Genomic DNA, 72,089 nt, shown 5'->3' with positions numbered 1-72,089 from the left:
TCTCATATTTTCGAGGACCTGGTTTGTGAGTGAGTGAGTGACTTTAGTTTTACACCGCACTCAGCAATATTCCAGCTAATATAACGCGGCGGTCTGTAAATAATCGAGTCTGGACCAGACAATCTAGTGATCAGCATGAGCATCGATCTGCGCAGTTAGGGACCGATGACATGTGTCAACCAAGTCAGCGTGCCTGACCACCCGATCCCGTTAGTCGCCTCATACGACAAGCATGTTGTCACCTTTTATGGCAAGCATAGGTTGCTGAAGGCCTATTCTACCCCAGACCTTCACGGGTCTATTCATGGAAAGGGTTTCAGATATCAGATCATAAGGTATGTCTGTTTTAGCTTACTTCGGGATGGACAGCAGTCAGCAGTAGGCCGTATGCTGTTTCGTTCAATAATCATCGGATGATTAAATTCGAATGACATAACGAAGAAACAGGTTATTTCTTTCAGTGTTGGACACATGACAAGACAAAATCTGATAAACAGGCTTGATTAGGAACCAAATGTCGCTATTTTCGTCTGCAATGTATCGCTTATCATCCATACTTGATTTCCTTGAACACAACAACGCACTGTTGTCCTTTAGCCGCATATATCTTTGTTGTTATGTAAACTGTTTCAGTCATCTTTCACGTCCTCGTTTACTATAAAATTGTCTCCCTTGGTATAGCACCCGTCGTTCGGCTTCTGGCTATAGGGGGCGCTCGCATAATAGGTTATTATACTTAATATTTGAAAATATATGAACATATATTTCAACATTCGACCGACGACAGATAAATATTTAAACTGGATTTTAAATGTGGAATAATTTTAGTGATCGCATACTCATTCAAACAATACATCACATTTGTTCCTCAATAGTTGCCTCGCAAAGAAAGCGAAATACCGATGGAGTGATTTCCCTTATCTAACTTATAAAAGTCTTTTCTGGGCTCAGTGGCTTTGCAGTGTTACTTGACTTAAGCGACAAACATGACTTTAAACCTAAATACATCATCGGTGATAAGGTTAGTCAGGAAAAGTAACATGTCGAGATGAACCCGGTACACAGACCGCAGGTCATTATTAAAGGGAGGTAATTCAACATATGTATGCAAAATAGGCACGCTTATATTTCCTACGTTGTTGATGTACAAGCTATATATACTTATATATTACACTTGTATGTCGTGGTCCGGAGGGAATGGGTTATCTTGCTAACCCTGGAAATCACACCCATTCTCAACACTTAGACCACTTTTTTTTCCCCCTCACTTCTTATAATATTTGAAATTGGCTGTAAACAGCTCTCCTCACCCGATTAAATGCAGGTTTTGGAGTTGGTAAATTTATTCAGCTATGTAAAGAATGTACCGGACAATTCACCAAAGGCAGCATTTTTATTGTTTGTGTTTCTCATCCCCCGACCGACTCTTCTAAATTTGTTGACTTCTCATCCAATACCGACTCGAACGTAAAACGTACCGCTGAGACATGTAAAATGTTTATCTTTATCACTCAATGCCACAAGTCCAAAGAACCAGAAATACAATAAATGTGACTCAAAGGCATTAATCAGGTAATTTTGTATTTACTCAGTTTTTCGTTTGTTGATTCGTGACCGACAGACCCATGTTCCAAATCTGGCGGATATGTGACACATAAACAGAATATGATACCCCAGTTGATATCATGTGCACAAGAACCGCACAAAAAGTAATCCATATTTATATGAGACGTATAAATATGATACAATCACAGGCGTAGTTCATTTTAAACTTATGAAAAAGTTGAAGTCTGTTTATCTCATTTCCCAGGACCTGGGTTTGTGAGTGAATGAGTTTAGTTTTACGCCACTCTCAGCAATACTCCAGCTATAACGCGGCGGTCTGTAAATAATCGAGTCTGGACCAGACAACCCAGTGATCAACAGTATGAGCATCGATCTGCGCAACTGGGAACCCATGACATGTGTCAACCAAGTCAGCAAGCCTCACCACCCGATCCCGTTAGTCATCTCTTACGACCAGCATAGTCGCCTTTTATAGCAAGCATGGGTTGCTGAAGGCCTCTTCTACTCCGGACCTTCACGGGTCCCTGGGGTATGTACGTGTATGACCATAAGCATGGCGAAACTCCCGAAGATAAGATTTAGAACCGGTCTTCAGCAACCCATACGTGTCGTAAGAGACGCCTTACGGGATCACTTCACTTCACTACGGATCGATGGTGTTGATCGCTGGAGCATCTGATCTAGACTTCACCCCTTGAGAGCACCATTGTAAATTAACGTCGGTCCTGAGGCCCGAAGCCGACCAAAAACCACTTGCACCCACAGCCCTTTTTTTTCTGCAAGTCCTTACGACCGACAGTTTCCCCAATAACTAGGAGTATTATTTCCATATTGCAACATAGAACCTCTATATTCTGATCAGGACCTACAACTTTTTATGGTCGTGGGACTGTATGTTTTCAGGTTAAGGAAAAACACTTCGGGCGACAGTTCCAATGAGCTAGAACCTGCGATCCAAGGAGCAGAGCTACCTGATGGGGGGGGGGGGGGGGGGGGGGGGGGTTGTCAGGCCCGCATGTTTGTTTACAACAATCCGTAGCAAGTCATTTTTCAAAAGCAAATATCAAGGTTCAGGAAACTGTTCCTACAGTTCTGTAGCTCTGAAAATCAGATGGCTATATAGCTGGAATTTTGCTGAGTGAGGCGAGGATGACGAGGAAAGACGTAGAAGCGCACCAATAAACCTTTCAACTTTCGGGACAGGTGCTCGTATTGGCATACGTGGGCAACTTTCACAGGTTTTGTGAATACTGTGAACAACACATCTTGTTTTTCTTTTAATGCCATGGTAACTGACACCCCAGGAAACATGACCAGTTCAAGTACTCCCTTTTGCTGAGACAGGTAAACTCATGTAAAGCCGTTTCATAGGTTTCCACACGGTGTTGGAAATGTCTGACTGGTCAGAATATTGTGTGTATCCGGAGCACAGAGGTGAGTGGTGCTCAACTGTATTCGTAATGAATAGTTGCCAGGCGCGTATCGTGTAAGCCCGATAGCTAGCAAAGCTTTGTATTTACATAGTATTGACGGCTTACCCAACCTTTCAGCAACAACCACGAGTAAGCCTGGACTTTTTAAATCATGGCAGCTATGCCCCTGTTTGTCAATCCAATTTACAAAGTGGTCATTAGTAGCATATGTTTTTATTGGGAATATACTTTCTTAGAAGAGTACAGATAATGATATATGTACGTGATTTTGTGGTTACCTTAAGGTTTAAGGACGTGTAATCCCATTTGCACATTTCATAGATGGCTACATGTTATTTACATTGTGTATTCATAACTTTTGGTCGTGGAAGCCGTGCCAAATTTTTATACGACAGGGGCACAAAGTATGTGATCTTGTTTACCAGTCCTCAGACTTCCACTTTTGTGGAAGACGCGTTGGCGGAGTGGGTTTAATTACTGAATTACCGCTAAGGTGTCTAAATGGGTGAGAATTTTGCTGACTCAGCCCCTCAAGCACTAGAATATGAACTGAGAACTTGTAATCATAAATGTATTATATGTTACATAATATATTCGGCATGTTTGTCGTGTTCAAAGAGTAATGATAGAGAGCTAACAGTGTGTTCAAGACCTTTTCATTCTGAAACCTTTCGGGCGATGGGGCAGCTTGATGGTTGATGTGTCAGCTCATCACGATGAAAACGGGGCTCCGTTTCACAAAGCAAGAAGTATGTTTGTTGCTTAACACCGCCCGCAATATTCGAAAGCCACAAAGGTGCTTAGATCAATACCTGAGACAAACAAGAGTTTCCCTTCTAAGCCGACTCGAGCAGCACACCTTTCTTCAATTAATTCTCTATTTGTTTTGTTTACTGGTTGTTTATCGTCGCGCTCAGCACATTCCATCTATGTGGCGGCGGTCCGTAAATAATCGGGTTTGGACCAGACAATGCAGTGATCAATAGGATGAGCATCGATTTATGCATGTCGGATACAATGAAATGTGTCAACCAAGTCAATAAACCTGGTCAATCCCTTATTCTCTTCTTACCACAAGCATGAGTTGCTGAAGACCAATTGTGACCGAGATCTTCATTGGTGAATGTACGTTTTTAGGGTGAAGGAGATGGACCGTTCAGAATTTCTTACAGAAACTTAAGCTTCTTTGGACATTGCCCAGCTTCAGTGGCCTAAAAACACAATTAGAAAGCTGTCATTGACAACAAATGTAGTTACATTTTTGCTCGCAAGGATTCGGGACACGTTTTCACTTATAGGATGAGCAGTAATATCTATAAATTATATATAATAATTTTATTTTTAAGATCAGCAATGTCTTCCAGAAACAGAACCCGCGAAGATTCGAATTAAAATTAATCTTCAGTAACCCATGCTTGTGGTGAGAGGTGGCTAACGCGGTCGGGCGGTCAGACTCGTTGACTTGGTTGATGTATGCCTTCGCATATTGCTTTCGTTAATCTATGATGTCAGTCTGGACTGTCTGCTTCTGACCGGGTTTCTTGCACCCCGCCGTCTTCTGAATGAATGAACGAATTTCATGTCGCTTTTAGCATCATACCAGCAATATCACGGCGGGGGACACACATATTGGGTTTCACACATTGTACGCAATGAGGGGAATCGAACCTGGGTCTTCTACGTAACGAGCGCTGGGCTATCCACTAGGCTAAATTCTATATCTACAATTGCCTGAGTCAGGTACCTGCTACAATGTTTGTGTATTCTGTGTATGGCAGTGCGCATATCGTCCAATTGCCAAAGCACATACGATGGTAGACTTGCAGTGGGCCCGACTGTCGATACAGGAAGATCTTAGCCTAAGATCTGGAAGCATCAGGAACGAGCTGGAAGGAGTCTTGAAGGAACTGTCATACTGCAAAGGGGAACGAAAAGGTAAACGGGAAAGCCTTTTGTAAGAAACCTCGCAGGATCTTTTTTCCTGTTTATTTTTATGAGTAAAATTTCGAAATGATCTTAAAATAACGGCAAAAATATTCGTAATAACGGAAATGTAATTGGTATAACGAGAAAATATCTCACATTCCTCAATAACAAACAAATTTAAAGAATTAATCGAATTAAAGAAACAGTTTAAAGAATATTTATGCTACCAAATAGTCATACAGCTGTTCAAATATTCGACAGGAAGCAAACTGATGACGACTGTGAGGAGACGGTTCATATTAATTACGTATTCCTTACTACTCCTGTGCCCTATCTGGTTGCTGTTTGCGACTTCAGTGTACTTCGTTGGTCCCAAACAGGAACGGGTTCAGAATATTCATGCGGTGAGTGGTGCAAGATGATTTGTCACTTTGATCACACGCAACAGTATGTGAAATAGTATGCTCAATAACTGTAAGTTAAAATTTCACAGCAATAACTTATTTGAAATACATTTCCGAATTAGGAATTACAAATTTTCAAGTTTGTTAGGCCTATGCTGTCCTGATCGACAATGATCCAAATCAGTCCAAAACAAACAAAAACAATCATCCTTAAATGGAATAAATCTGTATCGTAGCAATCTGGAAATTTTAGGATTCTAAGCTTTTAATCAGTTAGACTTGAATCAAGTGACTACAATCTTTTTCGCCCAAGCCAAATGTGCATTTAGAAGTTCAAAGACTTACGATGTCTTATGTTTTCAGGCAATTAACGCTTATGAAGTTTCAAAGGAAATGCTTCTTCTTGGCGAGACTCTGACTCAGGAATGGATTCAATCTCAGAGACATCTGGTCCAACCAATCGATAGGAATCAGATACTTTCAGTTTTCATACGATCAAATGAGGTTATAAAAGGTTTACAGCACTTATCATACTGTCTAGCTCATAATGGCTTCCCAGTTTCCAACGAAGCAGAACTGTTACAGTATCTGGCTATATTTCGTCAGGATGACAAAAAGACGTTATCTCAGATAGTTGCGTTTTATGGTGAACTGGTGCTACAACCTTTTGCATGTACAACAGATCTGCTAAGAGAGCTTGAAGGACAAGATAACTGGATATACCACGTGAGATACCAGAATCTCGTGTCAGCAATTCTTCAGCTATCCCAACTCGCAGGCAGGTTGCCAGTTGACTGTGATCACGGTGAATTCAACGCGGACGAAGCCTTGAGACTTGCGGACACTGTTTTGTCCCATATCTATATGGCGAGGTATTTCACTGGTGAGGTGATGTGGTGGACCCATGAAGATTCTCTGCTATTTCACATTTCAGATAATGATTCCAGTTTTCAATTCTGCAAAGAAATCAAAACATATTGTAGTCAGGTAATGTGGAATATGAACAACGATGCTCTTCTGCAAGCCAAGAACACCTTGTCTGAACTGACTACACTGCGCATGAAACATCACATGGAACTAACTGTCTTCATGATGGTTGCAATACTGTGTTTCTTTGCGGGGACCCTACCCTTACCCTGCTGCATGATAAGATTATCCAATGACATCCAAATGCATGTCCAAGCTATCAGGGAAGTTGCTGTCCGGACGGTGGAAGAAAACAACCGGTCTACCTCTGTCCTTTGCGAAATAGTTCCGATAAGATACGCACGATTTATTGGCGAGAATAAGGTCACAGTTGGAACGCAAAGTTATGAATGCGTTTCAGTGCTGTCTTTATCGATACCAAGTCTTCGGACTCTGAGTAATGCTTGTGCACCCGTACAGCTAATTAGCATCCTGACCTCCATCCTGAAGCTTGTGGAACAGAGGATTTCCCTCTACAATGTCCATATCATACAAAAGGCGAGCTTCACTTACACCGTGGCTGCAGGTGGGTCATTGAGATAGAGGTTCTTGGATTAACGGTTCCCTGAATCATGTAAGGACACGGGTTAGGACCGCTCAAGCATCATTCCAATGCTAAGGTGCTTCTAAGGACACGTTGTGCTTATGTGGAAACTTGAACGCAGGCATGATGAAACTTATGAAGATCCGGGTTTGATTTTGTCTTTAGGAACCCATACTTGTCGTAAGAGGCGAGTAACATGGATAGAATGGACAGCTTCGCTGACTTGGTTGACACAAGTCGTCGGATCCCAGTTGTACTGACCAATGCTCATGCTGTTGATCACTCGATTATCTGACTACTTATTGACCGCCCCCACACAGTTGTAATATTGCTGAGTGCGACGTGCGAGCTAACAAACCAACAAAACACGTGTTTGTTTGTTCGATTAACTCTTCACGGAATACACCATTTTCACTGAAATCCGGAGCCATACATGATTCAGGACATCCAGTAAACTACCCTGTGAAAAAATGAGGTCAAATTAAAGTAATGTGAGTAATTTCTCGAACAAACAGAGAAAGAGAAAAACCAATCTGGAAGGCTTCAGCAATGCCGTACATGATGTTCAGTTAGTCCACCTTAGGGCGTATTAACAAATGTTGTTATAAATCAAATAAATCAGTTGACTACAAGGCAAACTCCTGAAACTTATTCCCGTGAAGATCCGGGTTAGAATTGATCTTCAGCAACCCATGCTTGTCGTAAGGGGCGAGTAACGGGAACGGGTGATCAAGCTCGCTGACCTGCTTGACCACATGTCATCGTATTCCTGTTGCATACATCGAAGCTCATACTATTGATCACTTGATTGTCTAGTCGATTATTTATAGACCACCGCAATATAGCTGGACTATAGCTGTTCGGTGTTATACAATCTACCAGTCAACTAACCAACTTCTTGAAAACATCATTCTGTTTGATCACACATTGCAGGACTGAATATCCCAAGCAGAGCGAGACACGTGACAGACATAGCCAATATGGCACTTGACCTCCTGAACTCATGCAGTGACCTTGAGCTAGGGATAGTGCCCGATTCTCGAGTCCAGCTGCAGATAGGAATCTGCACAGGTGAGTCCTTCCATCTGTGGCCACAGTTATTTTTAAACATTTCTGCCATAAAACATTTATTTATGTACTCATAAACTTCAACCCAAAACTCACGGAGTTTGTCTGACGTTTTCATCAGCGTTTCATCGAGTATTATTATGTTTATTATAATATGAGCAGAAATTATTGAGAATTTTAGGGATGTTACTAATTGGGTTTCTAGCATAAACAACCTTGACCAGCTATCACGTGCTTTAGTCCATCATCATCATCATCATCATCATCATCATCATCATCAATGACATGTGTAAGACCTCGGGAGAAGAAAGTTATAACCCAGCTATCACGAGTATTTGTCATTTTGAGGAAAACGCATTTTAAAGTTTGTCATTAGCTGACAAATCCTGCAGTAGGAATAACTGGATATTGACATGTTTGTTTTGTAGAGCATGCATTTGTTTAACGAAACATAAATATTTGTACTAAAATAAGAGTTATAAAGTTGTGATTTTTACATTTGAAATAACACCACACCATACATTTTTGTTTGTTATAATATTTTTTCTGAAAATGGTTTATCATTGTCTTCCTGAAGAGTCATGACATAGTCAATATCATGTGTTTAAAAAACAATAAAACATGGCTTAGCAATTAATAATTAATTTTATTTGTTCAGAGCATGATTGAAAATAAGAAATAACTCCAAACTAGCACAAAAAACAGAGTGGAAATGTTATTCAATTGACATTTTTAATGAAAACATGTAACATCCTTATTGTTTCCATCTTGAAATCCTGTCTACAACAGTCTTTCCTTTGTGGAAATTGATTTAAACGATGATGCAAAATATCACAGTTGTCAGCTTGATAAAAACTGAAATTTAACCAATAACAAAGCTGCTAAATTTTAACATCATGAACGAAACATCTCAAAACTCTTAAATTCTTCTTTGAACAGGGTTTCAACGTGACACCTAATTAACACAGCATCACAGTGTTATCTCAAAGTATGTTTGTCTTCACCCAGGCCCTCCATACACTTTTACTGCAAGAGCATGCAGGTCCTATAGTGATTGCATAAACTTTCTTTCCACTATTTGATACATAAGCTTCTCCTTTGTTCTTTAAATCTTTATTCATGGCCTTTTTGGATCTGTTTTGTTTGCGTTTTCTGGACTTTTTTGTTTTTTTCCCGTCTCTCTCTTATTCTGAAATCGATTAGTTAAATAATTTTATTTCAAAACCAGCATATGTTCTCTCAATCAACCTAACATTCTTAATTTCATTCCCTGAGAGCACAGAACATCCACTATTGTTTAGAATCTTTAAATGGTTCATGTTAGTCAGAAATGAAAGAGATTATATGGGTGCATGAGTGATGTTCAGTGTGTGAAGCTGTTAGCACAAAATGTCACTTGCACAGGTGGATGAAAACAAATACTCAGCATATGGTATTTCAGAATATCTAAAACAGGATGAATGAGACATCAGTTTTTGCAGATGGTTCTTCTCAAACAAAAAAGTCAACAACAAAGTCATCCACATTGCTCCAGAGGATACTGTTTCCATGAACAATATTGTACAGGAATATGCAGACGGAGTGACTGATTTGATTAAGTGTTCCAGTTCAATCAATACCAGAATTTTAACTAATACTTCCTCGGGTAGATTTATCTGTCTTACCCGTGAAAAGAAAATGTAAGTTGTCAATTTGCATCTGAACAATCCTAATGTTTTACCAAAGTGAACGTTTTAGTAATAATGTGTCAGTTGATAACCCTCCGTATTTCTCACTTTGGTTTCACGAAGAAAGTGATAACCTACAAATACAAAATTTCTCTGTTTATCTTTTGTTGAAGGCACCCCAAACCTTTTTACATGCATATGTATATAAGTAACTTCAAAGTATCATTTCATTTTTTGGTGAAAATGCTATTGTTATTCCGTAATAGAACGTCACGACTGACGAATTGAGCGTTTGGGAAAGAAAATGATAACCCACAAAATACAGGAAAATACCAAAATCTAAAGCAAAACAAAACTTTCCTCTGGGAAACTACTGTCTCTTGATGCAGAAGTTGTCCCTTTACATGTAGGATCAACTGTGCTGTCACCGTTTTCACTGTCACTAGACAATTGCGCTAAAACTCGCTGATCTGTGAACATGTGTTCCGCCATGTTTTTGTGTGTTATGACTGTTTTTCTGAAATTGGTTTATGTGGGTGTGGGTTGTGATGTTTTGGGTGTTGATGCAATAGCTGAAGTTTAAGAGTAAGGGGAGATAATTTCCTTTCACATGATTAGTTATGGTCTGGCAACCCACAAAATATGAAAATCGCTGAAAATCACCAATGGTGGGTTATAAACTGACATAGTTTCAAATAGTTCAGGGCCGTGTATTGGTACACAGCCATATTGGCAATGTTTATTGATATAAACACACACACACACACACACACACACACACACACACACACACACATATATAAATGAAAATATATGTATGTTTATTATTACAACTGACATGGTTTCAAATATTTCAGGGCCGTGTATTGGTACAATACCTGACCAACGGCCAATTCGGTATTGCCTGGTTGGAAGAACTGTACAGATGGCGGCTAAATTACAGCAAACTTCTCAGTGTAAGTATGTGTGATTCTTCCTCAAGCGTCAAACTGTCTGTTGCTCGTACGTTGACTGTAATATTTACCATCATCACGATCTTCTGCTTGATATTACCCCAAATCTTATTCGGTTTGGCTATTTTTGAGTCCCCGGAAGTGTGTGTTTGTGTGTGTGTGCTTGTGTGCTTGTGCGTGCGTGCGCGCGCGCATGTGTGTGCTTGTGTGTGCGTGTGCGTGTGCGTGTGTTATTTAATACGAATAGTGATGTTAAAAGTGAGCTGTCAGTAATCGAGTGATTACTCAGACAAGACAAAGAAGTAGGTTGTCTACTTATCTTAGCAGATCTATCTAACCAGATTAAGCATTCTCAGTGTCATTGTCAAATGCGTACCTGTATACAAACCTGTATATCTTGTTACCCATTGTTATCGGTCTACTGTTATGTGTATATATACTACAACCCTTTAGTTTTATCCTCACCTCACCTGAAGAAGTGACTAGAATCTGTCTCGAAACGTTGTGACCTTGTATAATAAAGAAGTTGAACCATAAAGCACTTTTAGTTTAAATGCGTAAGAGGCGACTAAATTGATCGGGTGGTCAGGCTCGTTGACTTGGTTGACACATGTCATCGGTTCCCAATTGCGCAGATCGATGCTAATGTTGTTGATCACTGGATTGTCTGGTCCAGGCTCGACTATTTAGCTTGAATATTGGTGAGTGTGGTGTAAAACAAAACTCACTCACTCATGATCAAATGGGGTGATTGTAAACGATCTGCGATACAGTTTCCAAATTTTGCTATCCAATAGAACGCTCTGTGTCTGAAAGTTGCTTGGCCACAAAATATTCCAGTAAATTTAAATGTGGACAAGGCTTCATCATTAAGCTGCTGATATGATGCACATTCTTATCAGGCTATAACTTGCATGATTCAAAGGTACTGCCACTGAAGTCGGAGAGAATGAAATATTTTCAATTAAGATTCTCTAGCCATTCGGACCAGTGACTGTGGAGATTTACTGGTCCAACTGGATTTCTACCAGCTCCGGGCAAGTGGGTCGTGGCTATTTCGCGCACTGATTGGAAATAGGAATTTGTTTCTTGTTTATCTAACATTTTGTGTTTCAGTGAACGCCATCCACCTCAGTGAGTCGACTGCTGAGCTACTAGAAGCTCAGGGCTTCTACAGACTGACCAAAACAGGTCACGTGATAACCCAGGTAGTAAAATTTAAAGTCAATTCAGCCATCAACGTCATTTCAACAATATTAGACACTTTAGACAAAAACAGGTACACAGGTGGCCCGGCGTCTTAGTTGCGCACTGAGTTGGTGTATATGTCGTGATCATTTTTGAAGTTTGTGATAGTGTTGGAAATTGGATGAAGTCTCATAAGTGATGACTGGCTCATCACCAACGAGCCTCATTTTTCAGATTTTCTTGTATAAGTTGTTGATGCATAAGTGAATGGAAATACAAGTGGTTTCCCGTTGTTGTTTGTTTGGTTCAGACACTGAGCAAACTTTACATTCAGTGTTTAAAATGATGCAACTTAATTGTTACTCTAAAGTGAAGACTAACATATCATGAACAAAAACTTCCAAGAGTCTTCAAGAAATATTTAGCCATGATATTTAAGTAAAGGAAGGGAGTTTTCTAAGAATTGGAACGTTTTCAGGTGCTGACAACGTCTATAGATATAACAAGCGTTTCAAACACTAAAATAGGAGTTAAAAACTCGTTCGTTTATGAGAACATAGGATCTATAGCTTGGTGATTTGGTCACTGCGACCAAATATGTATGTATGTATGTATGTATGTATGTATGTATGTATGTATGTGTGTGTGTGTGTGTGTGTGTGTGTGTGTGTGTGTGTGTGTGTGTGTGTGTGTGTGTGTGTGTATGTATGTATGTTTGTATGTATGTATGTATCTATCTGTCTATCTACCTGTCTATCTATGGTTACATCGAAGAACTTATTCAGATGAACTGCATAAGGATCATGCGTCAAATTTCTGAGAAACGTGCAACTATCGTGCATGTGAACGTGCAACCATCGTGCATGTGAACGTGCAACTATCATGCATGTGAACGTGATGAGATTGACGTAAAATGATGAGATTACTGACCGTACAGTAGTACATATATAAGAAGAAGTTTCTGAAATAGTCACAGGACACGGATTGTCTCCCGAGAACACGGTGAAGATCCGTATCGTGAGATTATTTCAGAAACTTCTTGTGTATATTCTTTATAAACGTCAAATTTGTTTGTTTGATGTTAAATACAAACTCACTAACTCACTTACCCGATGCACATTACATCGACCACTGGTTTATCCCCTCATACTTGATTATGAACATCCCTTGGTTGGAATGCAATGACTACTTTCACTCAACATTATTCTTTTTGGGAAAGGTTCATCAGATAAATATTTCGCATTATTTTGGTTTCCAGAATGGCCATACTTGTGAAAGTTACTGGTTGCTGGGCAGGCGCGTTTCGTGCCAACCCTTGGCACAATCAGACAAGAGAGGAAGCACATTCAGCACCCAGTCCGTAAATGATCATATACAGATGGTTATCAATCCCTTGTATCGATATGATTCCGAGGAAAACATATACGTCCCTAGGTCATCCCAGATCACCTGTTTCATCAACCAGGGCACTAGCAATCAAGCTAGGGTCACAGCAAAAGGTACCGTTCCCCTGACAGTTCCACAGAGGTATGCAACTCGCCGGAAGAGGACAAGTATGCCTGACGTCAGCATCTCTCACCCTGCTGGTTACGGACGACGTCTGACAGCTGCTGATGCTGCAACTGCAGCTGGTTCAGTTGGTGCTGCTGCAGGTGCTCTAAATCAGACTCGTGATGAAGCTGTCCCATCCACGTCTAGATCTTCCAATAACAGCGACAGGAATTCTCAATGTTGAACGTTATTTCTGTTGGCGATTCCCTCCCTTTGTCCTATCAGGAACAGACGATCGTGGTTCACGTTCCATGACTGTGAACTCAGATGTGATATACCAGTTGAGTTCAGTTAAGAAAATTAAAAAAAAAAATCACTGGGTGTACCATTGATGTATTCAGAAATGGGCTGCACACGTTGTACCCATCTGGGGAATCTAACCCGGTCTTCGGCGTGACGAGAGAAAGTTTTGACCACTAGGCTACCCCACCGACCCTTATAAAGAGTATAGTGGCACAGACATAGTGAGTATGAAGCCTGTGTTGGTATTATTCTAGTAATGGGGCATTAGAATTGAGAAAACTGCATTTACAATTCGCGAATTTTTATGACGAGGTGAATAGAACGTGGGCAGTTAAAGCGCTTCAGCCACTAGGGTACCCCACAGCATTAATGGGAAGTGGGGACTAAGGCGTCATGTTTGAACCTGAAATAAGCAGACCAAGTTTAAGAATAATAAAGAAATAAATTCTCCTACATATTTGCCTCACCTGTATGAATATTTAAACATGTTGATGTTCAATGTCTAGGTCGGATCCAGTTACTGAAACTAAACAGGGTATTAGAACATGTGACATGTGACTCGTACCTTATAACAAGATACCTTTAACACAAGAAGTGTGTTACGGCTTTTTGGAATTGACAGAAACCAATTGCGTCACTCAGTTTTCCACTGAGGTACAAGCCTTGTGTTAAAGTTGCTGTAAAAGAGATGGAAAGATGTTGCGTTTATACATGAATGAATAAAATATGCAACATAAAGCTTTTTGGATGATATGAAGTTCTTGTTTTTTTGTGAGCTCTCATAGGGACCATACAAGATAGTGACAACAGATGACCTTCGCCTTGTCATTTGAATGTTTCATGTGTGCCACGATGAACCTGGCTCAGTGCCAATGAGTTGTGCTAGATTTGAACAATGTATAGTTTACATTTATAATTTATATAAGGCGTAAAACATATACATGAATACCAATTTTGCGTTAACTTTGCAGAATTCAAGAATCGGTCAAAAACAGTCAGCCTCACTTGGAACATATTATCTATCAACCTCAACTGCAAATTGGTTTTGCCATGTCCCAGTCCCATGATCCCCATTTTGTTTGACTTTCTATCTTGGTATCACCAAAACAGTTCAACAAAATCTGCAACACAAAACTCAGGAAACAAACAAACAAACAAACACACACACACACACACACACACACACACACACACACACAGAGAGAGAGAGAGATAGATGTTGTGTGTGTTTGAGACAGGTAGAGGTCCGTCAGAATCAGGATTAGATATTAATGCAGAAAATAGCAGTTTGAACTACAATCTCATGTAAAAATGACTTCTTCCTGTTAAGGTTAAGGGAAAGAGTTTATTTTGAAGACACAACTAAGCTGATTTCAGATGACGTAATCATAAACATTCTTAAAGGTTTTACTTTGTCACACGTAATGCCAAGGGTTCAAACGAAAAACTGAATATTGACACAAGTGTCAACTCTCATTATATTAAACACAGGGCCAGCTTCATTATTTGGACACAGTGTCTTTGACAGATTAAAATGGGACTATCCTTCAAAAACAATCACCGTCTATATATGCTGAACATAATTATTTTATATTGTATATATGATAATATCTGAGGGCATATCATTATCCAAGAGGTGCCAAATGACAGATGGTTTTTCAGTTTCTGCAATTTTGTAAGAACTATTATGCCCCAATGTGTCGGGATGACACATTACCCAAATATGTGAAATTGTGATTATGGATTTGCTAATGATTCCCTCAAAATAAAATCTTTTCAAACATTGAACGTAGAGTTCGGCCGACTATTTTTTGACAGATCCTCGTAGGAAATAAATTAATGTAACAGAAACAAATAACTCCATTTAAATTGAAAATATGCCCGGTGTTTCAGACTCTCCAAATACTTTCCCCATGAATGTATTTGGCATTACACAGTGTGTTAAATAGAAGGAAGGGACTGTCAGGCTACGATACAATCAACATAATAACAACTACGCATGTCAAGACAAAAGAACCGTGATCAGAATATTGAGATTACTTCCAAATCTTTCGATGAAGTCCGATGCCTTGTTTGGTCAGGATTGGTGGAAGTGACCCTTTCCATTAAAGCGCTATGCTGTTCGTAAGCCTATGATAAAGTATGGAGTTACGACAGGTCGTAACTTTACGAACACTATGTGGGTCGGGATCCTCGAGTATTGCTGTAGCACTTAAGGAGTCGCTCATTCTACACAACAGACTGAATGGGTGGCTGATGCTACGGTTAGAGCAGGTCATGTTGATCCTTTTCGTGAACACCTATGTTGTCACCGCTGATTTTCACTCATGAATGAATTTAATTTTCACTACGTGCCTTTTACATTCAATTAGGTGTGGCAAGAGGCGACTAACGTGATCGGGTGGTCAGGCCCGCTTACTTGATTGACACATGTCATCGATTCCCAAATGCAGATATCGATGCCCGTGCTGTTGATCACTGGATCAACGTCGCCATATAACTAGAATATTGCTGAGTGCGGCGTTAAACTAAACTCACTCAGTCAATAAGGTGTGTCACACCCTAATATCGAGGCCTCACTACCTTGTTGTGTTAATATTATATATATTTCGTACATATACGATATTTAGAAAGTAATTGACCATGTGTGTATAAGCTCATTGTTTAAGCCTGTTTCCAGCGGGACTTTGGTCTCAGTTTAGACTTATGTTCTTGGACGCATGTTTGACGAGAATACCATTTAGTAATAGGGTTTGGTTTCTTTATATTTCTGGGAAATTATCCTCTATATCGTCACTCCCATTTGATTTACTAAACTATCGTTTAGAAACAATGAACGAATTACAATATGCCGGTCACTAATATAAACACAAAGTGAAGACAATAGGGAACAAAACGAAAACAAAACACAAATGTACTAATAGATACGGTTTATTCAATCATATTTACCACACAATATTTAACATCAATATCAAACAAAACATATCTACACATATGCTTACCCATGTAATGCTAATGGCACTGTGAAAAAACAGTGATAAACGTGCATTGAAAAAATACAACAGTACCCACGACGGCTTCACCGTAACCCAGAGCCTTGTTATCGAGACGAGTCACGCTGCTGTCTATCTCTGTGAGGTTGGTCTTAAGTTAAGTTGAGACCAGATACCCTGCAAATGTACCTCTCGCTTGGGGTCCTTTTAAGTCCATAGACCTAACTGTTTATTCTGTAAATATCAGTGATGTAGTGAAGGAATGTTCGTTAACATCACTGATTGGAATATTACCGCTATGTCACAACGGTTGTAATCAGTGAAAACTAGGTCCTTTCGTACAAGACTATCTTAGCGTTAAGTGATCGTAACTCCCTTACTTTAGCCTTGACTTACAATCATCGTAAGAATGTTTTATAAAAGCGGTTCCTGGATCAGGCAAACCAGTGGCTGAAGTCACGAGCAAAGACCCAAGCCATTAAATAATATATGACATGCACCGAACATTCCACTATTATTAGGTTCTCTCGACAAGCTACCACTCAATTCGCTACAACCTACTATTGTTTTGTCTCGCTTTGAAGTTGAACTTCTTTCCTCCAAGAAACACATTTCGTTTCAGTTCACAAAAAATTCACAAAATGAAAACTTGTGTGACAAATGGAAAAGTGATTACCAAGTATACTATTATTAAATACTCGAACACATTAAATTCGTGTAAAAGAGTATGACAACGTATTTGTACACTGCGGCTATATTGAATTCGTAAGGACCACAAATTTTGATTCGTTATAACCGACTTTAGCTATACACATTACGACTAAAATATACATGAGCACGATCGGTTATAGCGAACTCGCAGGGTTCAGTTCGTTATAACAGTTGATGGCTATACACATTACCGCTAAAATATACATGGGTGCGATGGAAACAAACCATTCGTTATAATAAGAGCGCGCGTGCTAAACGTATTGTGCTTTAAAGAATGTGTGGAAGATATCATTTACACCAAAACTATTACGAACTTTGTGACGACTTATAATCACAGGTGGCTTCGATGAGCTGTTAATCACACAATAACTCCCCATCCCCCCCTCCCCTCCCCCCCCCCCACACCCACCCCAACCAACAACCCCCAAGCCCACCCACCCCTCACCCCACCCCACCCCAGTCCTACACACACACATCAACATGAATTCGCAAAACATCGGTTATTCGAGATAAAGAAGTACAACCATGAAGTACCGAATGAGTTGCTATAGGCGACGGGGTGCATACCAATGCATCTCGCTTGTAAGCAGGGTACATTGAAAATAAGAGAAGAGCGCTCAGCCAATCAAAAAGCGTCATTTATGTGTGAGATAAGATAAGAAACACTGAACTAACAACTGCAGCTTGAGCACTTGCCAACACACAGACCCCACGACACGAGCGTCCATTCACATATCAGCCAAGCTTGCGATCCTTGGTACATATCCGATTTGTATATTTTTATGAATGCATCATGAGTGCGTGACTCCATAATTAAAAATTTACAAATACGATAACGGACGAGGTAGTATAAGGGTTCGTTTTGGTTCCATGGGAATATCAAATAATAAATGTCATAAATAAAAGTTTTGGATCTCAAATCAAATAGAACAATATTGCTGAGGAAAGCAAGGAAGAGTTTTTAAAAGTCAAATTTAGGTTTCAGAGTTAGCAACTATTTGACCCAATAGTCTGTTTACTATATATAGTAATGTTCTTTCTTGTAAATCCACGAAAATCAGCATGTTCAAATATAAGAGAAAATATTTCATGGAAACCTCTGAAATATTTTTTGGATATTTTGATTATTTTATATTCTATATCGTTCATATTCAGTGTTCTCTGAAGTCCCCAACATGCCGTGGATGAAAAAAAATTCAGTTCTCGTTTATACATTTAAGTCAGCTGGTTGCTTTGCCCATTTCTTACCATTTGTCAACGATCAATACATATCATTCAACACTGACTATTGACCACTGAAAAAAAACCCGTAACAATTTCTTGTTTTGTGCTCATTCCTCCACCCTGACACTTAGTGATTCATTCATCACCAATCGTTCATCACTGACTATTCACCAGTGATAATGTTCGTAACAATTCTAGTTTATTGCTCATTTCTTTACACTGACATTTAATGATCCATTCATCACCAATCGTTCATCTCTGACTATTCACCAGTGATAATGTTCGTAACAATTTCTAGTTTATTGCTCATTTCTTTACACTGACATTTAATGATCCATTCATCACCAATCGTTCATCACTGACTATTCACCAGTGATAATGTTCGTAACAATTTCTAGTTTATTGCTCATTTCTTTACACTGACATTTAATGATCCATTCATCACCAATCGTTCATCACTGACTATTCACCAGTGATAATGTTCGTAACAATTTCTAGTTTATTGCTCATTTCTTTACACTGACATTTAATGATCCATTCATCACCAACCGTTCATCACTGACTATTAACGTGGCAGTACTCAACAGTTTCCGTTGTTTAACTCATTACTCACACTGAAATTTAGTGATAAGTTAATCAATATAATTGTCATCTCAGTTCTATTTTTCCCGCAGGCGAATGTGTTTCCTTGGATGATCTGGATGTTCTCAGCTGTTGAGGTTCGATATTTTTGTTTGGCAGATTCCGTGGACCAAAATCAACCCCTATCCTTCCATGTCGTTATATAAAACGCCATAAAAACACAGGAATACTGTGCCCCACAATGCTTTAAGTTAATATACTTAACATCATAAGAAAAGCAGGTCTGGCTCTACCATGAACGTTCCATAAACGCGAACCTGTCTTTTTATGAGATTTCAGATTGTTTTCGAAAAATGCGTTTCGTTTGCTGTGTAGTATGCTACATGTAAAAGAGGACGTTGTCGGCTGTGGTCCTATTTGAAGTAGAAACCAGATCTTCCTAGTGATGTCCCCACACGTGTTCTTTACCTGAAACATACATAAGAAATATAATGAATTATTGCACACTAATTTATGTCGATCTTTCACACCTAATAAAATTTATTATCTTTATTATAATCATTGGACTTTACACTGTTTTTTTATAACGGTGAAATGGTTCAGAATATTAATTTTGAAAGAAATTTCCGCATTGTTTAGGTCAATTTAGCTGGTGTAGAAATACCCATGCTGATAGATGTGTGAGACATTCCACAAGAGCTTTGAGCTAAGTGTTAATTTCATAAATATAGGCTAAAGAAATATATGCAACATGCAACAACTCAAGAGCGTAAATTGATAAATTAAGCAATGAAAACACAATCAACATTGAAGTATTTTAATTGCTGGAACAGAATGCATTTTCGAGAATTATAACTGGCTTCATTTGAACAATTTAGCCATTCATCCGACAAATAAACCTTATGTGTTTTGAACGTGAGGTTGTTTTATTTTAGATTAGATACCTCTTTTTGTGATTGGAAACGTGTTACCTGTAACCATTTTCATGTATCGATGCATAGTTCTTCAACAGATCAATATTTTCCTTTGCAAGGTTGAATGTGAAAATGCATTTCAGGTTTTGGAAGTAACGAATGGAATTTTCGAGTACTAATTATAGGGGAACATGGGAGCATGCAGAACAATGTGATTTCAGAGAAGGCGTGGGTTCAGAAAGGTTAAAGTGAGTTGATTTCCTGCAGCCCTTTTGACAAACTTTATTCGCATACACAGTGCATCCTTTAATCCTGTGTTATTTAAGGCCCGACATATTCATCTAGTTTCGCACATGCGCACCTTTTGCATAGACACATACTCGATAATCTCCAGGGAGTGCATTCCGATTAATCTGCGCTAGTACCCTGAATGCACGCACGGCTGTTGTTTTGGGTTTATAGTTTAGGGCGACGTGGGCCACAAAGAGGCCTATTTGCGTCCCCACATTCAGTTGACTTGATGAAAATCATCACATTCCCGAAAGGAATTCAGATAGCATAAAAGAAACGACAGCGTTATTAATATTCATTTAGGCAGAAGAAATATATCGAATAACTTTGGCTTTGGGCACCGACTGAAAACCTTGAGTAATCAGTGATTTCTGAAACATGAGATGCTCATTCATGATAAATCAGTAGGATAAGATGTCGGCGCGTTAAAATGATTTATAATCACAGAACAAAATTTGTTTGAGTCTGTCTGGAATACATCACATTTTACAGATCACGAGAAAAAAAAAACAAAAACAGCTCGTTGTACTGACATATGCATCACCTTGTGAGGACTTCTGAGATTTTGTCTTATGTTGTTATGGCCAGAACATGGAATTAGATTGTGTTCAATATCGTGTTCAGGCGTTTCCAATGGCGATATTTAGAAAAGATCGTCTTATCTATAATACATCTGTAATCATTTCGCCCACAGTGTCCAAGCCTGACACGTGACAGAATAAGCTCACCACGCATTTACGACGACGAATGTTATGACCAGATTTTAAAGATGGTCTATGTGTGTACCTATGTCGGCCGGTAGTACCTGTATCCCACAACTGTTGCCAACTCCTTGCATCCCCGGCTCGGACCGATAATTGTATTACCTCCTTTTCCTGGCTCCGCTTTCTCACCGAGCCAATCGGATAAGCCGTCACAACCGCTCTTGCCACTGTCGGCAAAGATAGTAGCTGCAGCCGCGAAGGTTTGCTCGCTGTGCGACTCTGATTTAGGGAAAAAAATCATCAGATTTTTCCTGCAATGGAGTCAGTTTTTCTATGTGGAAGCGAGAACACATCCTATCGAAGTCAGTTGTTTCCGTCTCCATTACTGTTTACGGAAAAAGCGACAGTGAGCTATGATAGAAGCCTTTTGATTGGTGCGCTCAACTTCCCAGGGTAGGCACCTGCTTGGATACAAATCTAGCTAAGGGATGTAATACAATCATCGGACCGAGCCGTAGATGCATCCAGGGTACCAGTGGAGATTCATCTGAATGTATACGCTAGAGATTATCGAGGATAGATGTATCACTACATAAATGTGTAGGAAAAGAACCTTCATCAAAGCACAAAATCTGGTTAATTCTTTTTGGGACATTTGAATACTTTAACAAATAAGGTCGGCCAGCCTAATCTATACCCCCTAACAACTTACACGTTTTTGGTGAAACATGCCAATCTTAAATGCATATTACGCAACTACTGTGAGCATTTGTGAGTTCTAACCAGTCAAATTAAAGAAAAGGCGCAATAAGCTTCCTAGACTATAAGAAAAAACAAATTATTTGTGACTTTCAATGCTTTTACATAAACGTATACCTTACCACCTATGAGCGAGCTCCATAATTCACTGAAAATAAACGCGGACAATCACAATACGGAGCACAATGCCCGACAGCTTAGACCATTAGTTTGAAGGATGGCATTCACAATATTCAAACGCCATCCTCCTTTAATGAGAGAGTGCATATTTAAGGCTATTTGTATAAGTTTATTTCTCACGTAGGTAACGTGATTGGAAACACTAGAAAAATGTAGTTAAAAGATGTGTTTCTGAAGGTAGGTTCGTATAATCTTGCGTTAACCCAAATATAATGGGAAACATACACTGACCAGCCAAAGAAACGCAAGATTTTTATGAAATCTCATAAAAAATAAAACACCTCCCCAAACAAAACAACAAAAAGACCCCCCCCCCCATAAAAAAAGGAAAGAAAAAGAATACAAGTTACGTTTCTTTTGCTGTTCAGTATATAACACAAAGGACATATATACGTAGTGTAGTCTGAACTGACCATCCTGGTGCAGTTTTTCCTCACTGTCCGTGGATTCAGCCGAGGAGTATTTTTGTCCTAATCTGGAATTGGGACTGGCTGGAGTCATCCCCGACTTTCCGATTAGCCAGTAGGTGTGGACGTCTCCCTTGAGGAACATCTGAAGTTCCCGGTCCTCCTGGAAAAATCCGAGTGAGTGAGTGGTATCTCTTCAATAACTGAGTTAGGATATTTTAATTGGTTTATTTTAGGTTAGATATGGGAAATTACAGCCAGTCAGTTTTTCTTCTAAGAATATTTAGAGCCCAGTTTGCGCTGCGCATATCAATAATTTTGCTAGTTCATGACTTAAACGTAAATGCGTGCATTTCCGGTTTGGACAGCCAGCCAATGCTGCTACGGGTGTGCTCGAGGAAATACTGGAGATGTGATGTTCGGGTAACTTTTGTTGTATGTTAGAAGATTATAAGCATTTGTGGTCTTAAACGCCAAATGTAGTGTAGTGTTGTTTTGCAGGTGCAGTTTATGGTGTCCTTTGACGACAACAACAAACAATTAAAACAGCAACGAGTTGTCATAAACGTAGTGCCAGACATCTTGGAGGAAGTCTTGAGGTGAGAGTTTTGGGGTTGCGATATCTGTGTAGCTTACTTACCTTGGCTAACAGGTCTTCTCGTTCCTCAACATAGAAGTCGCCAAAGGCCGTCAGTGCGTCTTGAGAGGTTTGACTTAGGTGGATCCGACCAGCTGGAACAATAAATACGCCTCTGATGTGATTCTGTTTGAACACTGTCTTGGCTTTCCACGTGAAACGTTTCTTCAAAAAGCGTGAAAAAGCGAGAATCACGCCAGTCACCCGAAAGGCATCACGTGGTCACGTGAGCAATCAGCACTGCTAATCTTTCATAGACACTGCTAAACAGGAAGACATGTTAACATTACAAGTTTAATGAAAACGCCAGTATGCCCCAGCTCACAAATAACCAAAGTGCAATGGGTAGGCATCATGGTGCACAATCCGATGGTGCAGTTGCACAAACTCGGGGCAGTAGTCGTTGGACAAAACACAGTCTGAAGACCGTGCGCCATGGTTGGAAAGATTGAGTACTTATGGCTTGCTTTATTCCGAGCAATTAAAAAAACTTCTTTGTTTCATTCTCCTTTGCGCCTTTGATAAAATCATCATATCATAATGAACTCGAGTTTCTTGTCCACCGTGGTTTTCAGCAAACCATGTCGTTGTTTAGGCTGTCATCCCATAATCAAGACCTGACATTAGTGTAGCTTCCACCACATTATTGGAGAACAGCGATATTTATTCATCTATAATGAACCAAAACATTGTAACAGATTCTGATAAAGTTCCAATACTCCATCAATAAACCAGACAAGTATGGCGATATGATGATTAACTCACGCTTCCCCAGGGCTTCCATTTTGGCTGCGACGCTGACGGTTTCGCCAAACAGACAGTACCTCGGCATCTTTGCGCCCACAACTCCAGCCACTACAGAACCTGTGTAATACACACAGTTCAACTATATTCCATTTGCAACGTTCCCCGGCAACTTGTTTATTTGTATCTGTTGATATGACAGTCAAATTGAGAGCTTTGCAATTTTTCACGCAGTATAGTATAATTTATGTTTGACCATATTTTAAAGTATTGCGTTTTGAATATCTTCGCTTGATACATGTTGGCATGATGGTGTTACTTTGTCAAAGGTGGAGCTACATTCATTTAAAGGGGTGGAGCTATATGATGATTGCATGGCAGGATGGGTTTTAATTGTCAAAGGTGGAGCTACATTCATTTAAAGGGGTGGAGCTATATGATGATTGCATGGCAGGATGGGTTTTCATTGTCAAAGGTGGAGCTACATTCCGTTAATGGGGTGGAGCTACATGTTGATTGGATGGCAGGTTACGTTGTCAAAGTTAGAGCTACATTCACTCAATGGGGATGGAGCTATGTCCCTTGGAACGCTTTTTACGAATATCCTATAACGCAACTTATAACCCCAACAACGCCGTGTGCGAAAGCTGTCGATGTAACGAGCTTCGGTAACATTCCCTATATGGCAAGTGTTGTCTGGTTGGAAGTGTTCGTCTCGAAGTTTCAATTACCGGTATAGTTATGGATAATGACCCGTGAAGGTCCGGGGTAGAATAGGCCTTCAGTAACCCATGCTTGCCATAAAAGGCGAGTATGCTTGTCGTAAGAGGCTACTAACGAGATCGGGTAGTCAGGCTCGCTGACTTGGTTGACACATGTCATCGGTTCCCTATTGCGCAGATCGATGCTCATGTTGTTGATAACTGGAATGTCTGGTACAGACTCGATTATTTACAGACCGCCGCCATATAGCTTGAATATTGCTGAGTGCGGCGTAAAACTAAACTCACTCACGTAATGGATAATAAGTCTCACTGCATCACTAGGATGCTAAAGTGAGTGTATGCACCTCAATATATATTATAGACCAAAATATCGTCGAAAAAGCTTGGGGCGGTGGGGTAGCCTAGTGGTTAAAGCGTTCGCTCGTCATGCCGAAGACGCGCGTTCGATTCCCCACATGGGTACAATGTGTGAAGCCCATTTTCTGGTGTCCCCCGCCGTGATATTGCTGGAATACTGCCAAAAGCGGCGTAAAACTAAACTCACTCACTCGAAAAAGCTTAACATTGTGTTCTTAGCGTTATGTGCATTGCCATAGGGCATGGCTACATTGAACGTTGGGAAGGGGTACACGTTAATTGGACGCAGTCACATCAAAAAGTGGAACTGCATCTTATGTAGGTCAAGATACAAGGCCAGTTACGATACCAAAATAGAGAACAGTACGTTGCTGTACATGTTAAGGTATAACAAAGACAAAGCAACTGTCATGACATTTACACCGACCTGAATGGCAACCAATCCTCAGTTTAAATTTCGTTCCCGGGAGATGCGGAATCTCCAGGCGACTGATGTGGTGCAGCAAATCCAAAGCCATGGTACAGATCTCGGCTGCATGACGCTGTCCATTCCTTCTGGGGATACCTGGAAATACGTCATCATCTGTTATTCTGAACACCAAAGCACACGTGCCGAATATGTGAAGCTACTATGTAAGCATATACCAATCTTGACACAATGACGCAGTGTACGTACACATATTGCCTTAGTTTTCATACACAACGCAATTTATTAAGGCACACTTGATAATTATTCTTAGCTCCCTACAGTATAAAACCCATGCTGACACTGAAATCCTCGAAAGTTAACAGTCACATTGCATATTTATCCAACCGGGTACCCATGTGTTGCTGATCAGATGTATATGTGTGATTTGTCTTAGCTGACATTACAGAAGTTTCAGTGCTTCATGAAACCGTCAGCATACCCGAAACCATACACACAGCGTAACTAAACCAAAAATGTTTACCACCCTGTACCATATCCCTGCCATTGCCATACCTGACACCACCATGTAGGCGTCGCCAATGGTCTCCACCTTGTAGACGTCATACTGGGCGATTCTGTCGTCAAAGCAGGAGTAGAGACTGTTGAGCATCTGTACTACCTGTACAGGTGAGCTCCGGGCCGAGATATGCGTGAAGCCCTGAATGTCGGAGAAGAAGATGGTTGCTTCATTGTAGTTTTCGGCGTGGAATTCCTCGTCGCTCTTGAGAATGTCAGCCACGGACTTTGGCAACATCTGGTACAGCAACGTGTCCGTTCGCCGTTTCTCTTTATTAAGAGCTTTTGTCCTAAAACGAAAGGAATGAAGGAGCTACAACCGGTGGAAGTCGTGTGTTAACTTCCTCGGGTGTGCATGAACAGAAAACAGAACCAAGCTTAGGAACCGTTTTCCCCAAAACAATATGGGAAGGGGGAGGTGTCATCGATTTTGTACATGGCATGCGGGGGTGGGAGGGGTGTGTGTATGTGTGTGGTTGGCGTGAGGGGTGGGTGGCTCACATTGTACATAAACTAGCGGCCAAAAGAAACGAGGCCAAAAGAGGGGAGGGGGACACTGTGGGCGAGTTGTCTGGATAACCCCTAATGCACAGTACACAACCCTGTGCACTTAAAAACAAACCCACGAATCCGTTAGTATATGACCAGAAGGTAGCCACATAAATACGGGTACAGCAACTTGCTCACTAAACTTTGACAAAGTACTGTGACTTTATGACCCAGTCGACCCAGCTGTGAATGGGTACCTTGTACGGATGAGAGAGCCACAATAAACTCGGTGCGCCTAGTGTTTGCAAGAGCTGTATGATCCCCGTGGAGTTAAGACTGAAAATGTGACTTGCCGCTGATATCGATCGATCGTTGATATCGATCGATCGTTATGAACGATCGATCGAAAAATACGAGCGTCTTGAGCATATACTAGTTGCACGGATATGTTCACTGTGTAAATGTCCTATGATAATTATGCTTTTCACAATGAATCCAAAACAGAGTTGAAATCTTTGAATGGTATTTATAACTAGTGAACGCGAGTCAATGATGTTTTGGATATCAACTTTAATTGCTAAAATCGACGATTCATGTGCAAGGGTAAGAATCATATCCAAAAAGCCTTGTTTAACAAATAAATTAGCCACAATTGCTAGACAGTAGTAACGCGTGACTTACCTCTCCGCCAGTGTTATAGAATACTTCTGAATCTCGTTGGTCAAAGAGTACACGGCGTATATAATGACAGGACACAGTATAAAGACGCAGACAAACACAATGGAGATAGCCACCATCTTCTGTAGGTTGGTAGCCTGCCTCTCGTCCAGCATCTGTGTGATCTCATCAGCGAGTTCCTTCTGAGTCTCCAGTAGCAGGTCCATGTAGCGTGTCATGTTGCCAAACCACAGCTGCGCCATCTTCACTGACCCGCGGCCTGCCAGGTCGTTCCGTCTGATCTCTGCTCTCATTCGGCCCAGAACGCCCAGCAACATTTGGTTACCCTTGAAAGAACCAGAGAAAATATACTGGTTACCTTTGAAAAAAGAACCAGAGAAAACATCTTGGTTGCCCCTGAAAGAAGAACCAGAGAAAACATATTGGTTACCCTTGAAAGAAGAACAATAGAAAACATTGGTTACCCTTGAAAGAAGAACGAAAGAAACACATTGGTTTCTGTTGAGAGAAGAGCGAGAGAAACATATTGGTTTTCCTTGAAAGACTGGGTGAGAATGAGAGAAAACATATTGGTTGCTCTTGACAGAAAAATGAGAGAAACATATTGGTTGTCCCTGAAAGATATACTTTTCCCTTGAGAGAGAAATGACTGAAAGTTCTGGTTGCCCTTCAAGGAGAAATGAGAACGAACATTTTGGATCACGTTCACAGAAAAAAAAAATAGAGAAAACATGTTGGCTACCCTTCAGAGAGAATCGAAATGTTAAGATAAATATAGGGTAGAATATATTGGTTGAGCGTGTGAGAGAAAAATAAGAGAAAACACACCGGTTGCCCCTGAAAGAAATTGGTTAATCCTCGCGAGGATGATATTGAAAACATATTGGTTGCTCTTGAAATACGAATAAGAGAAATAATACTGGCTATCCTTGAAAGCGAAATGAGCGAAATCATACTAGATGCCCTTGAAAGCGAAATGACAGCAAATACCCCACTAGTTGTCCCTAAAAATAGAAGTAGTGTATGCCCTAAAGAGAAAAATGAGAAAAAAGACATTTGAGGCCCTTGAAACAAAAATAAGTGGAAACTACTGTTAATGCTTGAAATATTAAGCAAAAACGTTTTAACTAAACCTGAAATATGATACGTCGGGGATGGAGGAAATTTCATAAAAGTGAAATATTTTGTGGAGGGCATATTTCAAACAGGATGTCAGATCAATATCAGTAAAATAAGCAAGCTTAGTAGATTTTTGGAAAATGGACAAACAAGATGGAACCCCCTTCCACAAGTTAGTTAGCAGTGGAGTGAAGCTTGCCGGGGAAGCCGTTCAGACATACTCACGTTTATGTTACGTTCATACAATGCATGCACTAGATCCGAATATCGCCTTGCCGACAGGAAAGTAGCATTTGTCACATCTTGACTCTCGGAAAACCACAAGTACACGTCACGTGAGGGGAACTTGCCCGAGGCGTAGAAGATTGTTCCTAAAGCTCGCTCAAGACCCATGTACTCTTTTGCGATGATGATCTCCTGGTATGCCACCAAACTACGCCAGATGGAGCCAGACTGGTCCTCTGTCACGGCGTCGTATAGCCAGGTGATGAAGACCCGGATGAGAGTTGTGTACATCTGCAGCTCCATGGTGACGGTCTGGTTCAAGGTGTCCAGCTCGTATCTGAAACAGGGGTGAGTGAGTGAGTATGTGGGTCGGTGGGTATTGGATAAGTGAGTGAGTTTAGTTTTACGCCGCACTCAGCAATATTCAAGCTATATGGCGGCGGTCTGTAAATAATCGAGACCAGACAATCCAGTGATCAACAACAAGAACATCGATCTGCGTAATTGGGAACCGATGACATGTGTCAACCAAGAGAGCGAGCCTGACCACCCGATCCCGTTAGTGGCCTCTTACGACAAGCTGAGTCGCCGTTTATTGGGTATTGGATGAATGTGTGAGTGGGTTGGAAGTGAGTGAGTGTTAATAGGGTTCGTATGTAGGTCACGGTGCTTCGCGAGACCTTAGTACTTCCGGAGACAAACAATGTTTCATACATTTCACGTTGTCAGTTGACGGTAAGGAACAGGTAATCATTGCAGAAATAAAACATTTCTGATCTACCCATCCACAAATTAGCCAACTATTATAGCTGTGACAGCCAAACATGGTTGCACACTTGGTCCGATCTAGCAAAATCATATTTGTCGGTCGTGCAGTTTGGATCCAGAACTGGTTTTTGAAAATATGCATGGTGTCGGAAATCTTGTACCCGAAGTAAGCTAGGCCCTGTCTCGCATATCGCAAGTTGGCGCACGCAAAGGTTGCCGGGAACTATCTTATTACCGGAAGTAGTCTCGCGAGACTTACAGACCCTATTGAAACGTCCCTCCATCAATACAAATGTTCCTAGTGAAATTACTTCGGAGGATATTTTCACAGTACTGGAATTAAGTGCTTTTCATGTACATATACAATAATACGCAGACCAATTGTCTAAATACAGCATGTGTGAGTGAGTTTGGTTTGACGATGATATTTGTTATCGGCGAACGCCATTACAGTCAAACCCAGGCATGTCAACTTGCTAAAAGCGCCAAGTGATTTGTGTTTTAGGCCGCCACTGCATCGTAAGGGTGTTGCTGTGTAGCGTATAGAATTAGGAATTGGTTATAATCTCATAATTGATGATAACTGGTTCAATACAACAGGTTTTCAGTTATCGAGAATAATTGGTTAGCGTCACATGTCTCTGCTTACGTTTGTTAATGCACCAGAAGAAAGAACAGAAAAAAAACTTTCGTGTTTTTTTTTGCAAATTTTACATCTTTAAAGGATGACTAGCATGGCAGGAACACAAATTAGTGATCCATTCAAATAATTTTTACAGCAACTTTGTTCCTTCACAACTTGTTCGAAGGCAAGTCAAGATTGATTAATCTTTTGCACTGTGCATCTTTTCGCTCCTTGAGGTTTGTGCCTGAGAAGCCTTGAACCATAACCAACCAAATTGCGTTTCTTTTGCTGTTCAGTATAAATCAAAAGAGAGTCCTACCTGTGCCTGTTGAGGTAGGAAAGAAACTTGTCCTTAGACTGGAACTCCGTTCTGGTCAGTGTGGGTCCTGTTGTCCAGAAGGTCAACTTCTCCAATGACCGGTCCGTCTCAGGATACCTTTGTAGCAGCAATGTTTTTGTTTTCTCTTCTATGGAGCTCAGATACAGTGCACTCATGTCACGCTCCTCCTGCACAGCGAAATGTAACATGCAACATATACAGAAAATCTGAAGTTCATAAAAGTAAGGGGCTATAAGCTAAGTTAGAAGGATACTTAGATGTTCTTGATTTATATGCGCTAAGCGGCACATGTGTGGAATAGAACTTCCGCCACTTACACCTCCCAGTCGCTTACATCAAAGATAGCAAAGTCAATTCGTTGGTATCACATTAATTTCAGACTCGCTGTGCACATGCGCAGAGCGTGTAAAAATATCTACTGGTCACTTCCGCTTTGGACGTACGCATACCGATAGTGCAAATACACTCAAAACAAAGTGATTAAATAATAATTATTTACGAGTGTTCATAGCTGACTAAATATATCAATTTACATATGCTTTTCATGTATTGATGTGCTATTTTGGTTGCAACTGCATCAGAAATGTGTGTTTGGATAGTTGTGAGAAGGGGATGTGCGTGAAGAACGGTAGTGGCGAGATGTGTTTATACAAGAACTTATTGACATAAATCAAGCTATCTATTTCTCTACTCCCGGTCTTTTGTACATACAGGTATAAAAATAAGGTGTAATAGACATAAAACTATGTATTTGGTTTTGATTTTTCGTTTACACTATCGGTAAACGTACGTCCAAAGCGGAATTGACCAGTAGTTATTTTTTACACGCTCTGCGCATGCGCACAGCGAGTCTGAAATTAATGTGAAACCAACGAGTGGCGTGTTCGGTCACAAATGTTGCCATTAATCCTACTTGGTTTCATCCCCATGAAGGTTCATAAGGTAGTCTGGAGGTTCACATTCAAGTGAAGTCACACGTAGGGAAATCTGCCATGTTAACAGCCATGGTTAGTTACATGTTGAAAGAAACAAAACAAGCATCACAAAGTGTAGTAACGCGAGATAATGGCATGCATGTATGCCGTATGCCTTCGAGTGCGACCTTGTGTCAACGGACCCTTGTTAATCTGAACTCTTATAATATTTTTATATATCTCATCCCACAAAGAACCATAATATTTTTCAAACAAATGTTTCACAAAGGGGGATTATGAGGTTACACGAGGTTTCACTTCATATTGTTGACGGACAATTTCACTTTAGGCATGTTAGTATTGTAACCTGTAGATAATGGATCACAGCGCCGAGTTCCACGCTGTACAGCAAAGTGGCTCTGATCTTTGACGACTGGACGTAGTTAGTGAAGGTGGCGAAGAAGGTGTTGCCAGTCAGCCCTGTCAATACCGCAACCGGGATCATCACTATGGACACCATCTTAAACAGCTGCTTCCGCTTTCCGGAGGAAGTGATAGGGTTGCCTGGGAAAGGAGGGATTAGGCTGAATTATTTATTTTGTAAAGAGGAAAAGTGCGATGGTGTAATATTAGGATGAAACAACGCGATACCTATTGCGAGTGAGTGCATGAATTAGGGTAGGAGATTTTTATCGGTAATCCATATAAAAACCCCAAGTGAGTGGGTCTGATTTTACGGCGCGTTTAGCAATATTCCAGCAACACCACGGCGGAGACACCAGAAAAGGGTTTCTCACATTGCACCTATGTGGGGAAACGAACCCGGGTTTCGGCATGACGAGCTAACGCTTTAACCTGTAGGCGATTTTCCTAATGTGTCACTCAACGTAATGTCTGTGCAAAGGACATCCCCCACCCCAACCCCCCGGCGGCTCCACAAAGCGATCTCAGCGCCAAGACTACAGTGACTTCTGTAATCAAATGTAAACCACAGTCGTTTAATAGACGACCGCTTAGTCTCTGAATAGACATGTTTTGATAGAAAGAAATAATGCATTTTACATTGCAATGTGTTCCCAGTAAGATGGGAGACTGAACCTGAGGAAAACCTAGCCTTGCTCCATATAGGGGTAAATAATTCCTTTTAGATTGGAAAGGAGACAGTGAGATAGAAGATTCAGAACCTATTGAAACGTAGATTTGCTCCACTTAGAGCTTTAACATTGCAGAAGGGTTGAGGGAAGGGTGAAATAATTGCGGAACTGAGAGACTGAGTATTCGTTAAGCTAAAACTGTTTAGTGGAAAGGGAACAGATAAAGATCACTGAAACATAATTTGAAAAATAATCATATCCTACTAATTTTTTTTCAACTATTTAACTAAAGGCAGATCTGTGTCGTTTCACAAGCGTAATGCAAAGTACACAACAAGCACAATTTATTGGCTTAATTACAAGCAAACACAGACAAAGTTGTAGCTTCCGCCGAAGACAACGACATGTCAGCAGCTGCTGGCGTCTCACCTCGACAGAAGTTCTCCCAGGCGTAACGAGGTGGGTTGGTCTGCAGCATGTCTCTGATAGCCAGATCCAACTGTGACGGCGTCATAGACCCCGTGGTCGACTGCATGGACGTCTGACTACGTCGTATCGGCTCAATCTGGCCTTTCTTCTTTTTGAGCAACCAGGACATTTTCAAGAGTCTGCAACACGGAACGAAACGACTTTTAATAAACCCTTTAAGAAACCTAGCTGTCCTGTTTTGCTGGATTTGAATGTTGTTCATTTTTTTCCACTCTTTAATGTCACTGCTAAACGTCCACGCAAAGAAACAATACACCCGCGTGACCATGTTTAAAGCAAAGGTGATTGGTAATGTATTTTCGATGGTAATGAAGTTGATACTTATATCATAGCTGTGTTCAGCAGAGTTTCTACTGCATTCTCTCTATAGCCTCCTCTTTCCCAACTTTGGGTCGGTTAGGGGTAGCGTATGGATTAAGCGATCGTGAGGGCAAATGTAGACCCATATACGAAGATCATATGAGTGAAGATCACCCTGTGGCCTTTGCCATGGAATATTACAGCGGCGCAAAACTTTACTCACATACTGACACCTCTGCAATTCGAACCCTCGCTACTACTATACATACATCCTGACATTTACAAATTCATATCCTCTTTGTCCAATCGTAGTTACTTGCATTTAGAAATATTAACAATGTATATCTTTTACGCTACCACTTACAGAAAAGTACATTCTAAAAAGATATAGTAACTGATAAATTGCTCACTGTATTTGTACTATAGGCTTGAGGCCTCCTGAGTATGGAAATAAATTTAAATTAATATTGATGTTGACGGAATGTGACGTTGAACTCTGAAGTATGACATATTCATTGGTCAAAGTTGTAATACACGATAGAATCCTGTGATCATTATTTTTGTTTTGTTTGTATGTCTAGGTGGATGGGCTACTATATTAAAAAGCTGATTATATAGGCAATTTCCATAAAGGGGTTTTCCATAAAGAATTAGCTCAGCCAAATAATGATCATTTTTCTATGGTCTATTTGAAGCGAAAATGTAGTGATGAATTTACTTTAATACCCCCTTGTAATACAAACCAATAATACCAGTTGGAATCTATGATCGTTTGTTAAAAAATTATCCTAAGCTGAATAAAATTCTGCGATTTAAATTTTTAGTAAGCGATTGTAAATTTATGGGGTATCCCAATGATATTTTCAGTTTATTCGATTTACTTTTTTGTTTAAAGTGAAATTCATAGCTATGTTTTCACTGCAGACAGACTAGAACAACAACAGCGAAAGGAGGAATCGTTTTGGCGAACATTTGCAGTTTTTTACGTTTTCATAAATATCAAAATTATCTTTCAAATAAAAGTTTCAAGCGTGCTTTCCCTTTCCTAGAAGTTAATATGACGAAAGCAAGTCGATAATCAAGTCAGGACCAGACAATCATGTGACCGATATCATGAGCGTCAATATACGTAGTTGGGATACGCTGCCATAAATAAATCACGAAGCGAGCTTTACAACTCAAGCCCGTTCCATGAGTTGCTGAAAAACATTTCTAGGTCGATCTTCTAACGTTAGTTCTTACGCATACATATTTACATACATTTACATATTTACATACATTTACATATTTACATATTTACATACATTTACATATTTACATACATTTACATATTTACATATGAAACATAATCAATGAGCACTTTGCATAGAAATGCAGGCAATTAACAATACTTCACCCAGAGACAATACGGAAAAAGGTATGCATCTCTCTTCACTTTGATACACTGCTATTGCTTGAATGAGAGATAGGATTAATAAATGTATAGCATTCGCGTATATATTCCATCGCAAACTATAATATATTGGCTTGGCTTGTTGTCACTTTCTGGCATTTATGATTTGAAGGTGTTTAAAATGGTATATTTTCGTTTTGGTTTACATTTAACGAACACTATACTATCAGTTTGAATACAGAATTATAGAGATGTTGTACCCCGTCGTGATATTGCCCGAATATTGTTGAAAGCAACTCACTCACAAACTCAATGTTTGATTGTTCAAACTTTTGTTTGAACAATCATGGAAATAAAAGCGACAAAACAATCTAGACATCAATAAGAAATCTGCTGTGGGGGCTGAGTCGATTTTGACAGTATCATGGACATCTGTTTATAAGCAAATTGTAGCACCCTGATGTAGAAGAACGTAACGCTTGTAAGGGAGATTGTTACTAGCCCATTGTCTTGTTTTGAACAAATCTGTACGTGAAATTTGATACACTTAGTTTGAAGTAACTACTACTTGCTAGGATCCTAGGAACACGATAATATTTCAAATAATGAAAATAGGATAGGCTTTCAGGTATATGAAATATACCCTCTACAAACTCTTTAATCATTTCGATATAATTTGACACTGCAGAACATTTGCCTAGTCTTCGACCAAAAATATGACCTGTCCCGCCACGACTACACCGACAGCGATGTTTCCAATGGCGCAACAAAGTAGATACATGGAACATGGGGAACTGGCAACGTGTTTGGTTCAGTGATGAATCACGTTTCCCCCTGCAGCAACTGATGGGGGACAACGTGTCTATTGACGTCAACACGAACGTTTTGCTCCGAACTATGTTGAACAGATGGACAGATTTGGTGGAAGCAGCAACATAGTGTGGGGAGCCATGTACTACATGGTTTCATCATAGCTAGGGGTGGTTCAAGGCAATCTCACAGCAATCGTTACATCAACCAAATCCTGCGACCTCACTCCCACTTTTGAACCACTCGAAGGACCCCCACAGCTCATTTAATATGTGTCTATCTCGGTAATACAAACGTCAGTGTCCTTCCTCGCCTTCCAAGTTGCCAGATCTGACCTCAACCGACGAGTCCAAAAACGCCACCATCGTCTTGAAACACTTGCAGAACTTGCCAACGCTACGCGGGATGAATGGCGAAAAATCCCCAAAGCAGAAATCCAACTACTTGTGCAATCCCTTCCACAGCAGTGCACTAACCTGAAGGCCCCCTTTTGTCCACACATATAATGCAACTGAACTGGATTAACGCTGACAAGTATAACAATTCATTTATTCATTCGTGTATCGAACTTCCTTCATCTGTGTTCAAGTTTAACCGACGTTTAACAGTTAGGTATGTTTAATCCATTCCCCTATCTTTGTACTGTGCGTTTCTTAATTTGAAGAGTGTATATGCAAAATTTAACATGAAAGCTTCAGTGAAGACCGTTCATGTACAATGTATTTCATTCTGATGTCCTGCCACAAATGAGTCTTAAGCTATTTGACTATTGTTTGTTCGTTAACGTTTGAAAGGTTGTTTAGACTTGCAAACATTAAAAACAGTTCAAACTGTTATGATCTAAATTAAATGCAAAGGATAACAGTTTTTGATATTGAATATTATCCTTACACTGGAAACGTATATTATTAACAAGCTGACATACGTGTATGAAAATCGCGGCGAAACTAAAGGCCGAATATGATGAAAGACACTGTTATAACATACCGGTTATCCGTGCAGCGAAAGTTATCCGTGCGGAGCCCACAGCGAGTCTCACAGGCAAGTGATCCCTTGTCATGTGGGCTAATAGAAGCTTATCAGATGTACCTGTACACAGTCACGATCGATTTAAACACTTAATGTCGTAGAGAAAAATCTCCTTAATAAGCAATAGGTTCATTAATTTAACCAGATCGTGAAGCCGATACAACAGATAAAAATGCAATTTTCAACTTGAACGAATAACCGAAACAGACCTTTTACTCCGCGAATTGTTTCGTGGAGTAAACATACGTGCTGACAAATTACTGTTCGTTATTATGTTGTTTAGTCATATTTAGCTCCTTATCACATTTTAGTTTAGAAAAGAAATTCGCTTTTAGTTTCCTACATTTAGTATCTGCGTTACTTTAGCAATTTATTTTAAGATTCACAACATTTACCCAAGCATTTTAAGAGATTCATATTGAGTACCCGTGATGTTCGGGTTAGAACTGATCTTCAGTAATCCATGCTTAACGTAAGAGGAGACTAACGGGATCGGATGGTCAGGCTCGCTGGCTTGAATGACTAACGTCACCGGTTCGATGCTCATGTTGTTGATCACTGGATTATTAGGTCCATACAGGTCGCCGCCATATTGCAAAATGGGCAAACAGCAAAACCAAAGTAACTCTCTCTGCATCCCCCCCCCCCCCCCCCCCCACACACACACACACCCATCCCCATCCCAACCGAAACAAACAACAAACAGACATATAAACAAAAAAAAAATAAACATGTGACTCGCTCATCTGTGTTACTGACGAGGGTCCCCTATTTTTTTTATTTAGCACCATCATTAAACATACAAGGCATTTCTTTCTGAATGACTGTTTAATATCAACTGTATAACGACAGCAGCACGGTAATTAAAGTATGTACACACGTCCGTGGTATGATAATCAAGCTAACGGCCGAATCGTGCACTGGAAATACAAATCTCCTCGACAGATGCGTTCATGCAGACGCTGACGTCGTGTCTTTGTTAGATTCGAGGAAATTTGTGTGGACGGTATTCTGCTGCCAGTCTGCCACAACCATGCGAACCCCGGACGCAATACGTAGACCTGGCCATTGAATGAATACGGGGCGCAAGTGAAACATCGGTAGCATCATCGAAAGGGCATCATCATCATCAGCTAGAAACAATGGTCTGTTGCAGTAAGTATCGTTCTGTACATGCCTCCCCTGTTTAGCAGCATTTTGTCCCCTATTTAGAGCATCCCCTATTGAGAGAGAGAGAGAGAGAGAGAGAGAGAGAGAGAGAAAGAGAGAGAGAGAAAAAAAATTCAAAGGTGGGATATTGTTAGCGGGAGGTGTGGGACTGTGCCAGCTGTTGTGTGCATTGAAATACTAAATTAATGTTATGCTAAGAAACATATAGGAAAGGGCAGGTGGCGATTGATTTTGCATGGGTTTTTGTCAAAACAACGTTTTTGTCATTCTAACACCGCCAACTTCACCGTGAAAAAACGATTCTTTTGCAAGGAATTTTGTAATGGAAATTTGTTTCGGGAAACTACGAGAATATAATTTGTCCTCAGAGAGAGTATTTGGAGAAGTAAAAAATCCTTAATATTTCTTGAACCCGTATAATTATACCTATCTCAGACCACCTCCCGTCTTTCTTTCTTATGTTTCATGATTTTTGGCGACATGATCTGATCGGGCTAATTGTTAGCATGTGTGGCGTTCTGTGGCCCCATTCTTACATCGTTCTCTGTAGTGATATATTTTTATGATTATATACTAGTTCTGAATGTTCATCTTTGATAGTATAGCTATTTTACTGCCCTACGGTGACAGGTATTTATTTTGACTAACAAAAGCGACAAAACTCTCTCCGCATTTATAAGTTTATTTTAATATGGAACTCTCATAATGAGAATATCGCTGAAATACTGACGAGGTGACTTTGAATTTAAACTCATTACTTACTGTCAGTGTTAGTGTCTATTACTTCTTCCTTCTACATCTATTTCTACGGTTACTACTACTACTACTACTACTACTACTACTACTACTACTACTACTACTACTACCACCGCTAATACTATCGTTCTGTCTTATTTGTTCAGCCGTGCAATTTCTTTAAACAGAGTCTATGGTAAAAGAGTCCTTCACAGTATAAAATTGGCCACGGATGAATCAAACATGTCTGGTGGTGTCTGGTGAGGGTCCCGTTGTACACAGGAACTTTCGCGCTACGCCCTCATAAGTCTATGTTATGGAATGGGATTTCCGATCGCCTTAGCGCTAACATCACTTTGTACAGCCGGACCGTGCATCGATATTGATATAGTGCTCCATTAGAATCAATGAAATTGACTCGTCATAGCAACGGTCATTTCAATTATACCATCTGCCACATTACCTGTGTACGATATAGCAACTTGCTAGTAAAATTCAGTGGGACCAGTATATCTCCATTGTCACTGGCCCGACTGGCTAGTGAATTTTTACGAGGGTCAGTTTGTATATATATCACTCTCCCCGACTTGTCAAGTTACAATACTTTTTAATCATGCAAGTGTATGCTCTGATAAAAAAATATTCATAACATTAGCAGCTAAAGGAAAAGACATGCCCTCACATTCAAATTTCGGGCTCGTGGATTATTTTGTGGGGTAGGAACTTTCAGAATTTGGAAACTATTTCGTACCCTGTTCATCATACACCAAAATTAAAACGACGAACAAACAATTAGCCGTATTACTAGAACACCAATCGTCAATCATCTTTTGTTACACTTGTACTAAAGCATGTCATGAAAATACGTATCTCATTCAATCTCAAAGCTTGATGTTAATGTCGCTGTATTCAACAAAACAAAATGAAGGTTACATTTACCTTGCAATATTCTTCTTCTCTGTGAGTTTCTTCAGCGTTCCTGCACCGTGAGTTTGTCAGCAGTTGCCATTTTGTTTGAATCGACACCTTTCGGATAGGACAAACTGTTATTTTGGTTACCATAACAACCGTATTTAAAACTTGTCGTTAGTGACGTCTGTCGTAATACATGTTGTTAACATTTTTCTTGTTCAAGAAAAAAGTAGTGTGACATTGCAAAATAGGCAAAAAGATTATTGAAAAACTATTCTATTCTACCTCGACCTCGGTAATGATGGTGCAATCGGGGATAGTCGGCTCTACGCTGTTTAATGGCTGTTAAGCTATGTCATTGATTCTCATCGGGATAGTTCTGCCAAAACCACGTCCAGTCAGTGAGAGAGTATGATTTTACGCCGCTTTTAGCAATATTCAAGCAAAATCACGGCATCAGATATGGGCTTCACACAGCGTACCAATGTGAGGAATCGAAATCTGGTCTTCGGCGTGACGAGCTAAGTTTTAACTAGGAGGCTACCCCACCATTCCGCATTTCCGGAGAAATCAAGCAACAATACTCAGACATTTGACTACATGTAGCGAGACCATACTCACTCACCCATCCGCCCCGCCCCCCCTTCCAAAAAAAAAAGAACAAAACAAAAACAGTACAAAAAAACTTCGTATTTAAATATCAAATTATTTTCACTGTAATGTGCAAGTAGTTAAATCGATAAGTTATGATTTCACATAAACCGTGTTGCGTGGCAACAATGATAAAGTTGTGAAAATCACACTCGTCTCAGAGAGATGTGCCCCAACCCGCCACAAACACGAAAGCGCTGCTGTAGACAGTCGAATAATCCTTTGCCAGTTTGCCGGGCACCTTATGGCACGCATACCTGCAGAAGGTCCTTACCTACATTCAGCGACTCGTATTTCGAAGGTAGTACACCATTGTTTTCTATTTGGTATTTTCTAAACATTTTCCAGTTGAATAATTTTTACATAAATGCATTTTAGAAACCCTTATTTTCCCCTTGTTTTCTGGGAAAAATAATTGCTATATTTCTCGTATCGCACTGCCTGCGCATTATCTTTGCAGAAATCTTTTGACATTTTCACTTTTCTTGAACTACTGGCTGGCATAACGTATGGAGAGAAAACGGAATCTTCTACTGACGATAAATTTTTCTTCTCCAAAAGTTGGAACTGATATTAGGTATATGAATTTAATGTGCAATTTTGTGAAAACTTATAAATGTGTAATGTCATTTATCCGGACTCTTACCGAATGTTTGCCCTCCCAATGATGTCTTAAGGAACAACTTTACCTAAGGCGAGGCGAAAAGTTTTTTTTTAAATGCACGATTACTGCACGTAAAATGCACGCACGTCCTGCAGTTGTACTAGCAATTTCAAATATTGTTTTCTAATGAAAGGAGAACTGCTTTGATAGACGTCATGATTTTCATCACGCGTCGTTATTTATAGTGTTGCTATGGAAACCAACATAACAGTTATTCTTAACAGGAAGGTGTGGATTGAAACAAAATGGCGGTGATAACCCACTCTGACATAAGTAAGTGAAAACGTGCCTTGGTTACCTCAGCTAGTCTGAGCGTTGAAACTATAAGTAAGGTAACAATATAAAAATGTATCAATGAACAACTGAAAAATCACCGAAGGCCCCGGATGTTCGCTGACAGGGTAAGCAGAAATTGGTTGTCACTTCATAAGTAGAGTAGAGATGTTTTTTTTGTAATTCGTAACTTTGGCTGCTTTTATCTGTAGCTGGGCGGTGGGTTAGCCGTGACGTTAAAGCGATCCCTGATCACACCGAAGACCCGGGTCAGATTCCCACAAGGGTACAGTGTGTGAAATACATTCTTGGTTTCCATTGATATATTGCTGGAATATTGCTGAAAACGGCGTAAAACTATACTCACTCCTGTAATCCTGTTACCATTTTAGATTCTCCATAATTTTAATTTTGGTTTGTAAAAATACTAATCGTGGGCGACCGGGTTAGGCTTAGTTAGAATTGGTCCTCGGCTACCCATGCTTGTTTTAAGACGCGTCTAAAGGGTTAGATTCACTGACGTGATTGACATATGTCTTCCTATCCCATTTACGAAGACCGTTGTTCATGAACATTATGTACAGACCAACGTCGTATAGTTGGAACATTGAGCATGCAAACTTGGAAACTGAGACCTGTTTATTGTTGCTACTGAGAAGAATCCAACTGCATTAGCTGGTTAAAGTGAGTGAATGTAGGTTTACACTCAGCAGTATTCCAGCCGTAAATAATTGAGTCTGGATCATACAAACCAGTGATCAACAGCATAGTAGTTTAGAGTATGATGGCATGCTTCGAATAGTTCAAATTCTCATTGGACCCGTGAAGGTCCATCCTCGATATCTCCAGGGTATACGTTCCGAAAAGTCTACGGCTCAGCCCGATAAATTTATTACCTCCCTTGGCTGGCTTTTTTTTATCCAGTCAGGTGTCTACGTTGGGAAGTTGAGCGAACCAATCACAACTCACTTTCGCTTTTTAAATTATCTGATTACTGATATGTGATTAACTGATTAAACTTGGCAAACAAACCATGAGGTTCAGAGAATCTCTGAAAGAGATAGATGGATTACTTGCGTATGTTTTTAAAAAGGTTTCGGACCTATAAATTTGTCTGTATGATTTCCCTAAATTGTGAGTCGCACGGCGAGCAAACCTTCGCAGTTGCAACTGCTACCTTTGATGACACTGGCAAGTTCGGCGGCCTTGCCGATTGGCTACTGTGAGAAAGTGAACCCAGCAAAGGGAGGTAATAAAATTATCGGGCCGACCCGTAGATGCGTCCAGGGTATAGTGGAGACTTATCGGACTTATTTATTTGATTGGTTGTTTGTCTAAACAATCTGTTGAAAATCGAGACTGATCTTTCGCCGTGCCTCACTTGGTGGATATTGACTTGCAATGATAGAATAAGCCTCTGGGATATTTGCGGAGTAAGTGACGTGTCATATTATCTACTAAAGCATGGGTTGGCCTTATTATGATGTGAGCCCATTTCCTAGAACATTTGTCAAAAATACTCTACACTTAAATAAAAACATATCTGTTAAACCTTTCCGTGCACGCACGCACAACCACGCACGCACACACAGCCACGCACGCACACACGTGGTGCATCATTCCGGGCGTATCTTCTCAAATCCTCAATCATTCAGGTACTTTCGTTAACCCCAAATTCATGACATGTACTTTTCCTCTGAAATCAGGTTAGCGGGAATACATCGTCGCACAGTTCGTTCATGTTTTACATAGGTACAGGTTGTCAATATTTATTTGCAGATTTTTCACAAGACAATACTTTCCTTGATGACAAGATGAGCACGGCATCTCCTAGATCAATGTCGACGGCGGAGAGTCTCAACAGCCAGGAGATCATCGATGTGATGCATCCTCAAACTGGGAAGACAGAGATATTGCGTGAGTAACAAATCATATAATAACAACAAACAAACAAACGAAAACCACAACAACCAAAAAAAACCAAAACCCACAAACAAACCAACACAAAAACAACAAAAAAAACGTAACTATAAACAAGTCCCACGAATAGATTCTTAACATTAGAAATGACAGCGGAAGTATCACAGAACATTTGCGGATGCAGAATTACCAGGTATTCTCTGCGGGACTGTTTCGCATGTCGGAACGTTTCCGGAACTGTTTTGTCGTCCCTTTAGCTTCGATAAAATGTCACAGAAAATCACACTGATGGGTAGGTACGTGTGAGCAGTAGTATACATCAACAAAGGACATTCTCTTGATCAGAATCTGCAGAATTTATGAAAAAAAATGTTTGAACAATATGTTTGAATAATTAAGGAAGGAATTACAGAATGCCTCCTTAAAGATCCGACTCATGTCTAACTGTGTAAAATATTTTTCTGTTCCGATTTTCATCCGATTCCATAATAACCCAGGGCCTTAGAGCACCATTCCACAATTCTTGGTTTCGCCAAAAGGTATTCGATCTGCACCATATTGGGTTTTTCTTCCCATCAAAGCTAACATGCTGTTTAGTAACTAACATACCGCTGAAAGCTGCTTCAAACTCACAATGGTCTTTTACGAATACAACATAGTCAATGTTCCGCTAAGGATGTAAGGAACTAGAGGGGTACTACTTCCTCCGCTGCAGTGTGAGAAATAGCCACAGGTCGGCTAGCCCGTGGCTAGTACTAATCCAGTCGGACCATGAAATTTCCACAGTCACTGACCCGACTGGCTAACTCACTAACATTATATTTTTCCCTTTGGTGGTAATTCGTTTGGATTTCAGGACTGGCATTTATTTTAAAGTCAACGTTCTTTGGGTATAATTTTTGGGCTTAGGTGGGGGATGATCTTAGCCTGCTAGTCTTGTGGACGTTTGGTTGAAATACTGTTCTTGTTTATAGTTGGTATATGTCGAGGAGAGCCCCTGACAGATTCAGGTAAACGACTTCAGCTTTTGAAGATTCTGGCGTTGACTCTCCTTCCAATCCTTGGACTGTGGGCCTTCACTGTGTACAGCTTGTCGGATAGCATCCAAGGAAAGGCCGACATAGAACAGGTAGGTGACATTGTAGTTTACTCACTAACTCACTAAGTACATGTGACATGTGACGTCACTTTCAGTGACACTACTGATGTCATTTGGTTCTTTTATCACCTGTCAACCTATTAAGTTATGTTTAGGCGATGAAATAACAGAAATTCACTGTCAGTGTATAACGTTTGTTAAGGCAAAATCAATGCTTAATTTTCTAATGTGTTGAGGATAATACCCAAGTCATCACATGTTAATCTTTGAACATTTTTTACAGTTTGATTATTCCTAACTATTACATAATTCATTTACATAAATTAAAAGTTATTTTTCAAATATTTCTTTTCTGAACAACAAACCTTCATCCTTTGTGCTTCAGACTCAGTATGCTGTTAAGTTCAGTGTGGAGATCGGGAAGTTTTTAGACAGGATCCAAAGAGAGCGAGACATGTCTGTCCTCTATTTGAGTATCCTGGGACCTGAAACCAAGACTTTTCTGATGAACGAATATCTGTTAACAGACCAGGCTTTGGACCAGCTCTCTGACTGGCCTGTGAGGAACGATGTCAATTCCATGTTCCACTCCAAGCAAGCCTTTCACAACTTTCTCAAAGAACACCGGAAGAGTCTCGATCCAAGCAACTTCGACATATACGTCGAAATGGAGTTCTACAGTTTCCTCATAGAACGTTTCGTTGAATGGATGTACGACGCCATTCGAGAATCCAAAATGGCGTCTATTTGGAAGATCCTCGTGTCGTATCAGAAGATAGTCACAGGAATGGAACAGATTGGCATAGAGAGAGCTTTGGGCGCTGTGTACTACGTCAGTGGAGGCTTCCCTACGAAGAGCGATTACGAAAACTACAATAACAAAGTTCACGTATTCAAAGCCAACTACAGATCTGCTGTCCTCTACTCTAAGATAATCGATCCTATCTTTCAGGAGGGAGTCACTAGTAGCGGCACTAATCTCACTGCTGTCATAGAACGCTTCCGATTCGAGATCCAGCACACCCTGGAGATTGCACCTTCCATTACCAAGGGTCAGTGGTGGTTTGACAACATGACGCTGTACCTCGATACACTGTTGGTAATCCAGATGGATCTGGCCATGCTGATTAACGGGCAGCTGGAAGAGATTATTAAAGGAGAAGAGAAGAACCTGATCATCAGCGCAACATTCCTAGTTGTAGTCATCTTGATGTGTCCTCTCGTCATCTATTCAGTTGAAGCCCTGACTAGCGACATCCAAAAGTACGCCATTACCCTTGTTCACAAGACAAAGGAGTTGTCCAGAGAGAAGAAGAAGACGGACAGCTTGCTGTATCAAATGGTTCCAAGGCCGGTTGCTGACAAGCTGAAAATGGCAGAGGACGTTGATGCTGAGTACTACAAATCAGTGACTATAATGTTCTCGGATATTTTCGGTTTCACACGAATTTCAACCGAATGTTCCCCTCTTGAAATCGTTAGTCTTTTGAATCATCTCTACACGGCCATTGATGAGCGTCTCGACAACCATGAAGTGTACAAGGTGGAAACTATCAACGATTCGTACATGGTCGCATCAGGTAACTGGACAACATGTTGGCTTCGTTGCAATTAGATAGCACTGTTTGATTTACCGAGATACATTGTAGAGACAACGGCCATTGTTGTTAAAATTGTTAAAATTTGCTTGTTCCTCTGACCCAATGATCGCTAATATGATCTCTCTGATATGATCTCCAGGCCTCCCGAACCGTATCGGTAATCGTCATTCTGCTGAAGTCGCAGCACTGGCTCTGGATTTGCAGCACATGATGGCCCAGAGGCGTTTCTCCACGCCAGGCGAAAGACTCATTAAACTGCGTATTGGCATCAACACTGGTGAGGAGTAGGGACGATCGGAAGGGGAATAAAAATAGGTGAAGAGTGCGAAGGACGTTTAGGGGATTTTATTGGATAAGTGAGGAATAAGGAGTTTTTAGGAGTATCAACACAGGTAAGGATTAAGGGAAGACAACATGATGGGAAGACGACATAGATGACGACTAAGTACTATTTTCTGGGGCTTCAACATAAGTGGGGATTAGGGACGACTTGATGAGGCGTCAACACAGGCTAGGATTGGGGACGACTTGCTGAGGCGATAACACAGATGAGGAGTAAGGTCAGCTTCCTGAGGCATCAACACTGATGAGGGGTAAGGACGACTTCCTGAGCCATCAACGCTTTGAGAAGTAAGGACGACTTCCTGAGGCATCAACACAGATGAAGGGTATGGACAACTTCCTGAGGCACCACCAAAGGTGAGGAGTAAGGACGACTTCCTTAGGCGTCAACACAGGTGAAGATAAGGACGACTTATGAGGCATAAGACAGGTGAGGAGTAAGCACGACTTCCTGATGCGTCAACACAGGTGAGAGGTAGGGACGGTTTCCTGTAGCATAACGCACGCGAGGAATAAGAACGACTTCCTGAAGCGTAAACACAGGTGAGAGGTAATGACGACTTCCTGAGGCGTCAACACAGGTGAGGGTTAAAGACGACTTCCTGTGGCATAAACACAGAAGAGGAGTAAGGACGACTTCCGAAGCGTCAACACGTGTAAGGAGTAAGGACAACTTCTTGAGGCCTCAACACAGGTGAGGAGTAACAACGACTTCCTGAGGTGTCAGCACAGGTGAGGAGTAATGGCGACTTCCTGAGGAGTCAACACAGGTGAGGATTTGGGACTATTTCTTGATGCGTCAACACAGAGGAGGAGTGGGGACTACTTCTTAAGACGTCAACACAGGTGAGGAGTAAACACGACTTGGTGACGTGGACTTTGGCGTTGGCGTGGGCTATGGCGCGGGCTTGGGCATGGTGTTTCCGTATGGTGGTTTTTTGGATTGCTTTGCCTCTACTGAATTGGGTGACACATGGGGTGTTGACTGTGCACGGGTTGCGGCTGATGGTTGTAGTTTGGGATGAAAACAATATATTTCTAGTTGACATATTTCAACTATTTCTATTGTTAAAGTAATTTCGACTGTTCCTAGGTGACAACGAAGTAATATTGTTGAACATGAGTGAAACTATACTCACTCACTCAACACGTCGCTCAGTATGGAGGGATGGTGGTTTAGTCCACCACCTACCAATATCGGATACCTACAGTCTTAGCTTATGGGCTGTCGGGACCACTATAATCTCGAGAGTTCATTCAAAATGATTCTGACATCGTCATGTAAGTGAAATATTGCCAAACGTCCTCCCCATATACTCACTCACATACCATTTTGTCTTTTCAGGTCCTTGTATGGCTGGTATTGTCGGGACAATCATGCCCCGCTATTGTTTGTTCGGAGACACGGTTAACACGGCCTCACGAATGAAAAGTTACGGACTGCGTAAGTATCCGAACGTTCTACGACGACTCCATGTCAGTGATCATTATAAACAATACTAACACCAAACCATACACGCAGTTGAATAATGTGGGCGGTAGGGTAGCCTTGATTGTTAATGCGTTCGGTCATCACCCGAGTCCGGGTTCGATTCCTCACATGGGTACAACCCATAAATGCTTTTCCTGCCAAGATATTGCTTGAATATTGCGTGGTATCAACGTTCTTATGGTGATTAGGGGCGATGGGATAGCTTAGTGGTTAAAGCGTTCGCTCGTCATGCGCAGTCCCGGGTTCGATTCTCCACATGGTCACAAGATGTAAAGCCCATTTCCGGTGTCCCCCACCGCGATATTGCTGGAATAGTGCTAAAAGTGGCGTAAAACCACACTCATCCTCTCGCATGAGGGGATGATGACAGCGGATGGAACCCTGCTTGGTGAAATGGGGTTTTAACCTCATACTTAAGAATATTTTGCTCATATGAAGACGTGTATGTACACACGTGGCTGCTTGTTCTAGCCCAGACGTATGCTGGTTTCATAGTGCCAGCTCACTGAGATACCATGCCGCAGTTATGCATGAATATCCCACTCAGACATATAGACTGACTGAACCAACCAGTCTTTGTTGTACCCAATAATGTCGAGCGCCTGGCATGGACCAATAAGTACCTGATTTTAATGATTTTTGGTATGGCGCGACCAGGGAGCGAACCCGCGACCTCACGCTCTCTCGAGCGGACGCTCTAACTATTGCACTACTGAGGCAGTGACTACGTGAGGAACAAGAAATGGCCATTCAGTGTTGATGTATTGGGAATTTACGTTTTCAGAGTACAGCGATTGTTTTCAGTCTTGTCATGTGTTCATAGACTTGGGGCATCAAGTTGGTTATAGTGTACAAGAGTTATACCCTACAATAGGACAATGTCAACGACCCATTTACAAACATAACTGACACTGTGAACGACTTGCAGAACAGAATCTAGATTCATCCAGCGCAGTTATTCATGTTGAAAATACACCGATATGATAATGACTAGCTGTTGTTCACTGGTCTGGTGATCTTGTTTGGTGATCTTGTTGTTTTATGCTGCCCTCAGCAATATTCCATCGATATGACGGCTGTCCGCAAATACCAGACAGTACAATGATCAACAGCATGAACATCGATATATGCATTTAGGATACGAAGTTCAGAATTTTGTTCATGCAGAGAATCCTAAGATTACATATCTTTACCGATCAAAGTGAATCGGCGCCCTGAAGGACTACAAATAACTTTTCATCTCCTAAAGTAATGGTTCCAATTACACGTGAAATACATTTTCAGTGGGCGATATTGCAACTACTATTAATATCAGCACCGTGTATACAGCAGACAGATCTTGACAGAAAACGTAACTTTTCAGCCAACAAGATTCACATCAGCTCGAGCACACACAGTTCCTTGAAGAAACACGGAACGTTTGTCATGCGTCACCGCGGAAACATACAAGTCAAGGTAAGATCAACAAGGTTTGGAGGTCTGCTTGTTTTATACCACGCTCACCTGCTGTATGGTTGCGAGGTGTAAATGGTCGTGTCAGGACTAGACAGACCAGTGATTGACATCATGAACATCCTTCTGAACAGTTGTGAGACACTGACATACATTAACCAAGCTTCTTACCACAAGATATATAACAAGCATGGGTGGATACACATTGGTTGTGACAAGATATATAACAAGCGTGGGTGGATGAACCCCATCGTTCACATCCTTTTGAAATGAAAGGCAGTGTAGTATGGCTGATCAATAACGATAATATCTTAGGTATTTGTGCAGAGACCTTTCCATTCGCGAATGGGAAGGTGTGAGCTACTGTTCAGTTTCAAAGTTACACATGAAAGGTACAAATATACCACACTGGATTACATATACACATTATAGAGACATATATACAACGCACACGCACACACGTGAACACACAGGCACACATATACACAGAGGCACATATACACATAGACACAGAAGAGAGAGTGACACACACTGGCACAAAAACACATAATTAGCACAACACGCATAATCAGCACACAGCACCGCACACACTGATTCACAACAAAACACCGACGTCACACGCATACATGTACAACACACTTGCAAACAAAGCACATAACATATAACACACAAAAACAAACACACGGGATGCTCGCAAAACACTCTACACACATGCACACGAAACACTATATCACACATAAACACATATACAACACACTAACACACATCACGCTCATTAATGCATACCACAAAGCATATACATAACACACACATATATAAAACACAGCAAACACTGCACACTCACAAAACACATCAAAGACAAACACAACACCACACCACACACCACACACACACACACGCACACACACACACACACACACAAATACCCCCAATCCAGCAACACTTACATCTCACGGAGACACATACAGTACATACCACACACAAAAAAAACATTATACATATACGCAACATATACGCAGGTGCTTTGCTGTATGTCAGAAAAGCTATGAGACACTTAAACGCTAAAGTCTGAATTATGCATCGTATTTACGTCCGATCTACCGCCGACATCCCCACATGCCAACAAAATGAAACATAATTGCAGGGCAAAGGAACCATGAAGACGTTCTGGCTTGTCGGCACATGTGACGGAGGCAGCAAGATCTCGGACGAACTCCCGCCGAACGACGACAACACGTACGCACGCGACGCGAACGAGGAACTTCCTGGCGAGATACAGCAGTATTATCCATCACAGGTCCAAGCTGGGAAACTGGAGATGTTCTCCATGGGTCAGTTGCAGGAGAAGTTGGCTGATCAGCTGGGGTTCAAGGACGATTCTGAATGCTCTGGTGGTCAAATCCTGAATCAGAATCAGAATCAGACAACGCCATGCCAGTCAGTTGCTCAGTAGAAGCTAAGCGCTGAATGACGCTTGGCTTTGAAACAGGGGAGTGTGTTGTGCCACGCAGGCATTCGTGTATTTTCAAGATTAAATCTGATCCGCCACAAAACAACAGATCATGATGTATTGTACTGTGAAGAATTTCCAGTCGTCTCAAAGTTTAATCCTCGCAAAGACACGAAGACCTGTGTTGTGCCTTCACGTCTTAAATGCTACGCAGGGAATATCTAAGCAGTAGTATAAAAGGTTAGGCTATGCTTGGCATATGGAATACCTGTACAGAGACCATTATCTTCCCACACAGGTTACTTGTCATATGTTTCTACGAACCTCTGTTCTAATACGGCCATATTTTCCGGTTCTCGAAAATCCCCTAGCGGCAAAAAACATAACATAGATTATCTCCCTTCTTTCTATCCAGTCAGAACACCTGTTGCATCGAGTTAGATCCAAACTGACTAATACAAGGCCACAAATATCCCTCAGCTGCAAGGGACCTATAATGGCTAGCTCATCCGTGGTCAGCGAGAGCGATGGTGACTATTACATGACTGAGTTCTGTCTGGAAGAGACGTTTGCGCATCACAACCTAGAATAGGTTATTGTTTCCTGAAGCATACGGAAACTACCGGGGCCTTGCGAATGACCACTTTCGAAACAACGTCCCTGATTGCACAACTGAATCTGAATTCAACTAATCACGAATCCTGAACACTCGCACCATGGAAGGGCCATGGTAGAACAGAGGTTCGTAGGAAGATATGACAAGTAACCTCGGGAAGAGAATGTACAGAGACATGCCCTTAATATTCCAGACTCTTAAGGCAAAGAAACAGGTCAAACTGTGACATCGTCACTAAGCAGCCAGGTAATCAATAATTGCAAGGTGGGAACACAACTAAATTATAGTTACAGAAAACAACAATGATATAACAAGTTGATAATGATGAGTGAGTATACATTGCTTAAAATTGCATCAGCAAGTTTTGACGCTGGTGGTTGCGAGGGATGTTTGTAAAATTACTGTATATTTTTATTATTATGTGATGATGATGATGATGATGATGATGATGATGATGATGATGATGATGATGATGATGTTAATGATGATGATGACGACGACGATGACGACAAATTCATAGACGTTTGGTCCAGGAGACAATTGCCCGTGAAGTTCCTGATATCGCGAGGGCTGGTGGGGTTATCGCGAGGGCCTAGTGGTTAAAGCGTCCGCTCGTCACTCCACAGGCACGGGTTCAAATCCCCACGTGGGTACAACACGTGAAGCCCATACTGCCGTGCCGTGCCGTGCCGTGCCGTGCCGTGCCGTGCCGTGCCGTGCCGTGCCGTGCCGTGCCGTGCCGTGCCGTGCCGTGCCGTGCCGTGATATTGCTGGGTTATTGCTAAAAGCGGCGTAAAACACAGCTTACTAACTCCCTGGCGGCGCGAAGCATCAGGTTATAAAAGACGGAGATATATCAACGTGGGTAACACACTGACTAAACTGTCTGCCACCGTTTTGTGTCGTATATCAACATTATGTATAAACTGTCGACGTGATGACTCATTAGTCTGGTTGAAGAGATCGTTCATGTGTTTTATTTAGAACGCTCCACTATCGTAGTTCATGCATGAAGAGACATATACATGTTGTAATGAGTGTACTTTTGAAAAACGTATTCTAAACCTGGTTTTGTCGAATACTTGTGGAATACAAACAGTTAATACACGAATGACTCGAATGTTTTGAGAAAAGAGTAGATTAGCATAGACCTGCACTGATCACTCTGTTGTCAAGGAACTGGTAGCCCAATCGAAAAAGACTTCGTAATTCGTACAGAGTAGCATCCCTTAGATTTTGCGTCGTTTGGAGTCGAACCCAGATTCGTTTTATTTATTGTTCGTGATTACCAGCACCACCATTTGGGTCAGAAGATTGACAAACATCCCAGACGTACATCGATCGCCCCACAACGTAGCGCATGGTGACATGTAGTCTCATCTCAGGCAGGTGGGTTTGTTCAAAATTGCCTCTGTTCACCCAACAGGACATGGGTACCCGGTGGGATAAGTCATGTAACCATTAACCTTCCAGCGCTCCAACTTTGGTTATCCGGAATAATGATAATCAGATTGTGGAGAAATGTTCACGGTAAAATGACTATCATTACTGTAATTCATTACTGTAATTATTAACTGAGCCATTTTTGAGCATAACTCTCTCACTCCAAGACGAAAAATTGCATTCGAACAGATATGTGGTTAGTTACCCGCGGATATGCTTACCTATAGCTTAGAAACGCTATTGCGGAAAAACAGCATGTACCTTATCATGACAATTCCAGATAGGTTGCATTTCGCTACTCTTTCAAACACAGTCGATGCATGTCGCATTAGGCGCAGCAATTAGCAGTGTAGAGTTCTGTCCCTTTCACGATCAATATACCTATGACCGTGTGTTCGAATCCAGGTCTCTTCCGGTCTTGTTTATTGGTTTGTGAGCACCATACGAGTGAACTAGGGTATAACGAGGGTATAACGAGTGGTATACGAGTGGTATACGCATGAAACGTGGTTGAAACAGCTGGACAGCCACAACAAACATTTAATTAACACGAGAAAGGCGTGACAGATGCATTACATTAACATGAGAAAGAGCATGACAGACACAATTAATTAACATGAAGAAGAACGTGACATACGCATTTAATTAACATGAGGAATAGCGTGACACATAGGCAGAATATTAATTTATTAATCACGAGTCGTGCTCTTTACTCGTGCTATGTAAAGTCCAAACTGCAAACACATAGGTAGTCATCGAACGCTCATCCCAGTCGCTGCTTAATCCCAAGGTACACTCCTATTTTGAACGCACATATACTTGTCTATTTTTTAACACATAACACCTAATTTGTAGTTACAACACCAGTGTCCTATGCAGGGAATTCCATTCATATGGGTCTAGGCCACGTGTTGTGTTAGGTCTGCCAGTCTTTGGTTATCACTCGATGTTTTTATTTAGCAACAACATGGTGTTATCTTGAGTAGTAGTACATAACTTTCATTACGTTATTTAACAGTCCTCATAAATATTGAACTCATGTACATATTGTTATATACCATGTTGTCAGATGTTAGCGAGCAATCAATCTGTCTCAATACTGCGAGGTATCTGTTGTGATCGTCACAGTCTCACTAAGCAGTCAAAGCACAAAGACTGTCAGCGGTCATGTTAAGGCATGTGAGTTAAGCTCGCTTTATGGGACGGGACATGGTGATGTCATTCTATTAATGGTTTAATCTGGTATGTGATATAAGTTGTATCAACCGGGAATTAGTACCCATTTCTTCCATGCGTTTGTTTCGGGTAGAACGGGTGGACCGTGGTCCGAGGCTCCTTGATTCGCTGTGCTGTCATTTGCCAGAATACGTCACGTTGTAATGAGATTATTTTATTTGGTTTCTTTCTATTTATCTCTGAATGTTTTGTTGTGTATCTTTTCAAAGAATAAATTTATTGACATAATGTCTGCGTTACAGTATTCTTGTCTACAGGTCACATTAATGGGAGGGGTTAAAGTGGTCAGTGGTTAAAGCATTCGCTCGTCACGCCAGGGATACGAGTTCGAATCCCAACATGGGTACAGTGTGTGAAGCCAATTTATGGTGTCCCCGTTGTGATGTTGCTGGAATATTGCCAAAAGCGGCGTAAAACCATATTCACTCATTAATTGGAATGTTTGCCTTCCATTTGCTTATAATCATAAAGCACATTCGGACGATGGGATAACCTAGTAAAATCGTTCGCTTGTCACGTCGAAGACCTTTCGATATGCCACATTGGTACACTGTGAAAAGATTCTGGTTTCTGGTGATGTTGCCGGAATATTATTAAAGAGGCGTAAAACTAAACTCACTCATAAAACAGACTCACGACTGTGTCTGGAACCTACATCCTCAGTGACAGCAACAACTACACCATCCACCAAGCAATCTTCAACTTAACACAGACACACATGGGGTGGCTGGGTACCTTGGTGGTTAAAGTGTTCGCTTGCCACAGAGGTTACAGACTGTCCCTGTTTGACTGTTTGATGAGGTAAAATGATCTGGATCACTGGTTACACCTGTGTTTTGTCCGCTTATCCAGTGTAGTTTGCAAGGCACAATGAGACTGATGTAATATCAATTCCGTAATAGACCGCCAAACATTTCTAGCGGCAGAGCCTCGTTTTCAGATTTCCTCGTTTCTAGCGGCAGAGCCTCGTTTTTAGAGTACCACCTTTTCCAGGTTTCCGTTTGTCAGAGCTCGCTGTATGACGTGTTTGTATGGATTAGAGGGAGATTAGTGTTGCAATATGCAAGTACTTAGATGTGTCAGATCATGCTGATTAATGTTTATTTATCTAGTGCAATGAATTAGTCTAGGCATTATGGACTGGTTATTGCACAAGGCTGCGCAGAAGGACGGAGTGAACAGGAAACGAGACCCAGTGAACAGGAAACGAGACTGTTGTGTAATCAATGTTTTGACTTGTTCTCATTAAGCTGGTAATGTGATGGGCATTTTTTATCAGCCCATAATCGTTCGTGATTTAAAAGTATTATACCCTAGCAAGTCGGAGTGAGGGATATAGGAAAACTTTTACAAATTGACTCTCATAAATACAATATGTGAAGCCTATTTCTGGTTGTGTCCCCACTGCGATATTGCTGGAATATAGCTAAAAGAGGCGTAAAACATACATACTCACTCACACATTATTATCGTGATTCTTTATGTCTATTTGACTGAAGAACAGTAGTGGGTTGATATCCTCTCCACAACATGCATTTGCAATAATAATGGACATAAAAGGGGGTTAGAGAAGAATAATACAATATCTATTTTAGACGTATGACAGATAAACTACCGATCAACAATACGTAAGTAAGCACACATCGAATTTTGTCACCAAGAGCTAATTTGATATCTAAGTGAAATTTAACAATTTGAGTTAACACCTATACGTTTAAAAATAAATATAGAGTTTCTGTCAATAGCTGCGTGGTTTTGTTGTCATCCTTGTACTGGACAGATGTCGTGCTCGACGTCGACTTTCCATGAACCACAGCAGTCTGGGAAATAGCCCCTGGCCCTCTACACCGTCGCTAGTTCAAATTCAGTCGGACCAGTAAATCTCCACAGTTACAGCCCGAATGGTTAGTAAGTTAAAACACTTTTAAATCATGTAGGACTATGGCCTCATAAAAATGTTCATCATACTACTATCTTAATGATGAAAAATATGTTTACATTCAAATTTCGGGCTGAAGGGTTATTTGATGGGTTACTAACGTTATATCTAGCCCTACTGGCTGGCAAATTTTAGAAACTGTTTCTCACACTGGAACCACCTGTTTCTACCAGCGATGAAAGTGACGTTTAGTTATTCACAGGAAGGCTGCGAATGTCGGTGCTCTTTGATGTTTCTTGTTTGGGGAAACTGTTGTTGCTGAGGGCTGGTGCGAACAACTTACTTGAACTAACTTGTGTGAGCAGTGCGACCAATCCTGAACCCTGTTCACTTTAAAGTGATAATTGAACTTCCTTCTTGCCATCAGCGTACGCCAATGTCACAAAAGTCGCCTACATGAGAAAAGGAGAATAACGGGATCGGATGGTTGACTCATGTTACTGTGTCCTAGTTATGCAGATCGGTGATCATAACTTAGTGTTGATCACTGGATTGTCTGGTCCAACCTCGATGCCAAATAGCAGGGATATTGGTGAGTGCGGGGTTAAGCATCATTATACATCTCCGGTGACGTCACTTTATTGTCTTCCTTGGTTCTCCTGCTACCTTCTTAAACCTCCGCAGGCAGTATCGCGTGCATTCTCAAAGAAGTCCCAGAGATTTTTTTACATAATTACTACGGTCCCGGTGATCCCTACCAAATTTCCTTTTGCCGCGGGCTTACTTTTTCCAACAAAAACTCGGAGCCTGATCCTTCATATCAAAGAATTGAATGAATGAGCAGGCTCCCATCAGGTTGTGCTGTTCCTCACGCTACCTGTTAGACACTCGTAGCTCTTAATGAACTGTGATAACGCGGTGTCAAAGGCAAACTTTCTTAGAAGGGTTTTAAGTGACAGGACCTTTCGTTAACAGACATTTACTGAGAAAACATTCCCCAGGGGAATGTATTTTAATGGCGAGTTGTGAGCAACACGCGCAGAGGCATGATGTTATAGAACAGCACAGCCTGACAGGTGACTTTTGCTTCTTGCTTTGTCACAGTCACTGCCTTGCAGGCTAGAGGCTAAAGGATGGAACCGAGGGCATAACGATATAGAAAACTGACATATCTTCTGGTTTCAACTCTGTGAATAATAATTGCAGAACGTGACTTCACACGTTTCGGAGTGACATAAATAAGAAATAGAAATAAGAAAGAAATAAGTAGAAATAAGCAACTAAATTGTACCTCAGAAAGAAATGACATGTTTGTTTATTTCCAGAGAAAATGACTTTACTGGCCAGGGTTAGGCTACATCCATTTACATTGCCAAAGAACAAAAGCTTCATCAAAATAGCAAAACTGGATCGGTAAATGTACAATACTTTGTATTAATACCGCTTCGGAGTACAAATGGTGGCACTAAATATGTACACAGTCCAGGTTTCTTTTTTATTAACTGAATTTCACACAAAATTGTCGACAAGTTTCAAAGAATGTAAAATTTTAATGAAGACAACAGGAACACATAAAACAATAAATATCGTAACTGTTACACACTTACACAAAATTGGTGAAAACCCCTCATTTATCACTCAGTCAGTTCCCAAATCTGCAACCATAAAGAATTGACAAAAATAATAAAAAGAAATTGCAAAGCAATTCTTTTTTTGATAGTGTCAATAAAAGGTGTTTTCTCGCTGGACAGGATCCATACGTAGGTCATGACGCTTCAAGAGACTTTATCATTTCCAGTGACAACGCCTCATACCTTTTCAACTGATCACATGGTAGTCAGTTGACAGCAAGGAACCAATAATCCTTACAGACATAACAAATTTCCAATCTAATCATCCCCAAATTAGCCAACTATTACGACTGTCAAAAGCTGTGAAAGCAAATCATGGTAAAAACTTGGTCCGGACTAGTAAAGTCGTATTTGGCGGCCGCGCAGTTTGAAGACCAATATACACTTCTCATTGTACATATATTGTACCCATCAACATTTTAGACTCTCTAGTGTAAATGTAGCCACTTTTTTCAGTCAGTTGTTCTAAACTCGATTTTGCTAACTAAATTATTTGATGCTTTTCATTCTAAAGGTACTGTTTACACACGGATAGATGTATTGTAAAACAAGTTCATAACGTTGAAAAGATTATTGCCATTAGTTCAGTAAGTGATGAAACTCGGTGAAAATTGGCGAATTCTTAACAAACTTTTACACCCAAACGCAGCTGTTTACATACACAACATTTGCACATGCATTTCACCAATCTGATGCATGATCTTTATGCATTTCATCTGGATAAGGTTTGCAGTTGGTTCCCCTAAGTTAGTGGAGTAATTCATCTTTGATGTAACTGTATACATAACAATATGGAGTGCTTACTTTCTATACTCTTATCTATACTCTTGAAGTAAGCTGGACCCTGTCTCGCGTATCGCAAGCTGGTGCGCTCAAAGGGAGTCGGGCACCAGCAGAGTACCGGAAGTAGCGCCTCGCAAGACTTACAGGCCCTGTACGGAATATCCACATGTTTAGAATCCTTCATGGTGGCAAGCGTAGGAACTAGATGCATGATAAATGCAGACGAGTAATCAGAACGAGATTCGAGGACCTGTCACACATGAATGCTGACGAACATATAAACACAATCGGGATGAGGTGCAGATTCGACCCCACGGTCATATCGATGTGCAGATTTCATGTAAAAACCATTGATAATCTACAGCATCTTCTTATAGTTTCCCTGATGAGACCTACTCTGATAGAAAGACAAAACGACCCACATCTCACCCTTCTAACAACCATCGTAAAACCAAAGCAACCCCTCCAAAAAAACCAACAACAAAATAACAAAACCCAACAACAAAAGCCCAAACACCTCAACAAAGAAAAAAAACAAATAGGATCCAGCCAGCCCCCTTCCATCCTACCCCCCCCAACACACACAGACACACTACCCCCTAAAAAACCCATAACAACAAAACAACAACAATAATAATAATAATAATAATAAAAAATCACCAAACGAAACAAAAGCAAGCAAACAAACAAACAAATACTCCCACTGCTACCCCACCAAACCACCCACACACCAAGAAAGCGAACGAAAAAATGCCAAAACAACAAGACAAAATGCCAAAACAACAAAACACATAAAACAAACAATAAACCAGTAACAAACAAAACACAAAACACTCTAAACAGAAAACCATATATAACAGAACAAAAGCTCAAAAGTAAAAAAAACCAACTAGAAATATTTGCGATGTTTTGCTGAATTTCATACAAATATGAATCTCTAATGCCTTTATGTATCAGGAGTGTTTTCTGTAAGCAGTTGAACGTACACACGTATCATTTAGCTGTAAAAGGTGTGATCTAAATTTGAATTATGATGCTCCTGTTTTAGACCATGATTGTAATCTACATTCAGAATTTAATATTCCGACATCCTTGTTAATCCGACACTTTTATATCCAACGGTGTCGGAGTAACGAGACACGACTGTACTGACAAAATATACCCAAAACGCGTCAAAACAATGAATAAAAGCTCATCCATTTCCTTGACATACGATTGATTCTTTTGTACAATGATAAACCTCGGTCAGTGACAATGGCGTGGATTTTTTTTCAGCTACTTATCATAACATGTTTATTATTTATACAATCCGCAAAGTATACATATGAAAACCACATTTGAGGTTTTGCAGAATATATTTATTAACTGACAATCATCAAACAATTTTAACTGTCAAAGCAACCATCAAACAATTTTCATAAGAAAGGGCTAGTTTTTATGTGTGGGTATTTTCTTCCAAACGAACCGTCCTGTTTTTATCGAATTGCAATGTAAATCGGAAAGTAACAAATATATACTTAATTAAACGCAGATAAAAATCAAAACATGATATATATCCTGAAATTAAAAAAAAATGTTCAGGAAACTATAATTAAAATATTGTCACAGTTGACTATATAGATGCAGGGACAATCTACAACTGTTAGCGTCTCCGTGCTGTATGTTACGAGGGAGGAGTGCAAAGAAAGGAACAGCCAGGTGTGCGAGAAAGGATGAGGACGGCACAGTTTAGGCATTGAATCAATACCTGTGTCGGTACTTGTCCACCTATTTCGGTTACACCTGGTTGTTTCTCTCCTTGCTGATCAGTCCCTCCTGGATTCCGCGGTTGCAGAAAAAATCGCGGAATCTACCTTTCCATGCAGAAAAAAACGTCTGGCCCGAGGAAAACGCATATTGTGCAGAATTTACCACTTTTCTGCCGCGGAATTTGCTTATTTTAAAAACTGAGTGAAAACTGACTGACAACCGAAACAAAAAATAGAGTTAGTGTCAGAAGTAGGATGGGATACTCATAAAACGATCTGACATATTATTGTGACAGCATTTTCAAAATAATTACGATTAAAGATACTTTATTAATAAAGCAAGTTTTAGGCATGTTTAAAAAAATAGGCGAATTTGACACTGCGGTTACTTTCTCAAAATCGATCGTTTTGAAAATAGAAATTATTTCAGATTTCGTTTAAATATGTAATTGTTATTTGCCTGAAACCGGAAGTTGTTCGTCTGCATCAAAGTTACGAATGAGAGGAGAGAAATAACTTTCAGCGAGTGTTTAATTCTCAAACACAGAAAATGGTGTCGGTGCTTTGTCATCAAACTTACTCAAGATGTGATGTGTACTGTTGACTTATCTTTTTATCTGTGTTTGAGAATTAAACTATGAATGTCTGTATAATGTTTTGTTGTTTTTTCTAAATATTTTAACCGCAGAATGTTTTGCAGAAAATTGAAAAAAGGGGTGCAGAATTTGCTTAAATTTGCCGCGGAATTCTTGAAAATTTGCCGCGGAATCCAGGAGGGACTGGCTGATGTCGATAACCTTAAAGAGCGCCGGGTGTCAATTACGCTATCCCCTCCCTCCCCAAAGTCGGGGACCGGCAAGGTGTATTGGTCATGGGTTGAAAGGTAAGCGGTGTGTGTATCACCATAATTGGGAGATCACATAGTTACCTATTTCAAGGTGGACGGTCGTGTTTAACATATATGTATAATTTGGTACAAATTCGACTACCATGCTACCCTTCGTGATGTTGATATTGATTTATCAAATATAGATAGCAGCTAATTGTTATCGACGTTTGATATGCTAATTTGTTGATGTGGATACGAATGCACGATTGGTTCAATGTTTTTGGAAGGTGATGGTGGTGAACAGAATAAATGTTAAAATTATTTTTTTTCTGTAGTTTTGACCAACCCAATTTGAAATAAGAAAAAAATAACGACGTCTTCCTGATGTTTTAAGAAGTGACATAAAAACGGTTTTATTTTTTTCCGGATCTATTGGGTGAGTAAGTATAGTTTTATGCCGCCTTCAGCACTATTCCAGCAATGTCGTTGCTTCACACATTGTACCTATGTGGTCCTTCGAAGTGACGAGAGAATGCTTTAACTACTGGGCTAACATGTCGGATCAATGGAAAGTATTTTATGAAATAGTCTTCATCAGGTGCAAACAACAATATTTTCACCCTATCAGGTACCCATTTTTGCAACTAGTTGAACAAATACATTTTGCTATTCATTGGGTTACAAGATTAAATACATATGTTGTATTATAAACTTTCAGGAAATAGGTTTCCGAACTCCGACGTTCTCTATGCAGTAAGGTAGTGTTACGAGTATAGCGAACCGACGTTCCTTATACGGTGAAGTACGGTCAAAGCGAACGGACGTTCTCTATGCAGTACAGTACGCTGTCTGCACTCATTGACATCGATCAGGGGTACAACAGTGAAGTGTCATCAGCTGGCCATTTCAGCTGATTTCCATCTGTAACTGCTCATTTGTGACGTCATTCCATCATAATATGATTTGAATGACGTCACCACTGCTGGCGACGTAATAATACGCAGTGAAGAGCAATTTCCGTGAATAGAATACCATTCAATTCTTGTTTTTCAAACAATCAGGTTGAAGAACATGGTGTCTTTTGGTTAACAATTACAATTATTGTTAAAACAATGATTAGGCATGCAGCTGACAGTTGGACCTCGAGCTCGTCAACATAGCGAATCCCTCATGCAATGTGTACTGTTGCTCACACATGTTCAGTAAATGTGACACCATAAACACAAACAAATTTGTTTTTGGCTTATAGGGGGACATAAATTTAAATTGAGACGTTATACAAGACAATACTACTTCCAATACGTCTCACATGAATGTATTTTAAGCCATCAAAACAACGATGCAACAAATATTGAGTCATACACGAAATGTACCTTTACTAACCTTGAGTGCACTTAGTACGCAATACAGCTCCACATGGACATGCAGAACCGTAGATTATTTCTGTTATATACCGAGAATAAAAAGTTAAGCACCAGCCTATTTCAAAATTAATATGTGAAGCTGTGGATATTGTTAGGCTGAACTAATTGGGAAGACCAATCCATATTTAGAGAAGGTTCATCTGGGAACTGTTTTAGGGATGTCATGATCATTTGTATTTACAATTAAAGGAAATAATGTTACAGATATGATGACACTGCTTTTCAAATCAAAATAACTATCCCTGCTGTGCTTAGACAACACTATTAAATTTAGGTTTCACCTGTTAAAAGTGACAATCTTGTGACCATATAAAAGTCATTTCTGATTTTCACTTTTCAAAAGAAGGTAACTTTTCTAAGGAAAACAAAATGCATATTTTCCAAGAGCGCATGCATCCTGTTGAAAGTAAAAGATAATTCCCATTATGGCTTTGTTTTAAACTAAAAGTACCAAACCAAATATTTCTGAAAGATTTCCTATGTGCCAACCTATCTTTTTGCAAAATATACCGGGGTGCGCTTAACAGTTAATTTACGGTATATGATGTCATGCTTTAAAACACTTTTGTCGATCATGGTAATACTCGTCTGTCTATGTTTGAGCTTGAAAAGAGCAAATATAAACTGCTGTGCAATGTAATAAAAAGTGTTTGCAAATTCCAGTGTACACATGTTGCACGAACGTGGAACAAAATACAGTGCAGTGCTTTGATACGCCATCGAGAAGAAATTGAAGAAATTGCACGTCATAAATCCTAGCTCGCCGTGGACTCACAATATTCTTGCTTGAGCCAAAACATATTGGCAGAAGTGATGGATGTTCCACCCAGAATATCGGCAGTTTTCCCTCTTGCAACTTCATCACCTGCAAACAATAGGAAGTCATAACGTGGATGTGGTGATGGAGCTGAAGTAGTCTAGTGGTTAAAGCGATCGCGGCGGTTTGATTCCCAACATAGGTACAATGTACGAAGCCAATTCATGGTGTCCCCCACTGTGGTGTTGCTGGAATATCACTGTCACTGTCACTCACAAGTCACTGACTGATTGGTCTAAAGCTGTTTGTCACACATCGTTGTGTTGAACTTGCGGTTGTATCTATGTATAATATAGACCGCCAAAGCAATAACTTGTAACAAGCTAGGATGGGTGAGTGAGTATGGTTTTACGTCGCTTGCAACAATGTTTGAGCAATATCATGGCGAGGACGCCAAATTTGGGCTCCACACATTGTACCCATGTGAGTAATCGAACCCGGGTCTCCGACGCGACGAGGGAACGCTTTAATCACAAGGCTTCCACACCGCCCCAATAAGCCATAAGCCAAGGTGTCCTTTCTCAAAGCACTAAGGTGATCGTAAGTCACAAAGGTAACAGTGCAGTGTTAAAGAATGGGAGTTCAGGTTAGCCTTAGAACAGGTTGCTTCGTGAAAGGAGCCTGTGATCCCAAAGAATTCCTGGATATCTAATTATTCATCAGGGAGTGAGTGAGTATATTTTGACGCCGCACTCAGAATATTTCAGCTTTATGGCGTTTTGGATAAGTATATACATGTTCCCTTTAACATTACAATGTTTGAGTGCCTTTGTGATAAACTTATCTGATTAATGTTCATGATTTTCATTTATTGAATTGTATTCTGAATACAATTTCTCGCGTACTTTGGAACTGTGGCGGCGACTGATTAGGCGTTGACAAGGCGGTACATTTTAGGTTCGTGTCGAATGTGTGAAGAAAAACCAACCTTATTAAAGGCAAACCTATCTAAATGATATTCTTTATTCTCATTTAGCGAATTCTTATCATACTTGTGGACTTGTGGCAGCGACTTATTAAGGGATAAACATGTTATACGACACGAGGCGGTACGTTTTCGGTTCGTGTCGATGGTGTGAAAGAAAACCCTTACTTAACAAAATTATCCAAATAATATTGCTGATTCTCGTTTATTATACAAATTCTCGCTTTCTTTGGACTTTTGGCAGCGACTGATTAAACGCTAAACATTTTATATGACCAAGCGGTACGTTTTAGGTTCGTGTCGGTAGTGTTTGGGTTAAAACAGATAGACGGGCGATGAGAAACACAGATAATGAGCAAAGTGAGAAGGGTCTTTTTAAACGCATACTTCCAGTTTGGTGTAACCTTACCATCGTCGTTGTGACAGTCTTTATCCGACAGGTCACTGAGCGAGTCTGATCTGCGGCTGATTGGCTGGATGTCTTCATGGCCCGTCAGCCAGTACGTCTTGATACGCCCACCGAACGCTGTCTTCAGCTGCCAGTCATCCTGTGCAAGATTACCATGGTTAAACTGTTTCCTTCGCATTTCCTGTCACTGGTCATTAAGGGTGCACCATTTTACCTGGCAGACTCTTATTATAGGTAAAAAACAGTGCAAAGTTTATCGCCTGGGATCCGGCGTGTTTGAGTCCTAGTAATGAAAAAACGGTGAATCGTCGACGTTGCTTTGGTTCAACGTCTTGATTCCTCGTGTTGGTAAGAAACGGTGGAACGTTATATCGGTTGTGTCGACGTTTGGGATTCTTAGTACTTGTAAGAAAATGTGCAACGTTATATCGCTGGGTGTCGGCGTTTGGGATTCCTAGCAGAGGCAAGAAACGGTGGAACGCCATATGGCCTGTGGTCCACGTTTGGGATTCGTAGTACTGACCAGAAACGGTGCAATGTTATATATATCGCTATGCATCGATGTTTGGGATTCCTTGTACTTATCAGAAACTGTGCATTGTTATATCGTTTGGGACCGACGTTTGGGGGTAGTTCATATGCCTCTAAAACACATTTTGTTAGTTGTTGGGTTTAGTTAATCTGTATCATAATTATACATAAACCTGATTCCACTAAGAAAAAAACCCAAATGTAGACGCTCCCTGGGGCTCAGCGCCGCTGACGTAACAGTATTAAACCAAAGGAAGTATTAAGTCAGAGGATATGACAAACAATGAATTAGGTTTGAACAAGCCACGTCAATCTAGGCCTACCTTAGCCACGCGGTCCTCTCTTTCAACAGTCACGAATCCCCCTGTGAGGTGCAGCGCGTCGTGTGTGGTCGGGCTGATGTGAATCATTGACCCTGTAAGTAGGGTCAGGGATTTTTTAGCCATTGTTCTTCAAACCTCCATTGTCCGCCCAAACCAAAGAAGATATTGATAATTACATACACATACATGGAAAGACAACACCTCAGGGTAAAAGACCACCCAGTCTTTAACATTCTAAGAAACAAGAGAAAAATAGAAAGAGAAAAATAGCTGCGGACGTTTTAATAGATTACTGAACACCAGGTGTTTCGAAGAGAATACTGCTGTCCTACCGGTACAACTCTCCATTCACACAATGTATTCGTGAACCAGCAACAGCGTGAAGCAAATCAGACATTTCACTGAATGGAAAATTCAGCTTAATCACTTTGTATTTTGAACAGGACCCCTCGTGTGTGTGCGTGTTCGTGTTCGTGTGCGTATGCGTGTGCGTGTGCGTGTGCGTGTGCGTGTGCGTGTTCGTTTGAGAATGCGTGTGTGTGTAATACTATTGTCGTTACCCCAAAATATTTTTGCTAAATGACTCTGTATAGATTCACTGTCATGAAAAAATGATGGTTCTCGTGGACTTGTGAGGACGAGGGCGGTGGACTAACCTGCTGGTTAAAGCGTTCCCTCGTCGCGCTTTAAACACGGGTTCCCCACATTGATACAATGTGTTAAGCCCATATCCGCCGTGATATTTCTGGGATAGTGCGTCGTGAAATTAAACTCACTCATTCATTCAGAAGACGAGCATATATATGGACCTAGTTCAAACAAATATGAAACGTCAGCGTTTGTGGAAACTTATCTTTGTATAATGTTGAATTAAAAAAGATCTACCTGTAAGTGAATTCTGACATTTGCTGTACAAACAAAGCAACGCAACCTTCGAAAAAATGAAATCTCATACAAATAAGTGTTCATATTTATGTATTCTATTTAAAAGCCAGGGTAGCATTTCTTCTGCTGTTCAGTATATCTAAGTACGCTAACGACTTATACCAAAGGATATGAGTTGTCACTGAATTATCCCAAGCCTTTTACAATGTGTTGCAAAGGGAATTTGTAAACTGTGGCCACGACATTTAAACGCCAGGAACGATGATATGCTGTTGTTATCGACCACTCGATCGATGACGTATACATGCTACATACACAGAATCCGTCCGGCTCGTAAACATGTATGGCTTGCGCAGTGCAATGCCGATTAATCTCCAAGCTTTCTGGAAGCATAACTTTATTTCCCAGATAATGTCAAATACTCCTATACAGATCAACTCACGTTTCCCGAGAGACTCCATCTTGGCTCCGATGCTGATAGTGTTGCCGAAGAGACAGTACCTCGGCATGGTCGGCCCCACCACTGCCGCTAGACACGGACCTGTAGTATGGAGTGAGTGGGTGAATGAGTGAGTGTTGGATGACTAAGTAAGTAATATTGCTCTTACACCACAGCTGCCTGTGAATGCCATTCCAACGATTGAGATCGTGAAAACTGATGGGTGTCAATGGGTAACTATGGCAGAGAGTCAACCATCAGTAGTGGTAGAAGCAGAGTGAGTGAGTTTAGTTTTACGCGCACCCAGCAATTTTCCAGCTACATGGCAGCGGTTTGTAAATAATCAAGACTGGACCAGACAATCCAGTGATCAACTACATGAACATCCATCTGCACAATTGGGAACCGATTACATGTATCAACCAAGTCAGGGACTCCCGTTAGTCGCCTCTTACGACAGGCATAGTCGCCTTTTATGGCAACCATGGGTTGCTGGACACCTATTCTACCCCGGATGTTCTCGGGTCGGTAGAAGACGAAATTATTTGTGATTAACCATCCAACTCAATTATAGTAAAACGTACTTAAAAGACAGAGAGAGGATCAAAAGCGCGCGAGTGTTTTGCAACACGCATAAATTCCACCCACCATTGTTGTTGTTCCAGGGTCTGGATATAAGTGGCCATGAAGTCACTTACATATTCGCGCTAAGCGTGGCCTTCATATACCGGCCTGCTCAAAACTATATTAAACTGATTTGGTGTTAACAGTTTGATTGCCGCATTCGCCATTTTTTTCGTTCTGAAAGGATTCATTAAAACTGAATTACGTGTGAGCTTACCAGTATGACACCCGACTCTCAGTTTAAACTTTGTGCCCGGTAAGTGAGGTATTTCGAGTTGACTAACATTCCCCATTATGTCCAGCGCCATCTTGCCAATCTCAGCTGCATGACTGTGATCGTTCCGGTTCGGTATCCCTGACGACCAAGAATGGTGTGCAGTCATTCATCAAAACACATTACTTGTGAAAAATCCATAAGAAATGGCAATTTTAATCCCTGAAAACAGATTCTGTCAGCCGCAAAAATGACATTAAACTTGTAAGTTTTGTACACAATATGAATGTCAGGTGTTTATGGATGATCCTCTTTGTAAAATAGCGACTTTTCTGAATACATGTACAGTGGAAACTGTTTAATCCGGCACTCAGTGGGACTGAAAACATTATCTGTTTTAGACAATGTACCAGATTGCAGAGCTGATGATAAATGTAAAAGCCACGAAAGGGACAGATTTTATGCCAGTGATGACAACCTGCTGGATTAGACACATGACGGTTTTAACAGCTTCCATTGTATTTTCAAAAATAGGAACTGAACATACCCGAGACAATCATGTATGCATCTCCAATAGTTTCCACGGTGTAGACATCATATTTGTCTATACGCTCATTGAAGCACAGATACAGACTGTTGAGCATGTTGACAACCTGTAGTGGTGAACTTCTCGCTGTGATAAGCGTGAATCCCTGGATGTCGGAAAAAAGGATGGTGGCCTCGCTGTAATGTTCTGCACCCACGATTTCATTTTGTTTCATTTTCTCTGCCACTGATTTTGGGATCATTTGATAAAAGAGCATTTCGGTTCGCTTCTGTTCTTTATCCAGGGCCCTTGCTCTGAAGAGAAATGTTAGTGGATGAATTGAACAGCCTTTCAGTTGTTTTGCACCACATGAGCTCTTTTTTCTTAATGATGGTGATCGTAGATGTTACTAACACAGTGGAACCTACAAACACGACCTTTACGACCTGAGTACGTGTTATCCAGAGTAACAGTGTGTCCTTCATATTTAGAAACTATCTCTGTAAACAAATACTTGTCTATAGGGGATGGATCAATCTGATATGTTTGCTTATGTTCAGTTCATATTTGTTTCTGTTCAGTTCTGTATTTGCTTCCTTGTATTTGGTGTTATAGCCTTTGGTGTTGTTTGTTCTTTGTTGGATTTAGCCCAGTGGTCAAAGCCTGGTTCAAATCCCTGTAGTGTGTGAAGTCCAATTCTTGTGACCCGTACCATGATATTGCTGGAATGTTGCTAAAGTGACACGAAACGGCACTGACTGACTGACTGTCACACTCACTCACTCGTTGGATTATTGGTAATTTGTTACATTATTTTTAAAGCAAAAATCTTAAACGAGACAGAATCATGTAAGACCATAAGAAGAGTCTAGGAGTACACCATGATCATCTTAACAAATCTGCGTTGAAACTGATATAAATTACTCTTCCAACCCTGGGACACGTTCCCAGTAGAAGCGCTATGGTGACTGCGAATCCCACCCTTTCCTAGCGCTACAACAGCTTTTTAGAACATGTCATTCGACCCCACCTCTGAGTAAGGGTTGTGGAGTACTGCTGTAACTCGTTCGTCAAGGAATACATGGTGTATATGATGACTGGGCAGAGGATGAAGACGCAGGCCAGGACGAAGGATATGCCCATGACTCTGTTGAATGTGTAGATTTGTCCTTCGTCCATGATCTGTGTGATCTCCTCTGACAAGTCCGTCTGGGTGGTCAGTAAGAGATCCATGTACATGGTCATGTTGTTGAACCACCATTGCGCCATCTTCACCGACCCCTTGCCCTTCAGATCGTTACGGCGAATCTCTGCCCTCATCCTTCCCAGGACGTCCAGGAGCATCTCATTACCCTGTGGAGCAGAATATCCCGGGACTGAATCTTCAGGGGCTGAACATTTTACATTACGGGTGAAAGATGGGATTCACTTTTAAAGATATACAGAACTGACAGAAAATGTACTTGGACATGCTGGATGAAAATGTGCCCGTTGTGCAATACAATTCTACACTGTGCTCTCGGGCTTCCTGCAGTAAAAAAATATAATTAGATTTGTGTAAACTGGAACTACAATGCCAGAGGCCATATCTTGATGTATCAAAATAACGCTTTGTTCAGCTGCTGATCTTTGCAGGCATGCTTCATGTTTGTATCTACCAGCAGCTTATATGGCAGCAGAACTCTATATTCCTTGCTATATTTCCCAGAAGCCATGGCGACTTTGTCACCTGCATTAGATACAAATTCATCGGTTAATAGCTTCTTCGCAGGACTTGGTCCGATTTCGGGTAAAATCATATATACGGCAAAATGGACAAAAGTCGTTGTGAATTGGTGACGTTTGAATGTTTCCATAAGACGTATTTATGTTATTTGAACATAGACAATCGTTTGGCCTCATAGCTCATTTTTGTTATATAGGCCAGGGTTGTTTCCACAAACATAAGAATTGCAATACTTTAAAGAGGTTAAATAATAATTAATCTCAGTCATCTCAAAGAACGAATGAATTGTTCTTTCAGCTGTCCACAAAGTAGCTTGGCCATAAATTGTAGGGTGAGTGAGAAAAAAAATACCTCACATCGGCAATATTTCAGCCATATATATCGTAACGACCTTACCTTGAAGAAATGCCATGACTTTATGTTGAATCTTACTTACATGGATGTTCTTTTCGTACAAAGCATGGACTAATCCTGAGTATCGCCTAGCCGACAGAAAAGTAGCATTTGTCACATCCTGGCTCTCCGAAAACCACAGGTGCGCTTCTCTGGACGGGAACCTCCCTGTTGCGTAGAAGACGGTGCCAAGCGCTCGTTCCAGTCCCATGTACTCTTTCGCAACTATGACTTCTTGATAGGCCACCAAGCTTCTCCAGATAGCCCCAGAGTGGTCTTCGGTGACGGCATCGTACAACCACGAGATGAACACACTGATCAAGGACGTGTACATCTCCAGTTCCATCGTCACTGACTGATTGAGTGTATCTAACTCGTACCTTTAGTAATCGAAACAAAAGATTCAGCTGATTGCCTCATGAGTTGTGGTCCAGGTGAGAGAGAGAGAGAGAGAGAGAGAGAGAGAGAGAGAGAGAGAGACAGAGAGACAGAGAGACAGAGAGAGAGATATTAAACATTATACTGACATACGGACTCAAACAGCCGTTAAATGTCTCTTTTTTTTCCCTCACCCTTTCAGCTCGACGGAGGTAGTCTAGTGACTAAAGCGTTCGTTCGTCACACCGACGACCCGTTCGATTTTCCCCCATGTGTGAAGTCAATTTCCAGTGTCTCCAATATTTCGAAAAGCCCACAGACTATCAGTTACGCATGCGCTATCCACTTGATATGATCACATCTTTACATGGGTACAATGTAGGAAGCTCATTTCTGGTGTTCCGTCTCGGGGTATTGCTTGAATATTTCTAAAACAGGTGTAAAACTAAACTGACTCACTCTCACACTTTCTCCCTCTCCAATCATCTTTTTTTACCTCTTTATGTCTCGCTCTGCTCACCTGTGCCTGTTGAGGTAGGACAAAAACTTGTCCTTGGACTGGAACTCCGGAAGGACGAGGGTTGGTCCAGTTGTCCAGAAGGTCAGCTTCTCGAGGGACTTATCAGTCTCTGGATACCGACGAAGAAGCAGACTCTTTGTCTTCTCCTCGATGGAACTGAGATAGAGGGCGCTAATGTCCCGCTCTTCCTGAAGCGAATGGATCACCGTGCCCAGTTCGACACTGTACAGCAAAGTGGCGCGAATACCGAACGACTGAACGTACCTTGTGAACGTGTGGAAGAACGTGTTTCCGATGAGGGCCGTCAACACAGCCACTGGGATTATGACTATAGAAATTGTCTTTAGCAGTTGACGTGGCTTGCCTGCAATTCGGGCTTGGCTGTCTGTTGATAGTATATTTTTATAATCATTATCATCATTCGTTTTGTTATTGAGAAAAAAATTGGGTATTTGTCAGTTATTTGTTATTTGTTAAAACAAAACTCATTCAACCCCGGTTTGGAAATGACTTTGGCTAACCCTCAACAACAAACGCAAGCATGATTTGCAATTATGGCGACAAAGAAAGACAACTCTTCTTTTCTAATCCAGAAACCCTCAATACATCAAAACATGTGTCTGGTACATATGATACAAATATGAATTGGTATGAAACGAAAATGTTTCTTTATCCTACACCTGTTTTTGACTCACCGCGACAAAACTGCTCGCACTGGTTTCGCGCCTGGTTCATCTGCAGCATGTCTCGTATTGCCAGATTGAGCTGGGAAGAGTTCAAGGAGCCTGTGTCTCCCTCTGTGTTGTCCGTCGTGCCTACTCTGGCCCCCCTTTTGGCCGTCCATGGCATCCTCTGAATAGCTTTAAAGTAATTCACACAACGTAAATAATTTCTTTAAGTGGCATTTTAAAAGTTGGTATGATGAGGATGAAGACTTTTATGGATAGACAACTTCTTTCTTGCAGTGGATGAGACGTTTCGAAGTAGATGCTAACGCTGCTATCAAGCAAGAGGATAAGAGTGTTGATTCAACAGTTCCCAAAGAAACCTCAACAACGTAAATAATCTTTTGGACAAAACCTTGGGCGTGGGGTCACTTAATGGTTAATGGGTCATGTTGCAAGCTTGGGTTCGATTCCTCACTTGGATACAATGCGTGAAGCCCAGTTCTGGGATCCTCGACAGTGATATTACTGGAACATTGCTAAAAGCGACGTAAAGTCATACTGATTCACTCACTGGCCAAAGGCCATGCACAATTTTGATGTTTCTCATCTCCGAACAAACAAGAAATAAACAAAGAAGAAAAAACCCCAAACAACAACAACAACAACAAAAAAAAACCAAAAAAGAAAAAAGAAAAAAAACACACACCAAAACCAAACAAAACCAAAACAAAACCTCAAACGAATAAACAACGTTTTTGACACTACTGACAGACCATATAAAGAGGCTTCCGTTATTGCAAGAATCTTTTTGTCTCAATTTTAGAGACAGCTCATAATGTATCATTAAATACAAGGAAACAGTATGAAATTCCGAGAGAATGCAAATTATGTTTCATACTTTTAATAAAGCTTCCTTAAATGTGACACTGTCCTTTTGTTTATTTTTGGAGATCTTTTTGAAGGTTTTTTTTTGCCACGAGTCAAAGGCTGTCGTCCTCCGGTAGCACAGTCGTTGTAGGTCAACAGTTTGTCTTAACTGCAATACAACTTGTCATGATGGGTGAGTGAGTTGAGTTTTACGCCGCATTCACCAATATTCCAGCTATATAGCGGTGGTCTGTAATTAATTGTGTATCTTATTGTTTAGGTAAGATTTTACTGATAAAATATTTCATATGTCAGAATATATACTTTCTAATTAAATTCTGATTTTGATTCAATAGTTCCCAAAGAAAACTTTAGCGTAATGTCTGTTAGGAACTAATGTAGAAACTGTTTATAATCGAATATGTTTTTGATAACATAATTTTGAATTTAAAAAGAATCACTTCATGTAGATAGGTGTGTACATGTATTTATATTTTTA

At 40.6% G+C, this 72,089-nt stretch overlaps 3 protein-coding genes across 3 annotated transcripts; 1 reads left to right on the top strand and 2 right to left on the bottom strand.

Moving 5' to 3' along the window:
• Positions 1-21,010: 21,010 nt before the first annotated feature.
• LOC137267744 (uncharacterized) lies at positions 21,011-35,993 on the bottom strand. Its single transcript, XM_067802193.1, has 12 exons — positions 35,954-35,993; positions 32,404-32,582; positions 31,248-31,444; positions 29,946-30,133; positions 28,234-28,570; positions 26,893-27,215; positions 25,720-26,012; positions 25,165-25,302; positions 23,677-23,775; positions 22,915-23,006; positions 22,281-22,437; positions 21,011-21,207 (listed from the first exon to the last, which is right to left on the bottom strand). The coding sequence occupies exons 2-12, from the start codon at positions 32,570-32,572 to the stop codon at positions 21,011-21,013; spliced, it is 2,190 nt and encodes a 729-aa protein (XP_067658294.1). The 5' UTR covers positions 32,573-32,582; positions 35,954-35,993.
• Positions 35,994-37,137: 1,144 nt separating this feature from the next.
• LOC137268644 (uncharacterized) lies at positions 37,138-49,759 on the top strand. The gene is made up of 8 exons (XM_067803219.1): positions 37,138-37,150; positions 42,180-42,317; positions 43,295-43,449; positions 43,805-44,999; positions 45,160-45,297; positions 46,708-46,806; positions 48,218-48,309; positions 49,451-49,759. The coding sequence occupies exons 1-8, from the start codon at positions 37,138-37,140 to the stop codon at positions 49,757-49,759; spliced, it is 2,139 nt and encodes a 712-aa protein (XP_067659320.1).
• Positions 49,760-62,100: 12,341 nt separating this feature from the next.
• On the bottom strand, positions 62,101-70,904 carry LOC137267743 (uncharacterized). The gene is made up of 10 exons (XM_067802192.1): positions 70,747-70,904; positions 70,056-70,436; positions 69,201-69,537; positions 68,069-68,391; positions 67,060-67,352; positions 66,516-66,653; positions 65,678-65,776; positions 64,351-64,442; positions 63,497-63,635; positions 62,101-62,210 (listed from the first exon to the last, which is right to left on the bottom strand). The coding sequence occupies exons 1-10, from the start codon at positions 70,902-70,904 to the stop codon at positions 62,101-62,103; spliced, it is 2,070 nt and encodes a 689-aa protein (XP_067658293.1).
• Positions 70,905-72,089: the final 1,185 nt, after the last annotated feature.

Source organism: Haliotis asinina, chromosome 16 (genome assembly GCF_037392515.1).
Source record: "Haliotis asinina isolate JCU_RB_2024 chromosome 16, JCU_Hal_asi_v2, whole genome shotgun sequence".
NCBI lineage: Eukaryota > Metazoa > Mollusca > Gastropoda > Lepetellida > Haliotidae > Haliotis > Haliotis asinina.
Note: the sequence above shows the minus strand (reverse complement) of the source record. Positions and strands in the feature narration are given on the sequence as shown.

Coding starts and splice junctions, on each gene's coding strand:
- LOC137267744 (XM_067802193.1), bottom strand. CDS start 32,572: ATGTCCTGGTTGCTCAAAAAGAAGAAAGGCCAGATTGAGCCGATACGA. Junction 27,216..28,233: donor TGTATGAACGTAACATAAAC/GTGAGTATGTCT, acceptor GGTTCTTTCAAG/GGTAACCAAATGTTGCTGGG. Junction 23,776..25,164: donor GAGGATTGGTTGCCATTCAG/GTCGGTGTAAAT, acceptor TGTATTACACAG/GTTCTGTAGTGGCTGGAGTT.
- LOC137268644 (XM_067803219.1), top strand. Junction 45,000..45,159: donor TTCGTACATGGTCGCATCAG/GTAACTGGACAA, acceptor TATGATCTCCAG/GCCTCCCGAACCGTATCGGT. Junction 46,807..48,217: donor AATGAAAAGTTACGGACTGC/GTAAGTATCCGA, acceptor GTAACTTTTCAG/CCAACAAGATTCACATCAGC.
- LOC137267743 (XM_067802192.1), bottom strand. CDS start 70,904: ATGCCATGGACGGCCAAAAGGGGGGCCAGAGTAGGCACGACGGACAAC. Junction 70,437..70,746: donor GAGCAGTTTTGTCGCGGTGA/GTCAAAAACAGG, acceptor ATCAACAGACAG/CCAAGCCCGAATTGCAGGCA. Junction 64,443..65,677: donor GATGGAGTCTCTCGGGAAAC/GTGAGTTGATCT, acceptor CCCTACTTACAG/GGTCAATGATTCACATCAGC.